The sequence below is a fragment of the Patella vulgata genome, chromosome 1 (assembly GCF_932274485.2).
Source record: "Patella vulgata chromosome 1, xgPatVulg1.2, whole genome shotgun sequence".
NCBI classification, from domain to species: domain Eukaryota; kingdom Metazoa; phylum Mollusca; class Gastropoda; family Patellidae; genus Patella; species Patella vulgata.
This window is the reverse complement of record NC_065879.2, coordinates 3,559,033-3,631,121: the sequence shown is the minus strand read 5'-3', so window position 1 is coordinate 3,631,121 and position 72,089 is coordinate 3,559,033. Positions and strand designations below refer to the sequence as shown.

General features: G+C 36.3%; 2 protein-coding genes across 5 annotated transcripts; one reads left to right on the top strand and one right to left on the bottom strand.

Moving 5' to 3' along the window:
* Window positions 1–22,052: 22,052 nt before the first annotated feature.
* Window positions 22,053–70,920, bottom strand: LOC126808487 (zinc finger CCCH-type with G patch domain-containing protein). Its single transcript, XM_050533233.2, has 13 exons — window positions 70,150–70,920; window positions 67,450–67,546; window positions 65,866–65,963; window positions 64,667–64,894; window positions 63,342–63,436; window positions 62,465–62,527; window positions 60,933–61,087; window positions 57,873–58,036; window positions 56,956–57,064; window positions 55,891–56,073; window positions 25,976–26,097; window positions 24,908–24,990; window positions 22,053–22,681 (listed from the first exon to the last, which is right to left on the bottom strand). Exons 1-13 carry the CDS (start codon window positions 70,195–70,197, stop codon window positions 22,543–22,545), a joined length of 1,584 nt encoding a protein of 527 aa, XP_050389190.1. The 5' UTR covers window positions 70,198–70,920; the 3' UTR covers window positions 22,053–22,542.
* LOC126808478 (uncharacterized) lies at window positions 26,737–53,120 on the top strand. 4 transcript variants are annotated; one of them, XM_050533213.2, is made up of 2 exons: window positions 26,737–26,840; window positions 48,763–53,120. In XM_050533213.2, the coding sequence occupies exon 2, from the start codon at window positions 48,763–48,765 to the stop codon at window positions 50,995–50,997; it is 2,235 nt and encodes a 744-aa protein (XP_050389170.1). In that variant the 5' UTR covers window positions 26,737–26,840; the 3' UTR covers window positions 50,998–53,120. The 4 variants fall into 4 exon arrangements, with proteins under 4 accessions (XP_050389170.1, XP_050389167.1, XP_050389168.1 ...); XM_050533210.2 differs by lacking the exon at window positions 26,737–26,840 and adding an exon at window positions 29,432–29,560; XM_050533211.2 differs by lacking the exon at window positions 26,737–26,840 and adding an exon at window positions 34,133–34,326.
* Window positions 70,921–72,089: the final 1,169 nt, after the last annotated feature.

Sequence of the window (72,089 nt, the reverse complement as noted above, 5' to 3'; positions counted from 1 at the left end):
CTGTGAATTCCGTGACTCGTTAACTCTAATTATTGAATTAGAACTGTCAACAAAGAAAGCTGTCAACTTGTTTGTTTGTACTGTAACTCCTGTTTCTTGTATATGTTTATTTACATAAATATTCATTAATATTTCAAAGCCTTATCATTTCATTCAAGTGTTATCCCGTGATTTGATCGACTGTTGTCCTGTCAATTTGGTTTGCCAGCCCACTCCAAATAAACACTTCGTGTGGAGAGGGTTAACATCTTTTTTACCTACAACACCGCAGCATGCCGAGATGAGATTTGGGTAATCTTTTACTTCTTCACACTCTGGTCAAAATTGGTCAACCTGTGATCAGTAGATTTGAGTGGATATGGGAAAGCACAATAAATGAATAGGTACAAACCTAAGTTCATATATTTTAGCCTGTCTCTGCATATGGGCAGACTTAGACTATCTTTGCTAATAATTCAGACTCAGAATTTTGTCGAACATCAACTCAATATAAATACTGTATTTATAACATATTGTCTTGTCATTTGTTCTATTGCTCAGCCTTTAGTAGTTAGGTATTGCACATACTTTTGGGTGGTCTTAAATGAGATATTTCAAGAAACACATTTTCTTGCACAAGATATTAGGGTGGTATCACCGAATAGTGATACTAAATTCTACTTCTTTTTCAAATTTTATTTTAAGGATATACAGAATTTATTTCTTAAAGTATATAGACAATATAGCTAATAGTAAGGTTATCATTTGGTCTTTCTTTACTTTTAGTGTTAATATTTGATTTAAAGTCTATAAAAAGTAATTGCCTAAAAGCATGATTGGCTTTGACTGTTTTATAATCTTTGGATGCCAGTAGGCTTATTAAGAGAAACCTTGAGCAAAGATTTATACAGTTAACAATGCAGTCTGATCAATGCCAATCAAGTGTCAATGCTTTTTAATTCTTTATGGCTTAAAGCTTATTAGATCCTATAAATTATATTTCACTATGAAACTTTCCACCAATGAAATTTATATATTTATTTAACTTCTTTTCATTTGATGTGTTACAATATTTTTATCTTTAATTTGATTTGTTGAAATCATTGTCCTTTGTCTGTATACAAATTAGTTACTTTAAAAGACCTCGACACACAGACAAGAGGGAAGATGAAATTAGAGACACACAGACAAGGAGATCGAACGCCTTGTATATAATTTGTAAATAATGTATTTTTAAAACTGTATATAAAGTAATATTGAAATGAATTTGGAATTTGACTTTTAATGAACAGTGACCGCCTGTTGATCATCGGCAGGTGGAGGATTACCAATTCCAGACTAGAATCATTTCAAGATTAACAGACTACAATATAACAGATGGATAATGATACCATAATAAGGTATATTTATATTTAAGAAGAGACTATCTTATGGTGTAAAGAATGGATAATGATACCATGATAAGGTACATTTATATTAGGGAAGGAACCTGTTGATCACAGGATGAAGGAGGATTACAAATTCTAGGAATAGAATCATTTACAGATTATCTATCATACTAATAGACTACAATGTAACAAGCCAACAGTGAGGCGGATGTCCCCCGCCGAAATCCCAAAATAAATAGACGACACATTAATTAATAGCACATTTATTTTTTTCAAAAGTATCAAGCAATCAAACTATACACTAAGTTTCATCACTCTTTATCAAATAGAATCAAGATTATCTTGTCCCAAAGCATCGACCAATGAAATTGATTAGCTCCGATTAACATTCTACCTCAATTAAAAGCAGAGTTGTTCCAAAGTCTTGACCAATCAAATTGCTTATCGCTCCTTAGCCTAACCAGAAAATTCTCACCATCGAACTTAGTCAAGGTAATGATATAATGAATCTATATTCGAAGTTTCATCGCTCTCACTTCATTATAACCAAAGTTATCGTGCCCCAAAGCATCAACCAATCAGATTGCTTATCTTTGCTTACCATAAGCATACAATGTTCATCATCGAACTCCATCAAGGATTTCGCCTAATGAAAACCTACACCAAGTTTGAACATTCTAGCTCAATTAAAAGGAGAGTTATTATGTTTCAAAGTCTCGGCCAATCAAATTGCTTACCCAGAGCAGAAAATGCTCATTATCGAACTTAGTCAAGGTATTGATGTAATGAAACTATACACCAAGTTTCATCACTCTCACTTAATTAGAAAGTAAACGTGTCCCAAAGCATCAACCAATCAAATTGCTTATCTCTGCTTACCCTAAGCAGATCAGCAGAAAATGCTCATCTTCATACTCCATCAAGACATTGACCTAATAAACACCTACACCAAGTTTGAATATTCTAGCTCAATTAGAAAGAGAGTTTTGGGGTCCCTAAAAGTGTGACAGACAGACAGACAAACCCATTTTAATAGTCCCCTGCTTTCTTCGAAAGGTGGGGGACAATAAATGGATAATGATATCATAAAGATACATTAATATTAGGGAAGTGACCTGTTGATCACAGACATGAGAAGGATTACAAATTCTAAGACTAGAATCATTTTAAGATTATCCAGTATCTTAAAATAATATAATATATAATAAATGAAAAATGATACCATGATAAGGTACATTAATATTAGGGAAGTGACTTGTTGATCACAGGCTGAAGGAGGATTACAAATTCAAGACTAGAATCATTTAAAGATTAACTAGTAGATTATGTTGTATTATGGATTATGGATAATGAAACCATGATAATGTACATTTATATTTAAGAAGGAACCTGTTCATCACAGGCAGGTGGAGGATTTCAAATTCTAGGACTATGTTACATATTATATTTGATAATGGGCCCGTATGATCGAGTCTCAGGCCATGTATAAAGAAACTGTCTGGCTTGATCAAGAGAATTGCCGGGAGAGAACTTGATGAGGGGGGAGGATAGAGAACACCACCAATTTAGACTGTGATTATGTATACCAGAGAATAAATTTGATGTCTTTGAAACTTAAAGTGTTGTGTAGTGCCTGTTCACAATGAATCAAAGCTACATCCCCGTAATGACACGTCACATGGTGGAGATGCAAAGGGATGTAGCTTTAATTCATCCCCTTAACAACACGTCACATGGCAAACTGCACGCAGCGATCCATCTACGTCATACGTCATTATGATCACTGCCCCAATTAACCGCCATTTAAAACACCCACGTGATCATTTTGGCGAGGGACTTATCGGCCGGACTAACGCTTTGTGTACACAACAGAGTAGAAATAACCCGAGCACGCACATGGTTTATGTAAACACGTGTCTTTAGCAAAATGTAAACTTTTGCCAATCCGTTAAAAGCGATATATAATATGTACTAGTGGGTAATATTGCCATAAATTCTTTGCCATTGTAAACTGTCTTTAGAGTTTCAATCTGTTTATTTTTCAAAACAAGGTTAGATACTCCAAACTTTGTGTTCGCAAACAAAACTGCCTAAGTGAAATTGAATAATTAGAGGACTATTTTGTGATTCGGCTTTGATTAGTTTGATACACACAGCGGCTAAATAAACATATTTAATTTCATTCAATATGACAATAGAAGAGAAATAAATACTTCCAAAAATTACTAAAAGCATACTCAGTGTTTTCGACTAAAATCGTCGATGTAGGAATTAAAATGTCGGGTAATTAGCTTAGGGCCTGTTCTCAGGTGGAGCTAGCTGTAGACAGGCAGCCTAAGTTTGGGATAGTCACATGGTTGAGATGCCCGGGATGTAGCTTTAATTCATCCCCTTAGGGCCATTTTTTTGGTTCAAGATTGACCTGACGTGTTGGCCAACTTTCCATCAATCGACCTGCAAGAATGAAACCTGTTAACGATAAGTAAGTGACTTATGTGCCGTAATAACACAAGTGATGGCTTCCTTAAAATATAATTTAATTGATTTTGATGTTGATCAGCCTGTCTTCGTCATTTCGAGTCAGAGAGGGTACGATGACACACACACCTCAACATCCACGTATTTTCTACATTTTATGAAACGTTTTGATGGACATTTCAATAAAGCGATATCACTTGATTTATTTCTTCAGGAGTTTGAATCATGTTTCGAACTCAATAATTTACAAACAATCCAGAAGAAAAAAGCTGCTTTCTACTTATTGTTTTGTTAACAGGCTCGACAAAGACTTGGTTTGAAAAGTTGCCACAGAATTATTTTTAAAGATTAACTATCACACTTCAATATAACAGATGGATAATGATACCATAATAAGGTACATTTATATTAGGGAAGTGACCTGTTGATCACAGGCAGGTGGAGGATTACAAATTCTAAGACTAGAATCATTTAAAGATTAACTAGTGGATTATGTTGTAAAGGATGGATAATGATACCATGATAAGGTACATTAATATTAGGGAAGTGACCTGTTGATCACAGGCAGGTGGAGGATTACCAATTCTAAGACTAGAAACATTTAAAGATTACCTAGTATCTTAAAAAAATATAATAAATGAAAAATGATATCAAAAAGATACATCTATATTAGGGAAGGAACCTGTTGATCACAGGCTGAAGGAGGATTACAAATTCAAGACTAGAATCATTTTAAGATTAACTATCATATTATGATGTAGGTGATGGATAATGATACCATAATAAGGTACATTTATATTAGGGAAGGAACCTGTTTATCACAGGCAGGTAGAGGATTACCAATTCTTGGACTAGAATCATTTCAAGATTATCCACCAGATTATAGTATACAGAGTGGATAATCATACAATGATACCATAAGATACATGTGGACAATGATACCATAAGATACATGTGGACAATGATACCATAAGATACATGTGGACAATTGAAACTCAGCTCTTCAACATTCGAGGTGGTTGGGTGTTGAAAAATGCTCACTGTTGTGAGTGGGAGGAGACAATCACACGCATAAACCCTACCCATTCAGTGGTTCAACTCAGCAGAAACGATGTCGATCAATCCTGTATGAACCTAGAGACAATTGACAACTTAGTTCAAAGAATTAATTTGGTGATGGATGTTTGGCATCGCTGGTTTCAGCTGTCAGGTGTCATCTTTTGTCAGGTGATGCCACGTTCTAAAACACGAAATTTACAATCTGCAGATCTGTTCAAGGAAATGGCAGGTAAAGAGTTATTTCTGTGTTTGTTTTGAGAAAGGGAACAAAACCCAGAACATTTTGGTGGACGGACGTTTCAGCCATTGGACATTTCGGCATGTAGACAATTCGGCCAACAGACTTTTGGCCAATTTTACAAAAAAAAAATTATCAAAAAATTGTTTGGAAAGTGAATTAAGTAAGTTTTAAAGCATTTAAAGGAAACACCACATCCAGAAACTTGCAGATTCCGATGTTTGGGATTGAGAGAATGACTTTTTTTTAAATCTATGCTTGTAACCTATGTATCCAGAGCTTGATATAAAACGTTAAAACGGACTTGCATTGTTGTACCTGGAAGACAAATGTCTTAACGGCTGAGATAAAAATATATACAGTAGAATCTGTATTAAGCATCCACTCAAGGGAGTGACCGCTTAATAAAATCTGAGTGTTTGTTAGTGCTGACATCAAGTAAATTTTTTCGATTGGATGTATTGGGAGCAAACATCAATACTTGTATCAGTACATTTGGCCGTCGCTGAAACTTGCTTGGGACGAAAATTATTTGACACAAACCTCTGATATATCTTCTGTAAACGTGTCATTTTGTACCAACATTGATACTACTGTCTACCACTGTGATATATTCGATATTATTTATCCATTTTTGTGAAGAAAATCCATGAATTAATTGTATTTTATCAAAAAGCACATGTCCAAAAAACATCTCTGAATTTGTCACCGATTTTTAGGGGGTGTAACTCTGTATATAATAGAGGAGGCGCTAAAACTTCTGTTTAGCAACAAAGATATAACATCGTTGGTATCATGAAGGACACTGCCAGTTTTAGTGGCGTCCCTGGAGGACTCGACTACACTGTCATTTCAACTAGGCTTAGTAAGTTAAGAACTGGACTGCACTGTCATTCCAACTAGGCCTCTCACTTCAACTTACCGAGACATTCTAGTCGAGACCTTGACTACCAAATAATTAAACAACTGGGCTCAGACCCTGAGTTATACACTTCCACAACCAACAGACGCACAATTGAATTACATTGGATTATTAGATTAAAAACTTTTCAACCACACGGTATCAACGACAAAATCTGAACTTGGGCACCCCCACTTATTTTTATTTGTTCTACAACCCCCCTCACTGGGTGTCCCAACTTTAGATCATTTTTGCCTCCCTACCCTCCCATAGGTGCCACCGAGTCACCGTTCCTTTATATTATTCCACGTCTAGTCATCACCACTTTACGTCATAATAGCTCACCCGACGTCATAGCAACTCTTCACTAAATATGGACGCCTGTCACCAGTGCGGCAAAGTTTTCTCTAAAAAATGCCATCTTAGAGAGACTCACTCAGCACCAAAGTTTAGCTGTGACCATTGCGGAAAACTCTACAGAAGAATGGAGTACATTAAAAAGCACAACTGCAAGGGCGCCACAGCCGAGAACGAACCATCCGGCGCTCTTGAAATGGAACGTGACCCTCTTCTCACTTGCCAACTTTCTTTTACTGATCTCACTAATTCCAGCTTGATTTCCGGTTTAATAAACCATTCCATCTAACCTTTCACGTTTTCCTTTTTCTTTCTTCATACATTACTATAGCCTCCGGGCCTCAGACCCACCCTGGGCCTGCCTTCTTTTCCCATCCAATCTACCCGGTCTGAAGAGTTCAATACGAACGAAACTAGTTCACCGCTTTTTGCCCGAAATCCCGGCAGAAGTATAGACACGTCTACCTCGCACCTTACCTAAATCTTACTTTAGGTTAATCCTGAATTGAGCCTCAATACCGAACTACGGTATTCGAATACTCATGAACCTCGCCACAAGACCACATTCTGGCAATATAATCTAGTAACCTCGGCGACCCCGCCTAATACTCACCCCGGTAAATCATACTTCCGGGGACTATTAACACCGAACCCCGGTGCCTGGCATATTCATGAACCCCGCCAAAATATCAAACCCCGGTATACCAACCCCGCCAAATTATACCAAACACCTGTATAATCAACCCCGCCAACCCCACCAAAATTTACCAAACCCCGGTAAACTGACCCCGCCAAAATTTACCAAACCCCGGTAAACTGACCCCGCCAATTCTCGGAATAGTATAAATAGACCTCCGCCTTTGGAGTCTAACCAGTCTGAAGAGTTCAATACGAACGAAACTAGTAACTTAAAAAAACAGGGATAACTAGAAGATCGCCCTTTTCTTTCTACTTTTACATTTATATTTGGGAAGTGACCTGTTGATCACAGGCTGATGGAGGATTACAAATTCTAGGACTAGAATCATTTAAAGATTAAGTGTCTCATAATAATATATGGTGTACAGTCTGGATAATGATATCATAAAGATACATTTATATTAGGGAAGGAACCTGTTGATCACAGGCTGATGGAGGATTACAAATTCTAGGACTAGAATCATTTAAAGATTAAGTGTCTCATAATAATATATGGTGTACAGGATGAATGATATCATAATGATACATTTATATTAGGAAACGAACCTGTTTATCACAGGCAGAAGGAGGATTACAAATTCTAGGACTAGAATCATTTAAAGATTAACTATCACACTTTAATATAACAGATAGATAATGATACCATAATAAGGTACATTTATATTAGGGAAGTGACCTGTTGATCACAGGCAGGTGGAGGATTACAAATTCTAAGACTAGAAACATTTAAAGATTACCTAGTATCTTAAAATAATATATAATATAATAAATGAAAAATGATATCATAAAGATACATCTATATTAGGGAAGGAACCTGTTGATCACAGGCTGAAGGAGGATTTCAAATTCAAGACTAGAATCATTTTAAGATTAACTATCAGATTATGATGTAGGTGATGGATAATGATACCATAATAAGGTACATTTATATTAGGGAAGGAACCTGTTTATCACAGGCAGGTAGAGGATTACCAATTCTTGGACTAGAATCATTTCAAGATTATCCACCAGATTATAGTATACAGAGTGGATAATCATACCATGATACAGTAAGATACATGTGAACAATGATACCATAAGATACATGTGGACAATGATACCATAAGATACATGTGGACAATTGAAACTCAGCTCTTCAACATTCGAGGTGGTTTGGTGTTGAAAAATGCTCACTGTTGTGAGTGGGAGGAGACAATCACACGCATAAACCCTACCCATTCAGTGGTTCAACTCAGCAGAAACGATGTCGATCAATCCTGTATGAACCTAGAGACAATTGACAACTTAGTTCAAAGAATTAATTTGGTGATGGATGTTTGGCATCGCTGGTTTCAGCTGTCAGGTGTCATCTTTTGTCAGGTGATGCCACGTTCTAAAACACGAAATTTACAATCTGCAGATCTGTTCAAGGAAATGGCAGGTAAAGAGTTATTTCTGTGTTTGTTTTGAGAAAGGGAACAAAACCCAGAACATTTTGGTGGACGGACGTTTCAGCCATTGGACATTTCGGCCTGTAGACAATTCGGCCAACAGACTTTTGGCCAATTTTACAAAAAAAAAATTATCAAAAAATTGTTTGGAAAGTGAATTAAGTAAGTTTTAAAGCATTTAAAGGAAACACCACATCCAGAAACTTGCAGATTCCGATGTTTGGGATTGAGAGAATGACTTTTTTTTAAATCTATGCTTGTAACCTATGTATCCAGAGCTTGATATAAAACGTTAAAACGGACTTGCATTGTTGTACCTGGAAGACAAATGTCTTAACGGCTGAGATAAAAATATATACAGTAGAATCTGTATTAAGCATCCACTCAAAGGAGTGACCGCTTAATAAAATCTGAGTGTTTGTTAGTGCTGACATCAAGTAAATTTTTTCGATTGGATGTATTGGGCGCAAACTTCAATACTTGTATCAGTACATTTGGCCGTCGCTGAAACTTGCTTGGGACGAAAATTATTTGACACAAATCTCTGATATATCTTCTGTAAACGTGTCATTTTGTACCAACATTGATACTACTGTCTACCACTGTGATATATTCGATATTATTTATCCATTTTTGTGAAGAAAATCCATGAATTAATTGTATTTTATCAAAAAGCACATGTCCAAAAAACATCTCTGAATTTGTCACCGATTTTTAGGGGGTGTAACTCTGTATATAATAGAGGAGGCGCTAAAACTTCTGTTTAGCAACAAAGATATAACATCGTTGGTATCATGAAGGACACTGCCAGTTTTAGTGGCGTCCCTGGAGGACTCGACTACACTGTCATTTCAACTAGGCTTAGTAAGTTAAGGACTGGACTGCACTGTCATTCCAACTAGGCCTAGTAACTTAAGCTGAAGTTACTTGTAAATCTATTAAATCAATGAAATTATCTTCGCCCCCCACTACTAAAAATTTATTTTTGTTCTGACTCCACGATACGAAGATTGGACCAACAAAAAAGTAGACCAAAGGGTCGAAAATACAACAGCAACGCCAACTAAAGTTGATTTGTACAGTAAGGAATTTAGGATCCAAGGCAGCTTTAGTGATAGAGAGAGAGAAAGAGAAATGGGGTTTAACATCCACTTGACACAAACTATGTCATCTGGGAATAACACATAGTTTAATTTTTTATTTCAATAATTTGCTTGCGAGTAGGGGTCTTTAGCAGTGGGAGGAAACCGGAGGACCCAGGGAAAACCCACGAGGTTGGACAAGCAACCCTACTCTATGTCACATACAACCGGCAAATCGAAACCATGCTAGCTGACTCAATGACAGGCCTTATGATACAGTAGTCATACGCTAACCATTCGGCCATCCAACCCCTGATGACTAAATGCAGCATTCGGTTGTATCGTAAAAGCCATCACGATCCTAGTGTATACTTTGAATGACAACCGACTAATGCCATCGTTTAACAGATAACGAAGCCAACACCTCTGTTAAATTTGAGCAACCGGACCCTGTTGGATCACAGGCAGGTGGAGGATTACCAATTCCAGTCTAGAATCATTTCAAGATTATCAGACTACAATATAACTGATAGATAATGATACCATAATAAGGTACATTTATATTTGGGAAGTGACCTGTTGATCACAGGCTGATGGAGGATTACCAATTCCAGTCTAGAATCATTTCAAGATTACCACACTATAATATAACAGATAGATAATGATACCATAATAAGGTACATTTATATTTGGGAAGTTACCTGTTGATCACAGGCTGATGGAGGATTACAAATTCTAGGACTAGAATCATTTAAAGATTAAGTGTCTCATAATAATATATGGTGTACAGTCTGGATAATGATATCATAAAGATACATTTATATTAGGGAAGGAACCGGTTTATCATAGGCAAGTGGAGAATTACCAATTCCAGGCTAGAATCATTTCAAGATTATCCATCAGATTATAGTGTATAGAGTGGATAATGATACCATAATGATACCGTAAGATACATGTGGATAATGATATCATAAGATACATGTGAACAATGATACCATAAGATACATGTGGACAATGATACCGTAAGATACATGTGGACAATGATACCATAAGATACATGTGGATAATGATATCATAAGATACATGTGAACAATGATACCATAAGATACATGTGGACAATGATACCGTAAGATACATGTGGACAATGATACCATAAGATACATGTGGACAATGATACAGTAAGATACATGTTGACAATGATACCATAAGATACATGTGGACAATGAGACCATAAGATACATTTATATTTGAAAAGGATGGTGTAAAAGCGATGTATAACCCTGTGTTATACAGTAATTTTAATCTCCATCCTTCTGAGGGCGTGATTCAAACTCAGCTCTTTAACATTCGAGGTGGTCGAGTTTTGAAAAATGCTCACTGTTGTGAGTGGGAAGAGACAATCACACGCATAAACCCTACCCATTCAGTGGTTAAACTCAGCAGAAACGATGTCGATCAATCCTTTATGAACCTAGAGACAACTGACAACTTAGTTCAAAGAATTAATTTGTTGATGGATGTTTGGCATTGCTGGTTTCACCTGTCAGGTGTTACCTTTTGTCAGGTGATGCCACGTTTGAAAACACGAAATTTACAATCTGCAGATCTGTTCAAGGAAATGGCAGGTAAAGAGTTATTTCTGTATTTTTTTTGAGAAAGGGAACAAAACCCAGAAGATTTTGGTGGACGGACGTTTCAGCCATTGGACATTTCCGCCTGTGGGCAATTCAGCCAGCAGACTTTTGGCCAATTTTACAAAAAAAAAAAAAAAAAAAAAAAAAAAAAAAAAAATTATAAAAAAATTGTTTGGAAAGTATTTAAAGAAAACACCACATCCAGAAACTTGCAGATTCCGATGTTTGGGATGAGAGAATGACTTTATTTTAATCTATGCTTGTAACCTATGTATCCAGTGCTTGATATAAAACGTTAAAACGAACTGTTGCATTGTTGTACCTGGAAGACAAATGTCTAAATGGCTGAGATAAAAATATATACAGTAGAATCTGTATTAAGCAGCCACTCCAGGGAATTTTCATGACTGGTCGCCTAACGGGAGTGACCGCTTAATAAAATCTAAAGTGTTTGTTAGTGCTGACATCAAGTAAATTTTTTCGATTGGATGCATTGGGAGCAAACATCAATACTTGCATCAGTAAATTTGGCCGTCGCTGAAACTTGCTTGGGACGAAAATTATTTGGCACAAATCTCTGATATATATTCTGTAAACGTGTCAGTTTGTACCAAGATTGATACTACTGTCTACCACTGTGATATATTCGATATTATTTATCCATTTTTGTTTGGAAAATCCATGAATTAATTGTATTTTATCAAAAAGCACATGTCCAAAAAACATCTCTGAATTTGTCACCGATTTTTAGGGGTGTAACTCTGTATATAATAGAGGAGGCGCTAAAACTTCTGTTTAGCAACAAAGATATAACATCGTTGGTATCATGAAGGACACTGCCAGTTTTAGTGGCGTCCCTGGAGGACTCGACTACATTGTCATTTCAACTAGGCTTAGTAATTTAAGGACACGACTGCACTGTCATTCCAACTAGGCCTAGTAACTTAAGCTGAAGTTACTTGTAAATCTATTAAATCAATGAAATTATCTTCGCCCCCCACTACTAAAAATTTATTTTTATTCTGACTCCACGATACGAAGATTGGACCAACAAAAAAGTAGACCAAAGGGTCGAAAATACAACAGCAACGCCAACTTAAGTTGATTTGTACAGTAAGGAATTTAGGATCCAAGGCAGCTTTAGTGATAGAGAGAGAGAAAGAGAAATGGGGTTTAACATCCACTTGACACAAACTAGGTCATCTGGGAATAACACATAGTTTAATTTTTTATTTCAATAATTTGCTTGCGAGTAGGGGTCTTTAGCAGTGGGAGGAAACCGGAGGACCCAGGGAAAACCCACGAGGTTGGACAAGCAACCCTACTCTATGTCACATACAACCGGCAAATCGAAACCATGCTAGCTGACTCAATGACAGGCCTTATGATACAGTGGTCATACGCTAACCATTCGGCCATCCAACCCCTGATGACTAAATGCAGCATTCGGCTGTATCGTAAAAGCCATCACAATCCTAGTGTATACTTTGAATGACAACCGACTAATGCCATCGTTTAACAGATAACCAAGCCCAACACCTCTGTTAAATTTGAGCAACCGGACCCTGTTGGATCACAGGCAGGTGGAGGATTACCAATTCCAGTCTAGAATCATTTCAAGATTATCAGACTACAATATAACTGATAGATAATGATACCATAATAAGGTACATTTATATTTGGGAAGTGACCTGTTGATCACAGGCTGATGGAGGATTACAAATTCTAGGACTAGAATCATTTAAAGATTAAGTGTCTCATAATAATATATGGTGTACAGTCTGGATAATGATATCATAAAGATACATTTATATTAGGAAACGAACCTGTTTATCACAGGCAGAAGGAGGATTACAAATTCTAGGACTAGAATCATTTAAAGATTAACTATCACACATCAATATAACTGATAGATAATGATACCATAATAAGGTACATTTATATTTGGGAAGTGACCTGTTGATCACAGGCTGATGGAGGATTACCAATTCCAGTCTAGAATCATTTCAAGATTACCAGACTTCAATATAACAGATAGATAATGATACCATAATAAGGTACATTTATATTTGGGAAGTGACCTGTTGATCACAGGCAGATGGAGGATTACCAAATCTAGGACTAGAATCATTTAAAGATTAACTAGTAGATTATGTAATAAAGAATGGATAATGATATCATAAAGATACATTTATATTAGGGAAGGAACCGGTTTATCATAGGCAAGTGGAGAATTACCAATTCCAGGCTAGAATCATTTCAAGATTATCCATCAGATTATAGTGTATAGAGTGGATAATGATACCATAATGATACCGTAAGATACTTGTGGATAATGATACAGTAAGATACATGTGGACAATGATACCATAAGATACATGTGGACAATGATACCGTAAGATACATGTGGACAATGATACCATAAGATACATGTGGACAATGATACCGTAAGATACATGTGGACAATGATACCATAAGATACATGTGGACAATGATACCATAAGATACATGTGGACAATGATACCATAAGATACATGTGGACAATGATACCATAAGATACATTTATATTTGAAAAGGATGGTGTAAAAGCGATGTATAACCCTGTGTTATACAGTAATTTTAATCTCCATCCTTCGGAGGGCGCAATTAAATCTCGGCTTTTTAGCATTTGAGGTGGTCGAGTGTTGAATAATGCTCACTGTTGTGAGTGGGAGGAGATAATCACATGAATAAAATCTACCCAATTAGTGGTTCAACTCAGCAGAAATGATGTAGATCAATCCTGTATGAACCTATTGATGTCTTAGTTCAAAGAATTGATTCATTGATGGATGTTTGACATCGCGGGTTTCAACTGTCATGTGTTAACGTTTGACAGATGATGCCACATTTGAAAACACGAAATTTACAATCTGCAGATCTGTTCAAGGAAATGGCATGTAAATAGTTATTGCTGTGTTTGTTTTGAAAAAGGGAACAAAACCCAGAAGAATTTGGTAGATGGACATTTCAGTCATTGGATAATTCGGCCAGTGGACAATTCGGCCAACGCACGTTTAAGCGATTTTTACATAAAAATTTTTTTATTATAAATTTGTTTTGAAAGTGAGTTAAGTAAGTTTTTAAAGCATTTATAGGAAACACCACATCCAGAAACTTGCAGATTCCGATGTTTGGGATTGAGAGGATGACTTTATTGTAATCTATGCTTGTAACCAATGTATCCAGAGCTTGATATAAAACGTTAAAACGAACTGTTGCATTGTTGTACCTGGTAGACAAATGTCTTAACGGCTGAGATAAAAATATATACACAACGTATATATTCTCTAAGAAGAGAATAAGAAACAAATATAACCAAAGGCAATAATAGACAAGCACAAGTGTGTTGTTACATGTTATAATAATTTTAGTATTTGTGGTCTGTATCCTGGTTTATTGGCTTTAAATTAATTATGTCCTCTCAGTAACTCTTTCATTTTTTTGAGAGGTTTAATAGGTCATTGGCATTCTAGGAACCGCATGTGCTCTCTGTTCAGTTTAAGGAATTTGGATCCCCCCCACAGACTAAGTTGATAATTTTAGATAAATGAATGTTTTATTGTGTAGATATTGTACATTTACATTTGCTCGTTGTCTAATTCATAACATTATTTGCCAGGTTTCTATAATTAATTTCTATCTCTCTCTATATTTACAAATTTTCATTCATTACCAGTGGAATGATATTGGCTAGATTTTTGTCACCTTCGTATTGGTGTGACTTGTACATTATTGTAACGGCATTCAATTACTTTTTTCAGATTTGTACTAATGGTTATAAGTTTTATCGATGGTGTGCCGAACCAACTGTAAACTTTGGATTGCACAGTGGTGACCTACTGTTGGCCGCATACTTTTTAGTGGAAATAATTTTAAAAAAATATCCCGGATGGCTAGAATGCTAAGATTACCATTTTTGTCAAAAGACACCTTTTTTCTTAATTCAGCGAAACTATTTAGTACCATCCATTGAAAACTTCTGGAAACAACAGGAAGAAGAGTTATATGAAGAGTTTAAAGATAAAAATATAAAAATACTGGGTAAGTGAATTAGAAAAGCACTGTTTGATGTGATGTGACTTGTGCATAACTTTCATCATTACATTACTGATATAATCACTAAGTTGTTTGTTAAAAGTATTTGGGTCATTTGTAGGCAATGGTCGAATGGATTCACCAGGTTTTTTTTGCAGTATTATAGTTATATATTTATGGAGAATATAACGAAAACAAGCCATATCTATAGAAACCAGCGGCTGCCAGGCAGGATACGCCCACATTTTCGAGAGATGGATAGAGAACAAGCTAACAAGAAAGTGATTTTTCCTACAATCAAGGGCCATAATTCAGGAAATTACAATTCGATATGCGCAAATATCGAAAGGAACTGAGATCTTTGTGTTATAAACTTACATTTCAAGTTTCAACAAAATCGGATAAAAATTGTGACCTCTATAGGGTCCACAACCTTGATATACCATATTTTTACGCTATTTGAGAACGAAGGGCGGCCATTTTGTCATTTTTGGTCCGATTTTCACGAAATTCGAACTCAGTCGTCCTTGGGGTGTAATGGTGATATAATAATATGTTTTTTTAAATCGGATAAAAATTATGACCTCTATAGGGTCCACAAGCTAAAAACGCGATTTTTCGTACAATCAGGGGCCATAATTCAGGAAGTTACGGTCCGATCTGTGCGGATATCGAAAGGAACCGAGATCTTTGGGTTATAAACTTACATTTCAAGTTTCAACAAAATCGGATAAAAATTGTGACCTCTATAGGGTCCACAACCTTGATATACCATATTTTTACGCTATTTGAGAACGAACGGCGGCCATTTTGTGTGTCAATTTTGGGCCGATTTTCTTGAAATCAGTCGTCCTTATGGTGTAACGGTGATATAATAATACGTTTTTTTAAATCGGATAAAAATTTTGACCTCAATAGGGTCCACAAGCTAAAAACGCGATTTTTCGTACAATCAGGGGCCATAATTCAGGAAGTTACGGTCCGATATGCGCGAATATCGAAAGGAACCGAGATCTTTAGGTTATAAACTTATATTTCAAGATTCAACAAAATCGGATCAAAATTGTGACCTCTATAGGGTCCACAACCGTGATATACCATATTTTTACGCTTTTTGAGTACGAACGGCGGCCATTTTGTGTGTCAAATTTGGGCCGATTTTCTCGAAATTCGAAATCAGTCGTCCTCATGGTGTAACGGTGATATAATAATAAGTTTTTTTTAAATCGGATAAAAATTTTGACCTCTATAGGGTCGACAAGCTAAAAACGCGATTTTTCGTACAATCAGGGGCCATAATTCAGGAAGTTACGGTCCGATATGCGCGAATATCGAAAGGAACTGAGATCTTTGGGTTATAAACTTACATTTCAAGTTTCAACAAAATTGGATAAAAATTGTGACCTCTATAGGGTCCACAACCTTGATATACCATATTTTTAAGCTATTTGAGAACGAACGGCGGCCATTTTGTCTGTCAATTTTAGGCCGATTTTCACGAAATTCGAACTCAGTCGTCCTTATGGTGTAACGGTGATATAGTAATACGTTTTTTTAAATCGGATAAAAATTATGACCTCTATAGGGTCCACAAGCTAAAAACGCGATTTTTCGTACAATCAGGGGCCATAATTCAGGAAGTTACGGTCCGATATGCGCGGATATCGCGCGGATATCGAAAGGAACCGAGATCTTTGGGTTATAAACTTACATTCCAAGTTTCAACAAAATCGGATAAAAATTGTGACCTCTATAGGGTCCACAACCTTGATATACCATATTTTTACGTTATTTGAGAACGAACGGCGGCCATTTTATCTGTCAGTTTTCACGAAATTCGAACTCAGTCGTCCTTATGGTGTAACGGTGATATAATAATAGTTTTTTTTAAATCGGATAAAAATTATGACCTCTATAGGGTCCACACCCTAAAAACGCGATTTTTCGTACAATCAGGGGCCATAATTCAGGAAGTTACGGTCCAATATGCGCGAATATCGAAAAGAACCGAGATCTTTAGGTTATAAACTTACATTTCAAGATTCAACAAAATCGGATAAAAATTGTGACCTGTATAGGGTCCACAAGCCAAAAAACGTGATTTTTCGTACAAACAGGGGCCATAATCCATGAAGTTTTGATCCGATACATGCCAAAATCGAAAGCAGTCGAGATCTTTTTGAGATACACCTATATTTCAAATTTTGTTGAAATCGGATAAGAATTGTAACCTGTAGAGTGTCCACAAATTGTGGACGGACTGACAGGGGCGACGGCATAATACGTCCACATGAAAATGTGGGCGTATAAAAATGGATAAGAGACAAGTGAGCAGAAAGTCTTCATTTCAACACGGTTTTGAAAAGTTTATATTAGGATTAACAGACTACAATATAACAGATAGATAATGATACCATAATAAGGTACATTTATATTTGGGAAGTGACCTGTTGATCACAGGCTGATGGAGGATTACAAATTCTAGGACTAGAATCACTTAAAGATTAAGTGTCTCATAATAATATATGGTGCACAGTCTGGATAATGATATCATAAAGATACATTTATATTAGGAAATGAACCTGTTGATCACAGGCAAGTGGAGGATTACCAAATCTAGGACTAGAATCATTTAAAGATTAAGTGTCTCATAATAATATATGGTGCACAGTCTGGATAATGATATCATAATGATACATTTATATTAGGAAACGAACCTGTTGATCACAGGCAGGTGGAGGATTACCAAATCTAGGACTAGAATCATTTAAAGATTAAGTGTCTCATAATAATATATGGTGTACAGTCTGGATAATGATATCATAATGATACATTTATATTAGGGAATGAACCTGTTGATCACAAGCAGATGGAGGATTACCAAATCTAGGACTAGAATCATTTAAAGATTAAGTGTCTCATAATAATATATGGTGTACAGTCTAGATAATGATATCATAATGATACATTTATATTAGGGAATGAACCGGTTTATCATAGGCAAGTGGAGAATTACCAATTCCAGACTAGAATCATTTCAAGATTATCAGATTATAGTATACAGATTGGATAATGATACCATGATACCATAAGATACATGTGGACAATGATACCATAAGATACATGTGGACAATGATACCATAAGATCAGGGCTTCCACTTCAAAATTTTCACTGCCGGTCATTTTTGATAACGCACGAAAACTTTTCAAAGTAAATTTATATTTCATGTTTTTTATTCATGGTAGGGTATTGTGAATTCATGTGTCTATACTACTTTGTCACCATGGGGTGCACAAAAAAAATATATTTGACTTAAAAATAAAATATTAGTAAGGCTCATGATATTTAATTAATAATTAAATATTCCGTTTTGGCTACTTAAATAACGAAATAGTTGAATTGGCCGGAGAAAAACCATTTCAGTAGCTCACACGTAATTAACACGTGCTCTATAGAAAACACTCTGACCTGGATAATTTTGAGTTGTAATACAATAACTTTGAAATGAAGATAAATATATAATTATCCATGGCATATATCTCACATTTTTTTTGGTTTTAGACCATCTCTTACGGAATTACGGGCCGCAGAATTGTGACGTAAATCCTAATAATGTATAACTAAATGACTAACGGATAACTAACTTCACGGCTAGCGCCACTAGCGCCCCCTAGAATATGGTCGTGTATAAGAGTAACCGTATATACACGACATTTCTTGTACACTGGAATACGTATTTTTCGTAATTGTTCGGTAAGCAAGTTAACTAATCTCTAGATTTTATTTCAACAATTTCCACAAGGCCGTAATACCGCTATAAACATTTTATTTTTAAATGCATTTTTCTTCCAACACGTACGTAGTTGACGATTTACGTAATTTCTATGCTGTTTTTATTTGATATGACAGTTGGTTGGATTCGAAGAGCAATACTTCATATCAATTGCCCTTTTTCGAAGATCATAATAACCTCGTTTACATTGTGCCTGACCGTAATAGCGGTAAACGGCTTTGTTGTTGAAAATTCTTATGACACGTGGACAATACGTGAATGATTAACAATGGGCCGCTTCACGCCGTTGATTAGATTCCCACTTATCAATTAACATTTATTGCTCTATTGCCAGACACTCATCATTATTATCAACACAACACTCAGTATAATCTGTTGATTACAACTCTATAACACCAATCACGAGATTGGCTTCTAGACGACGTGCATTCTTGTATAGTTACACAGTGAAGGTCGATCGTAGTCATGTTTGAAAATTTTTTTTTTTTTTAAAAAAGACCCTCTTTCCGGCTTGCAAAATGACCGTTAGGTCAGATCTAGGAACGGTCATTTTCCATAGCCGTAGGTCTCGACCGGCATATATGGCCGACGTGGAACCCATGCATAAGATACATGTGAATAATGATACCATAAGATACATGTGGACAATGATACCATAAGATACATGTGGACAATGATACCGTAAGATACATGTCGACAATTTATAAAAAAAATTGTTTGGAAAGTGAATTAAGTAAGTTTTTAAAGCATTTAAAGGGAACACCACATCCAGAAACTTGCAGATTCCGATGTTTGTGATTGAGAGGATGACTTTATTGTAATCTATGCTTGTAACCTATGTATCCAGAGCTTGATATAAAATGTTAAAACGAACTGTTGCATTGTTGTACCTGGAAGACAAATGTCTAAACTAATAAAATAAACGTCTTAACTACTTAGATACGAAGAAGAAAATACACAACGTGAAAAGAAAGCAAAGAAGTCAATAACAAATACTGGACTATCACAAGGCTACTACTAAGATATGTAGCAAGAAAAGACTGCATGGGTCATATGAAGGGTTTGGCAACCGTTTTTTTTAACATGGGTCCACTCTCCATGTCTGACAAACAACCCATAGTACTACAAATGATTGGTGTTATTACTGTTATTGCCAATTGCAACTGTCGTATTGATCCTTTACTGGATGATCATTATTGTAATATAAGTCACGTGAGACGGGAGTTATCTGCCCCTGCCCACTCTTCTCTGTTACAGAGGTGAGCAGAAGAATGATCAGCAGACGACTGATGGACTTTTTCGATCTAAAAGCGCCAAAAACTTGCACATAAGCCACGTCGGACTCTGGCTATGAAGAGGAAACGGCTGGAATTTGCCCGGGAGCATGTGAATTGAAGTATAGAGTATTGGAAAAATGTACTTTTTTTTCCCCCAATGAATGAATTTTTATATTATTATAATTACCTGAAACCTTCAGTAATTTGTAGAATTAGTTGACTTTTAGTTTTAAACTACCTGGTTTTTTTTTATACATTTCACCGATGTGGTTAAATTTTACTACATTATGCTTACATTCATATTTCTTGTAACATATAGCAGATCATGACTCATGCTGGCATTGCACAATGCTTTCTCTGGGTTTTATTCCTATTTGTTTTCAAATTTGAGTGAAGTCTGTGTCACTACAGGCCCGGCTTACGGCTAACCCCCTGATCCATTCACTTTATTTGAATTGTGCATTTGTTTGCGATTTCTGCATAATATGTCTTGTCCGTACATTTGTTTTTGCGTAAATTATGTGTGGTGCAGTCCCCCTGCACTTACTAATAGAATTAGTTCACCAGTCAAGTACATGTTTTAGTACCGGTAATATAAAGCTGCAACCTGATTAAAATATAGATCTATATTTTGTTTTGTTTTTTAATACTTTCGAAATGAAATGAAATGAAATGAAATGGGGTTTAACGTCCTACTGTTCTGCTCCTAACCTGGGCTAATGAAGACGGGCATACACCATACAGTGTGCTATGAGGGAAATTTTGCCCGGACAGCGGCACTACGGCCTACTCTTATAACGAATTCCAACTGCCAAGGGATCTTTTACGTGCACGCCAATGTGTACATGGGACCTCGGTTTTTCGTCCCATCCGAACGACTAGACAGCTTTCCTTGTCAGCCCCTCCGTCCTGCATCACTGACAAGGGAGAACCACGCCGGAAAATCTGGATGAACTTTCTCGGCCAATGCAGGGATCGAACACCCGACCTCCAGGCTAGCGAGCTAGCGTCTTACCCACTTAGCCACGTGATCCCCTAATACTTTCAATGACCTCTACTTCATGAAGATCTGACCAGCTGTAGTAGAAGATCGCGTCGGGGGTCATACAAGTGACTTTTGACCCTCTGACATTGATTAATCAATCAGCGTTGACATTTCTAGTAGTTTACCTACATTTTCATGCATCGCACACCAAGAACTCACCGTAACAGGCTGTTTCATTGGCTAATCCCTCACTTCAACCAGAACGCTGTAATATAACAAATCTTCCAGATCCCAGTGTAGTAAAGATAAGTTTAATGAAATTTTGAACTATAACAAAAAAACAAAACGAAATAGGATCTGTGTTTTAATCAGATTGAATAATGTAAAGACAGGTACTTACATTGATCATTGTAACCGGTAACCCAATGATTATAAAATTGCTTTCCGAAGTAGGATTTTAAAATAAGGAACCATTCTGACTGAATTATTTGTGTATCACCATCAATGTAATTGGCACCATTTTTATGAGATTTCATATCTACCATAGAACAGGGCCCTTATTCTTGAAATAAGGGCCCTGCAATTCGATTGGCTGACCAATATGCAAATTGATTTTTATGGTCAGCCAATCGAATTGCAGTATTTCTTAAAATTTCGATTATATCTTAGTTTAAGTTTTTGTGAATAACGGCCCAGGGCTTCCAGTCGGTCAATTTTTGACAATATTTCAGAGAGATTTCAGGTCAACTTGACACAAACCAGGTCATTTTGGGACTAACATATGGTTCAATTTTATTTCAATAATTTGCTTGTGCATAGGGGTCTTCAGGAGTGGGAGGAAACCGAGGACCTGGAGAAAACTCACGAGGTTGGACAGGTGACCCTACTCCTTGCCTACTCCGCCCCCCCCTCCCCTCCAGTCAGTAAAGAATGGTAAATATGACTAAAACAGTGCTACAAAGTTTACTAAAGATTCCCCCGACCAGTCAATGCCCAGCATTGAGTTTTCGCTTTATAATGTAACATATTAAATGGATCCTGCAAATACAAGTACTTTTGATATTGTATAGGTCCCTTGATTATAATTGCCTGGGTCTCTGACAATATGTGGAACCCGTTAAAATACTGACCAGAAAATAATTTAAAGGAAAGACAGTAAATAATTCAAAAAATAGTTAATTTCTTATGATCTTTACGTCTCTGTTTATGTTGTGACATCGTCTGTTCTGAAGTCCTCAAATTATGTTGATATTCCACAAGGGAGGCAATCTTGGCTTCAATTCTTTTAGCAGCAGCCTTGTCTCTGGAATAAAAGATTATTTTTTTTTTACAGGAAATGAACTATTTCTTTGTTACAGATCAAATCCAATTTCACTTAAAGTTTAGTACAAAAACACCACTGAAGGATCAAACAAAGATCAATAAAAACATTTGGGGCAGGAGCTTTTAGTTTTCTTGCTCCATCAAAATGTAACGATCTTCCAGTGTTCATTAAAAGTGCTCCTTCCATTGAGTGTTTCAAATCCAGACTTAAAACATACCTATTTCTTAAAATTGTGTGTAGAAAGCGCATAGAGCATACTTTTAAGTGTGGAATTGACGCTATACAAATGTTCATATTATTATTTTTATTATTATTTTCTATTACACACTGGATCTATCAATGTTTATAAAATAATGCAGATTTATTCGGCATTGCTATAAAAACTTGTCTGGACCTGAAAATCACTAGTTGATGCTTTTTTTGGACATATTAATGATTAAATTTTGATGTTGCCAGGATTAAAATAACCATATTTCAAAAATTTCTATAACAACTGTGATGTTGTTATTGTAAGCTCTGTTTCAAAAGTTTTTTTAATATACAGTTCACAAATAAATCACATGATCTTTTTAAAATATTGATGAATAAGCTAACACTTTTCTTTTTTAAAAGGGAGCCACGGTGGCTAGGTGGGTAAGGCACTGGCTCGCTAGCCTGGAGGTCGGGTGTTCGATCCCTGCATTGGTCGAGAAAGTTCATCCCGATTTTCCGACGTGGTTTCCCCTTGTCAGTGATGCAGGACGGAGGGCCTGAGAAGGACAGCTGTCTAGTCCTTAGGATGAGATGAAAAACCGAGGTCCCGTATAAAACATTGGAATGCACGTAAAAGATCCCTTGGCAGTTGGAATTCGATATATGGGCAAAATTTCCCTCATAGCACACTGTATGGCGTATGCCCCTCTTCATTAGCCCAGTATAGGAGCAGAACAGTAGGACGTTAAACCCTATTTCATTTCTAATCATCTTTTTTAAAAGAACCATGCGCAAATTAAGGAAAGAGTAAATCATAGATAAAACCAACAGACCAGTCGTACATGTGTAAGACTATTCTTTTTTACATGTATTAACAAATGAATATATTAACACAAGGTACAATTTTATAGATACACAATTAATGAGTTTAATACTAAATGTGTATCCATAAAATTGTACCTTGTGTTAATATGTTCAATTATTAAAAGCCAATTAACCCTTAACAGGTCAATGTCATTTTGACGTCAAGTGGTCAGGCTTAATAAAGGCTAAAGTGAAATATTTTGTATGCCTATTTCAATCGACTACTGCCGGATAATTATAAGTGATAGACTCTTGAAACCAAAAAAAAGTTGATGGGAATAAATTGATCTATAATTTGCAAATCATTCTAAATCATTTTCATCAGAAATACCATCTTCAGAATCGGTGTCATGGATATAATCCAAGTCAGAATCATTCATAAGCATTTCAACTACTTTTAAGAAATGAAATGAAATGGAGTTTAACGTCCTACTGTTCTGCTCCTAACCTGGGCTCATGAAGACGGGCATACGCCATACAGTGTGCCATGAGGGAAATTTTTGCCCGGACAGCGGCACTACGGCCTACTCTTATATCGAATTCCAACTGCCAAGGGATCTTTTACGTGCACGCCAATGTGTACACGGGACCTCGGTTTTTCGTCCCATCCGAATGACTAGACAGCTTTCCTTGTCAGCCCCTCCGTCCTGCATCACTGACAAGGGAGAACCACGCCGGAAAATCTGGATGAACTTTCTCGGCTAATGCAGGGATCGAACACCCGACCTCCAGGCTAGCGAGCTAGCATCTTACCCACGTGATCCCCATTACTTTTAAGAGTCTTTAACCTTCCTGACATCATTAAATTACGTTTTTTGTCAAAAAATGTTGAACAAAGACATATTTTTCTCAATGCCCTTGACAAGACAAGTTCCTGTCTGACACGCATGTGTGGCGATATCAATTAAATATGAAACTAAATACTCAAATGTGGCTTGCAAAAAAGGATCTCGCTGTGGTTGACTTTAGTCGACTGTGACCAGCTAAGGGTTAAAAAAAATGAACATTTCCTCAAATCCAAGCAGAATTATTTCCATAATATCTGATACTTGTCTTTTGATATGTGGCAATGACGATTTTATTCAGAGAATCAACTTCAATAGACCTTCGTAAACAATCTACACTAATAATTAAAAGTCATATTCATACCGAAGTTGATTTCTAGCTAAAGACTGTTTTAAACTTCTTAATTCTTTATCAACACTCTTCAATTCCTCATCTGTCTTCAGCAACTAAAATCAAATATAAGTAAGCTTAATTATAGACATACACTCGTGGAATCAAAACCATGCCAGTTGATTCAGACATTCGGACATCCAACTCCACCATAATTATTGAGAAAAGGTAATTATTAAACCTGAAAATAAGGCAGTGGTCACAGATAATGTCAGACACAATTTGTTTAATACTAGTTTAATACATGCAGTTCATTAATGCCTGACATTTTGTCATGTGCAACTAAAATCATTACTTTATGGCCTGGTAATAATTTTATTAAACATACATCAGCTAAAGAGCTAAATCTGCCTATTAAAGGTTCTTCTTTATACCTGATATGTTATCTAAATTATTAATTAGACATTTATTACCTTATCCAAACCATAATCAACTCTTGATGCCATCGCTAGCCTGTGATATTTACTGGATTTGAATACATTTTGTGATGGATGATTTAATGTCAAATTGGATAATCAAGATTTTCTTTTTATCGTACTGACTTTAGGATGATGATCGAGGCTAGGCCTAAAATTCAATCGCTAATATTTCGATTAAGAGTGGAGTAATTTGAATGAAATTTTCAGTATAGTCTATTTATGTTATCCATTTTTAGTTACTATCATAGCGAGAACTGTCAGCTCTTTATCTAATCTCCCATAATGTATCTTTAAATAATATACAATATTGTGCTTGGAAGGTCATCTAAGGTACTATGCTACTGCTTTCACTTCGGCTTGACAAGGACAGCTGTCTAGTCGATCGGATGGAACGGGAAACCAAGGTCCCGTGTATACATTGGCATGCAAGTAACAGATCCCTTGGCAGTTGGAATTCGATATAAGAGTAGGCGATAGTGCTGCTGCCCGGGCAAGATTTCCCTCATAGCACACTGTATGGCGTATGCCCATCTTCATTAGCCCCGTCGGCGCGGAACAGGACGTTAAACACCATTTCATTTCATTGCTTTCACTTTTACCTGTTCAAGACATATCAACCTACCTGTATATTAAGATGTCGGTCTGACTTAGACTGAAGATCTTTTTCGGTGATATTTTTCTTAGAATGGTTGTCATGACTTGTACCTGGTACTGGATGTTTTATTACTAGATCATGAAGATTTCCTGAAAAGATAAACGAGTCATTGAACTTAAATTTAAAAAAAAAAACTGTCCATTAAATCTGGTTGAAATAAGAACTTTGCCAATTGCAGGTCTTTCTTTATATAAACTATTAATTAGACATTAACTTATCCAGACCATAATCAACTCTCGATGGCATCGCTAGCCTGTGATATTTACTGGATTATAATCCGATCTGCTGCACAACGCTCATTGATGATTAAATGAAATAAATGGATAATAGAGACTATATTTTTTTTATCGTACAGACTTTAGTAATGATGATCGTCACTAGGCCCCAAATTCAATCGCTAAATTCTTGATTCAGAGTGGATCAATTTTACTAAATTTTTTTAGCAAATCGTGAGAACTGCTAGCTCGTTATCTAGTCTCCAATAAAGTATCTTCAATGCAACAGTTGAAGGGCTATGAAGTCAAGGTAGTCATACTGTTACCCCGTAAATCAACACTCTGGACATTTATTACTTTAAATACAGTAATATTTTTGATCTAATGTACAATGGTTTATTACTATAAATACAGTAATATCTTTCATCTAATGTACAATGGTTTATTACTATACATACAGTAATATCTTTCATCTAATGTACAATGGTTTATCTACTGAATATAGCGAATAGACGGCAAAAGGGCATAGCGGTCCACAGCTCTTTTTTTTGTTGTCAGAGTATGCCAGTATTCTATACTTGTGCATAATAAAGCAATCATATAAGTCAGTCAAGCAGGTAAGCATCAATTATGTAGGTTAATGAACTCTCAATGTAATATGATGCACCTAATGAATAATTTTAAAATAGGTGTAGGTAATTTTAAAACTTGTAATTAAGTTTATTTACATAATATTGAGAGAGAGAGAGAGAGAGAGAGAGAGAGAGAGGGGGGGAGAGGGAGAGAGTTTATCTCTAGACATAAACTAGGTTATTTTGAGACTAACATATAATTCAATTTCATTTCAATAATTCGCTTGCGCGTCAGGGTCTTTAGCAGTGGGAGGAAACCAGAGAACCCAATGAAAACCCACGAGGTTGGATAAATAATATTATTAACCAAGATATGAATTTTTTATTTCATGTAACTAACATTCTGTTACCGATTCGTTTCATATCGCATAATATAGTAACTATCAAACATGGGTATAAGAATGTGCACATTTCACTAGAGTCAAGATAAAAATCACTATGATCTGTGTAGACAACGCTTGAGTACCCTCAGATTTTTAGCGAAGTATCAGTATTTACATACTAATACTGAAGTCAATAATGCAGCCTGGGAATAGTAACGTCACACAATCTGTGTGAAAACTATTAATACAATCCAGTGCATGGCATAACATATACTGTCTTAAGTACAGTACAGTACAGTATGTATGCTCCTTAATTAAAATCTTTGACAGTTCATTAATAACTGAATGTTAATCTTCATGAAATGCACAGTTAACATAAGACAATCTAATGAATTATAAATCTGTTTTAATGGTATATTCTTCATGAAATGCACCGTTAACTTAAGACAATCTAATGAATTAAAATAGCTGTGACTTGAATCTGTGAGTAAAATAAGTGATGTGTAAAATGTGTTTATTGTAAAGTGACATCCTATTTGTTATATATCCAGCTAGTAAAACGCACACAACATTAATCCCACAATATACCCAATCTTGTTAAGGAGTCAATTCAAGGGGAACAATGAACAAACAAATTGTTGACCACCTACCTGGTCATGTTGTTTGTGCTGGACAAAAGCTAGTTCTTTGATGTTTATTATTGATTCTGTTTAACAATTTGAAGAGAGAGAGAGAGAGAGAGAGAGAGAGAAAAATGGGGTTTAACATCCACTGGACACAAACTAGGTCATTCCCGGACTAACATATGGTCCAATTTTATTTCAATAATTCGCTTGCACCGTGCAAGTTGCACGTAGGGGTCTTTCGCAGTGGGAGGAAACTGGAGGACCAAGAGAAAACCCACGAGGTTGGAAGACAACTCTACTCCTTGTCACTGGGGAATCGAAACCACACCGGTCTTTAGTGATGGGAGGAAACCGGAGGACCCGTAGAAAATCCACAAGGTTGGACAGGCGACCCTACTCCTTGTCAAGTACAACAGGGGAATCAAAACCACGCCATCCAACACTCCAACCCCCCAAAACAACCACATAAAAGTGGGCGTATATAAACAAACGATCTGATTTTATCAAGATCAAAGATTCTTTAATGAGCTAATTGAGACAATTTAAGAGATTAATTAGTGAACTGAAGTTTAAGCAATATCTTTTCCCATATAAATTTTACAGAACAAATCAAAAAAGAGTGAGAGAGAGAGAAATGGGGTTTAACGTCCACTCGACACAAACTAGGTCATTTCAGGACTAAAATATTGTTCAATTTTATTTCAATAATTCACTTGCGCGATGGGGTCTTTAGCAGTGGGAGGAAACCAGACGACCCAGAGAAAACCCACGAGGTTGGACAGGCAACCCTAATCCTTGTCACATACAACCAGGGAATCAATGACAGACTTTATGATACAGCGTGCATGCACTAACCATTCGGCCATCCAACTCCCCCAGAATAAATCAAACAGTATGTTATCTATTATTCTATATCCTTTACTGAACTCCGACGTGTTTTCCCCTTGGCAGTGATGCAGGACGGAGGGCCTGACAAGGACAGCTGTCTAGTTCTTCGAATGAGACGAAAAACCGAGGTCCCGTGTAAACATTGGAATGCACGTAAAAGATCCCTTGGCAGTTGGAATTCGATATTAGAGTAGGCGATAGTGCCGCTGCCCGGGCAAAATTTCCCTAATAGCACACTGTATGGCGTATGCCCGTCTTCATTAGCCCAGTATAGGAGCAGAACAGTAGGACGTTAAACCCAATTTCATTTCATTTCATTTCATTTCCTTTACTGAACTCAGCCTATTCTTTAGTGAATCACCATGTACATACAGACAAATTTCATTCCTTTACTAAATTCTTATTTGAAGCCAAACATCTGTATCAAAAAACTCTGAATATTTACCCAAAAGATTATAGTTTCAAGGTTAATATTTGGAAAGGCCGATTTTTTATCAATGGGGAAAATATTTAGCAATTTTAGAAGTAGTTTATTGAATTTTATTATGCAATTTAAAACGCTATTTTTCTCATGTGGTCAGTATGTATATATCCTAAGTACATATAGGTCATGTGACCAGGGGATATCAAAGTGATATATTATACTGTCTTGTCCCTTAATGTTTGGTCACATGCGGTCACATGACAATAGCCTGTATATCATATTCTGTACGCCATTTATATCTGTCGTTTGGCTTTTGAGGGGGAACAAACGAACATGTAGTGTACATGAATGAGATCATTACCAAATCATTTCGGGGGGAAAAATACTTCGAAATATTACACAGGTGAAGGACCTTGGAAACTTTATCTTAAACAGTATATAAAGGTATTATGTATCATTTTTCTATCTTTTTTAAAAATAATATGTCAATTGGAACCTTGATTCTTTTCAAATTTTGTAATAATTTGATAAGATCTGTCCTCTATTGACTGTGTTTAGATTGTTGATATACAATGTATAGAGGTATCTTACTTCTATCAGAACCTTACACATAAACAGACATGTGGGGCCTGAAAAAATATGCAAATTACCCTCTAGCATGATAATATTAAAGGAGATATTTCATTTATTTATGTAATATATACTGATTTTAGTAAATTAACCAAATCTATTTCTTCTGTTTACATGAATTCACTGTTAGTCGTAATTCTACCCATTTCAATTAGACGGGGATGGATGGCTAATGGTTAGCACATGCACGCTGTGTCATTGAGTCAACTGGCGTGGTTTCAATTCCCTGTTGTACGCGACAAGGAGTAGGGTCGCCTGTCCAACCTCGTGAGTTTTCTCTGGGTCCTCCAGTTTCCTCCCACTGCTAAAGACCCCTACGTTCAAGCGAATTATTGAAATAAAACTGAAACATGTGTTAGTCCCGAAATGACTTAGTTTGTGTCGAGTGGATGTTTAACCCCATTTCTCTCTTAAATTTCAATTGACAATCATTTGCATCTGGTTCAAGCACTGATATCATGAAGGCAATCCTCATCCTGTAGTAAAGTTTCTGAACGAGGCATCTACGCTTCCAAATGAGAGAAAGGGTTTAACGTCCACTCGACACAAACTAGGTCATTTCAGGACTAACATATTGTTAAATTTTATTTCAATAATTCACTTGTGCGTAGGGGTCTTTAGCAGTGGGAGGAAACCGGAGGACTTGGAGAAAACCCACAAGGTTGGACAGGCGACCCTACTCCTTGTCATGTACAACTGGGGAATCGAAACCACGCCAGTTGACTCAATGACAGACCTTATACAACGCTCACGCGCTAACCATTTGGCCACCCAACCCACCACGCTTCCAAATGAAGGGAATACAACCCTGACAAATTCCAGGGATTGACCACAGGGATTGTATGTAGTAGGACTTTACCCACATGGCCACCCTGGCTCCCAAAACATACATACAAATATAAGTACAGCAGTGCAAGTTGTATTTGATAGATCCACGCAAGATAAATAAATTGTTACGAAATAAAACAAAGGAATCATACTAACTACCAATTATATCTTTGGCCTTTTACATTATCAAATTGAGCAATTACGCAAATGTTAAGGACCTTTTAACTGGCTATCAATTGCAATTTTAAATATTTATGTTAATAAGGTAAAAAAAATAAATACTTTCAGAATGTGTAATGCCAATTTAAAAACATGGACAGACAATTTAAATTCAATGACATTTTGATTTTGCGGATTACTCGTTAACAAAGGCAAAAAGTGGAAACTGTGCATACAATGCATCTACTGGTATATATAGAGTCCTTTGGTTTATTATAATAGAAAATAATAGGTTGTCTAGCAACTCAATATCTGCCCACACCAGCTTTCTCCACCAAACAGCTTTTAAATTTTGTTAAAATATGGGCGTTACTACGTTTATGGTTTGCACTAACTTTGTAACATACAATATGATCAATACATTCAAAAATATCACATAAAAATATAAGCTCGAAAATATTTGATGGTTATTTTCCTAGAATGTATAGAAAATTAAACCCATAAAATCAGTTTCCACATTGCTTTTTTGACCTTGAGTGTATTGACAAGTACAACCTTATAAAGCAATTTAAAATGTTCGATTTAGAGGTCAAATTATTAAACTCATAAAAAACATCTTTAAAAAAACACTAGGCTTCATTCTGTCAACATTGTCCCTCTAAAACTGTATGCTAGAAATTGTTTTAATCTGTTTCAGAGAGCTAACTAGAACATTTGAAAATATTGTTTCCTTAAAAATGCATTAAGTAAAAGCTACATCTGCCTAATATAGATCTTTCATTTAAGTTTGGCCTAAAATGTTATATAAATCATTAATTAGACATTTATTCACATGCCAAGCCCATCATCAACTCTCTAGTTCATCTGAGGCTTTTGATTTTCATCGTATTTAATCACGATTGCCAGAAAATAATTTAAAAATGGATAATCAAGATTTTGTTTATTATCGTAACAACGGTACCAATGACAATCGAGATTACACTGTTCTTCAAACTGCTATAACTCTGCTCAGAGTAAAGCAATTTGAATGAAATTTTCAACATATTCCCTTTTCAATACCTATTTTCGAGAACAGTCAGCTCTTTATCTAAATCTTACATAATGCATCTTTAATATGTATATACTATGTATTGGGACATTTTTTAAATATAAAGAATTCCCAGCCTTTATTTTTTACAGGAACACATGGGTGACATTTTTATGTTAAGTTTCAAAATTATCCGATCAACCATTGGTTCAAATCTTGTGGAAATTAAAATTGTAAAAATCTTTCTGTCATTCACACATCGTCATCCATGTGGAGATTTGATAAAGTCGCAATAAACTCTAATCTGGCAGGGATGTAAACAAAGCCTCCATTTGGAGATTTGATCAAGTCGCAATAAACTTGAATCGGCAGGGATGTAAACAAAGTCTCTATTTTTTTATGAAAGAGATATATGATACGATGACACAAACACATTTGCATAATAACCATAGTGACACGATGTTAAATGAATTCATGTTTTTGTACTGATGAATGATAATAGAAAAGCCCTACAGTAAGCAAATGTTCAGATATTTTCCTTAAAAACTCTGGACTATTATTATAAGGAATAACTGTATTTATTCGTTTCTTTTCAAAAGTGTTCTTCCTTAAAGATTACTGATCAATTATATAATAAATTATATCAGGTTTCAATGAAAATTATCTTATGCTAGGTTCCCACTATCACGATTCGTGCTACGATTGAAATCGTGGTTTTAATCGTGGTGTAATCGTGGTGATCCTATCAGGTCTTATCATGCATTGAGGTCAGTCATGGTAATCATGTTGACCGTATTGAAACGTAGCACGTAGCACGCTAGCACGTAGCAGATCTTGGACGCAATAGAGACAATTATATCGTAACGCATCGCACGACAGTGGGAACCTAACATTAACTGCAGAATGCAACAAGTGTGCAAACTATTTTAGACATATTAAATATTTTAGACATATTAAGTTATTTTGGCAACTAGCAACGGGTGAAAAGCCAGAGGAGAGTTCACTGTATGAAAGACGATGTTGTCTTTAATTGCTGTCCATCTATATATATATTTTTGACTGTCGTTTGTCTGTCTGTCTGTTTGGGGTTGGCGGCTACACTAGGTCTGCCCCGAGTCTGAAATTTGGGGTATAGGGGTAGCTCGGACCGGGGAGTAACATAGGCCAGGTGTCGTTAGTCTACCACTTCCGGTTTTGGAGTTATGACCCCCGGGCGAAGTCTGTCTGTTCGGGGTTGGCGGCTACAATAGGTCTGCCCCGAGTCAGAAATTTGGGGTATAGGGGTAACTCGGACCGGGGAGTAACATAGGCCAGGTGGCGTTAGTCTGCCCCGAGTCAGAAATTTGGGGTATAGGGGTAACTCGGACCGGGGAGTAACATAGGCCAGGTGGCGTTAGTCTACCATTTCCAGTTTCGGATTTATGACCACCGAGCTAAGCCGGTCTGTTCGGGGTTGGCGGCTACACTAGGCCTGCCCCAAGACTGAAATTTGGGGTATAGGGGTGGCTCGGACCGGGGAGTAACATAGGCCAGGTGGCGTTAGTCTACCACTTCCGAGCGAAGCCGGGTATCCTGCTAGTTTACCATAAAATTCAAAGCCCGAGTAAATTCTCAGATTATCCCCTGCTCACGTCTTTTTTCGTTGTTTTTATCTCAGAAACTGTTGTATGTTTAAGTCTCGCACTTTTTCAACCTCCATTCAACATCAAGTTTATCAAGATATACATCAAGCATCTCCAACGCAGAGAGGTCAGACAATAATAAACTCTCGGTGTCATTGTTAGCCTGTGAATGTGATATTTACTGGATTTGGTCCGATCTACCTCTAAATGCTCATTGTGAATTAAATCAAAAAATGGATAATCGAGACTATGTTTTTTATCATAACGACTTTAGTAATGATAATCGAGGCTAGGCCTAAAATTCAATCGCTAAATTCTCAGTTCTGAGTGGGTCAATATGACTGAAATTTTCAGAAAATTCTTTTTAAATTATCTAGTTTTCAACTATTATAGTGAGAACTGCCAGCTCTTTATCTAATTTCCCATAATGTATCTTTAAGATAAGAGCTTAACGCCCTTTATTACCAACAATATCGGACATCTTTTTGTTGACATTTATAAAATCTGCACTTTTGTATTTGTACAAGTATTTGGGACATGAAATTTTCAATGATAATCAATTCTTTATAAGTTCTTTTAATAAATCAAACTTCGAGGTCGGCACGTTTAAAGTTTTCCGCTCAAATAGGCTACAACTAGTCACTAATCCTGACTAAACAAACCCTCAAAATGAATTTTATAGAGGGCCAGAGACAGGCTTGACGCTCAACAATTAAGATCTATTTGAAGAGACACTGCGAAGTGATTACCGTAGTTGTTGACACAGTATATATTTAAGCGTTACTCAAATCACTGGCTTTATTGTTAGAGGCAGAGAGTGGTCCACACCTTGAGTTATAACTATACAACGTACACCAGGTGGAATACATTATCAATGAAGTATGACATCTAAATCACCATAGATTACAAATGGATTAAATAGCTCAATTAGTGGCAAATAGTTGGTACGTATCCATTTGATTGTCAGTGTTTTCATTCGATTCCATTTTATCTTAAATCATTGGATGCTTTCTTTTTTAAACAGCAATACAACACTTGTTACACAAACCACCAAGATTTTCAAAGTGGAAATAGTGCAGTTTTAAAAAAAAAACATTGTTCTTCTCATTATTTAAAATAAAACAAAAAATAACTTGATTATCAAAAGGCCAATTGTTCAGTTTTTAAAAAAAACTTGTTTTGTTCATAATTTTTTAAAAAAAAACAACCAGACTCTCGTTTTAATCAGAATTTTGAAAAAGACCTTAAAATTATGGAAAGAAATTGTGTATGTAGTGTTATGTGTTTTTATGTCATGTATACAGGACAACAGGTTATGCAAAAGCATATTATAATAATATAAGGATGATAATAAAGATGATAATATGTATTATTCATTGAAATGAATTGAGGTTATCAAACTTTGTGCATGCTTTAAAATAATTTGGTTAATTTATGTCAAGCTTTGAAAAACATTAAGATAAATTTTCATCTATGATTCAAGTTTATTGTAAAGATTAGATCATTGCTTTTTTATAACTTTAGATAGAAAAGAAATGAAATGGGGTTTAACATCCTACTAACTGCTCTGCTCCTATACTGGGCTAAATGAAGACGGGCATACGCCATACAGTGTGCTATGAGTGAAATTTTGCCCGGACAGCGGCACTACGGCCTACTCTTTTATCGAATTCCAACTGTCAAGGGATCTTTTACGTGTTTTAGATAGAAAGACGGAAGATAGTTAAAAGTTTACTCAATGAAAATGCTATGAAGAGTACAAGTTATGAGTAGAGAAAGGGTTCTAGAACTGGTTTTCAAATAGCAATGCTAGAATTAAATGTATACGAATCAAAATCTAAATAATTTCTAAACAATTTTCTTTTATATACTAAAATATTAATTCAATATGCTTCAAGGCTTAAAAGATAGGTTGCCAGGCAATGAACATACACTTACTGGTAGTTTAATTCGTCATCTAAACGTTTACTGTTTATAAATTAATGAAAAGGTTTTCTCCAAATTCAATTTGAAGTTTTCAAAAGAATTTCTCTCAAATCGGGGAAAGCTTGAAAATGACTTTAATTACAAATTACAAGGGAAATAACTCTGCAAGTAACTGACAAAAATAATTCTGAATTTCGATCGCGTTCATTCTTATGACTAATCAATCAATGGCTGCCATATAATTGGTTTAACTTTACAAAGCCCTTTGGTTTTTCATTCCATACTAATCACTATATTCTTTTCTGTCCTAACAAGCAGGATCTTCTTTTTAGTAGGTTGGCAGAGAGAGAGAGAGAGAGAGAGAGAGAGAGAGAGATGGGGTTTAATGTCCACTCGACACAAACTAGGTCATTTTGGGACTAACATATGGTTCAATTTTATTTCACTAATTTGCTTGCGCGTAGGGGTCTTTAGCAGGACCCGGAGAAAACCCATGAGGTTGGACAGGTGATCCTACTCCTTGTCACATACCAGCGACTCGAAACCACATCAGTTTTCTCAATGTCAGACCTTATGATACAGCGCGCACGCGCCAACTTTTTCGGCCATCCAACCCAACAAAGGTTGGCAGCAATAATCACTAAGCCACTGTGCTCCTCCCCCATCTAGTTAGATGAACCTACACAACTCTTTCTATTCAAGCGTTTTATCAACATCTGGGAGTAAACTATACGGGTTGTTTTCCTCATATTCAAAGTTTTACCTGTTCAAACAGGATTATTTCTTAAACTAACAAGAGCATCGCTAACGCAGCAATATACGTCCACATTCCTGTTTTGTTTGATATGGTCCAGTTTGCATTGAGGGTCTGTGAAATAAAACTGGGTTGTAGGACTGCTATCAGTTTAACACTTCGTTCACATTAACAGAACACAATTTTTATTTTAAAACAATCGATGTCTTTATTCCAAAAGCATGACGTTTCGAATAGGTATGCAAAGTTTCAAAAGGATCTGTTAAGAATTGCGGTCTGTAGGCAAAACACAAGACACACAAACATTAGGCGTGGCTCTGTGCCTAGGGGTCGAGCATGCACCAAAAATAATAATAGAGGTCGGCCTTAGGATTAAGGAATAAGTATAAAAAGTAGCCTTAGGCTATAAGGAATAAGTATAAAAAAGTTTTCAAGATGATCGATTAAGAAATGCGGTCTGCAAGTGACACACAGACATAAAAAAAGAAAATGGGCGTAGCTCTGCCACTGGGGGTTGGGTATTCACCACAAATAATAGGGATGTTCCTTAGGATAGAAGGAATATGTATGCTAGGTTTTAAGGTGATACGATAAGAAATGCGATCTGTAGATGACAAACAAATAAATAAATATAAGGGATGGGCGTGGCTCTGCCCCTGGCGGTCGGGCATGCACCAAAAACAATAGGGATCATCGTTAGGGTATAAGCAATTCATATGAAATTTTTTCAAGACGATTGATTAAGAATTGTGGCCTGTAGGTGACACACAGACATAAAAAGAAAAGAAAATGGGCGTGGCTCTGCCCCTGGGGGTAGAAAAACAATAGGGATCATCGTTAGGGTATAAGCAATTCATATGAAAAAATTTCAAGACGATTGATTAAGAATTGTGGCCTGTAGGCGACACACAGACATAAAAAAGAAAATGGGTGTGGCTTTGCCCCTGGGGGTTGGGCATGCACCCAAAACGATAGGGATGTTCCTTGGGGTACAAAGAATAAGTATGCATAGTTTCAAGATGATACGTTAAGAAATGTGGCCTGTAGACGATAAACAAACAAATACAAAAAATGGGCGTGGCTCTGCCCCGGGGAGGCGAGCATGCACCAAAAACAATAGGGATCATCTTTAGGGTATAAGGAATAAGTATGTTAAGTTGATACGTTAAGAAATGCTGTCTGTAGATGACAAACAAATAAATAAATATAAGGAATGGGCGTGGTTCTGCCCCTGGGGGTCGGGCATGCACCAAAAACAATAGGGATCATACTTAGGGTATAAGCAATTCATATGAAAATTTTTCAAGACGATTGATTAAGAATTGTGGCCTATAGGCGACACACAGACATAAAAAGAAAAGAAAATGGGCGTGGCTCTGCCCCTGGGGTCGGGCATGCACCCCAAACGATAGGGATGTTCCTTGGGGTACAAAGAATAAGTATGCATAGTTTCAAGATGATACGTTAAGAAATGCGGTCTGTAGATGACAAACAAATAAATAAATATAAGGAATGGGCGTGGCTCTGCCCCTGGGGATCGGGCATGCACCAAAAACAATAGGGATCATACTTAGGGTATAAGCAATTCATATGAAAAATTTTCAAGACGATTGATTAAGAATTGTAGCCTATAGGCGACACACAGACATACAAAGAAAAGAAATTGGGCGTGGCTCTGCCCCTTGGGGTCGGGCATGCATCCCAAACGATAGGGATGTTCCTTAGGGTACAAAGAATAAGTATGCATAGTTTCAAGATGATACGTTAAGAAATGTGGCCTGTAGACGACAAACAAACAAATACAAAAAATGGGCGTGGCTCTGTCCCTGGGGGTCGGGCATGCACCAAAAACAATATGGATCATCCTTAGGGTATAAGGAATAAGTATGTAAAGTTTGAAGATGATCACTTAAGAATTGTGGCCTGTAGGCGACACACAGACATACACACATACACACACACACACACGCACAGACAGGGGCGACGGCAATATATGAATGTGGACGTATAATAATGTGTCCATTTATATGGCGCCAAATTCACAAAACATATTCATTGCGCATACGAAAACTATATGCAAAAGTTCATTGGCTCTACGTTTTTTTTAAATTTTTGTAATGAATTTTGAAAAGATGAGTTTTTAATCGAAAATTTAAGATTGGCTTTAATATAATTACACACAATACATTAAGATTGACAAATAAGTAACAAAACGCAGTTCAACTGGGAGTGAATCCAACTTCTAAATTTCCACTTTGGTATTACTAGTTGATTGAGATTGTTTGAACGCAACTGTCTTTTAGGAATATACTGTTGTATTGATTCACAGAGATAACCAGGAGCTCTCCACTGACACAATGATAAGTTAGGCAGGGTACTTTAAAGCCGATCCGGGCTCTAACTGTAACCAACGAAGGGTTTGTTGTACTTGGATTATGTGGCCGCGATATGAGGATCCTGTGTGCACTCTTGCTGTGAGATTCTGGATTCGCTGAATTTTAGTTGAGTTTGAGGAAGACCAGTGAGAAGACTATTAAAACAAAACTTTCTTGCCAGCGGATCTGGTTTTCAAATCATTAAGATTAATGTATTTAAATCTAGTCGGTCTTCGTATAACCCTATATTCTTCCATTAACCCCACACTTTAAAAACAAACATGTGAGCAAAGAAGAAAGCTATAAATCGACTGAAGAAATAAAATATGTTTAAAGGGATGTAAATGTCAAGAGGTCGGTATTCCTTTTTAAAATCATATATACACATTGTACTATACTGAATTTCTACTAGATAGATTTAACAAACAGGCGGAAGATTCCGGCTCCGAGCACACCAACTAGTGACATCCAGTACAAACAAATAATGCTAATAGACTCAAAATTTACATTGCAACATCAAGTCGCTTCAAATTAATATGATTAAAAATACATTATGTAAGAGCTTAATCTGCCTATTGCAGATCTTTCGTTTGGCCTCAAATGTTATATAAATCATTATTAGAATGCTAAATCCATAATCAACTCTCTAGAGCAGCGGTTGGTTGAATTAGTTAATAATTTAATTTAAAATGGATAATGGAGACTTTGTTTATTATCGTAACAACGATAGCAATAACAACCGAGACTACACTATTCTTCCAACGGCGATTACTCCGCTGAGAATGAAGTAATTTGATTGATTTTCTATATATTATCTTTCCATTCTCTACGGTCTCACTATTATAGTGAGAACTGTCAGCTCTTTATAACTAGAAATGGGCGTGGCTCTGCCCCTGGGGGTCGGGCATGCACCAAAAACAATAGGGATCTTCCTTGGGGTATAAGGAATAAGTATACCAAGTTTGAAGAAAATCCAGTAAGAATTGCGCCCTGTAGGCGACACAAAGACACACGAAAAGAAAATGGGCGTGGCTCTGCCCCTGGGGGTTGGGCATGCACCCCAAACGATAGGGATGTTCCTTAGGGTACAAAGAATGTGTATGCAAAGTTTCAAGATTATTAGTTAAGAAATGTGGCCTGTAGACGACAAACAAACAAATACTAGAAATGGGCGTGGCTCTGCCCCGGGGGGTCGGGCATGCACCAAAAACAATAGGGATCTTCCTTGGGGTATAAGGAATAAGTATACCAAGTTTGAAGAAAATCCATGAAGAATTGCGCCCTGTAGGCGAACCACAGACACACACACACACACACACACACACACACACACACACACACACATACATACATACACACACACACACACACAGACAGGGGCGACGGCATAATACGTTCACATTATGAATGTGGACGTATAAAAAAACCCACTATGAGCTACCATGAAAGATATATATATAAAAAACAATTTAACCACCAAAAAAGACAATTTGTCCATCAACACAAAATTGTATTTAGTGCATGTCTTATCATAATACAAATCTAATACAAACAACTAAAAAAAATCTTTATTCTGTTTACACAAGTAACATATTAATAAATTGTTGGGTGTGTACATTATACTCTGTACATGTAGTACAACCTTCATTAAAGATAAATCATGGAAGATTGATAAAGAGCCGGCAGTTCTCACTATAATAGTTAAAAACTAGATAATGTAAAGGAAAATTGCTGAAAATTTCAGTCAAATTGATCCACTCTGAACCTAGATTTTAGCGATTGAATTTTCCGCCTAGCCTTGATCATCATAACTAAAGTCAGTAGGATAAAATAAACATAGTCTCGATTAAATCATGAATGAAAGTTGAGCAGCAAATGAGACCCTAATCCAGTAAATATCGCCAGCTAGCGATGACATCGAGAGTTGATTATGGTCTGGATAAGTTAATTAACGTCTAATTAATAAGGTAGATGACATTTCAGGCCTAAAGAAAGACCTGCAATAGGCAGATTTAAAGCTTGCATAATGTATGTTTAATGTAGCAATATAGTTAAACCAACCATGTCTAGTATTAGAATACACCAACCTGGGTTATATTGCGAAATAACTAAACTTTTTAAAAGATACAGGTTTTTATTATAAATTTTAAATATATGTAATATGTTCTATTTTAAATGTTTATATGCATAAAAAATTGTTTTTTTATTTTTTTAAAATTTGATAAAACTGAGATATTGTTTTTATTTATGCATATAATATTTTGCGATATGATTTAGCCCGTCTCAAAAGAATCATCATATGTTTGGCGCAATATAGCCCGGTTGGTGTTGACTTGCCATTAAATAATATTTCATTCTTACAATATGATCCTCAACAAACTTACGTAATCTTACAAATCTCCAGATTTCTCAAATTTAAAGGTCACCGGAAAAGTTTTTTTTAAATAATGCAAGGAATTATGTCAACATATCCTTTCCATAAGTATAACACGATCCCGAATGTTAGCGATTTCCACCGTTCTCCATGAGTAGTTGTAACTTTCCGCCAAGACTAATCTTAAGTCTGAGAATACTTTGTGAACTCGAGGGGCCAGGTATTTTTCTTGTCCAGTAATCGGCCGTTATTTTATTTAAAAGGACAATTAATCCAAAGTTGAAAACACTTTGAGAAAATTATATAAAAAGCTTTTCTTTTAAAAAAAACTAAAGCTAAATTTTTTAAACTGTTGCTTGTTTCTCGTTCTTCATGTGTAATTGAAGTTAAAAATATCTTTTATTTACATGTATGTGGTTTTTGCCTTTGAAGGAGTTTACTAAATGTCACCTCGCTTAATACTTTGGAGGATCCACTAATAATGTCAAAGTCATTTAGTCCATCAGACAAGGTCATGGCCTGTAAAAAAAATTGCACTGCCAACAAAAGTCATCTTTTTTTTAAAATTCTGATCGGTCCAAAAGGGGGATAAAAAAAGAATGACAATAGAAAACTTGTGTAAATCATGTCTTATTTTCCCACACCTGACAAATAAAATGATCATGCTAAGGACAGTTAGTCAGATTTAATTTATCCTACATCCTGTAAACATCCAGACATATATACCCTTAAGCTAAACCTAACAACAGACATTTATCATAAAAACAGTTATTGTCATTTATTCAACAAGAGCAACAGTGGGTTAAATCAATCTGAGAGAGAGAGAGAGATAGGGTTTAACATCCACTTGACACAAACTAGGTCATTTCAGGACTAACACATGGTTCAATTTTGATTTCAATATTTCGCTTGCGCGTAGGAGTCTTTAGCAGTGGGAGGAAACCGGAGGAGCAGGAGAAAACCCACAAGGTTGAACAGGCGACCCTCCTCCAAGCCACATACAACCGGGGATTTGAAACCACGCCAGTTGACTCAATGACAGACGTTATGATACAGCGCGCACGTGCTAACCATTCGGTCATCCAACCCCCGTTTAATCAACCTAGAGACATGTTAAGCTGGAGGATAACTGAGAAAACATATTTTTTTTAAACAAAGAGACCATAAAAAATTCAAGTTGATAAGAAGATAGGTTGCCAGGCAACGAAACATACACCCACAGCGGTCAACAAGGGTTATCGTATATTTTTTCTTTTGTCAGTAATTATAAGAAATCATTAGAATTTGTTTTGATTATTTGTGTATAAATTTATATTAACTTTAGCCACTAGAGCATCCATTTAAAGTATATGTAAAATATAATAATACAGATCTGTATCTTAAATCAGATAGGCAAAATCACTGACAGGCATACAATTTTATTTTCTCATAAAATATAGCTACGCTTGCGGAAACTTTTATTACTTTGACTAAATATGCACATGCATGATTGAAATAGTACATACATAATACATCAGAATAAACCCACAATAACCAGATCAAATATAACGAGACAATATTAACCATAAAAACTGACTAGTACTAAAGACGAACTCTGCAAATAATGTTCACCATATAATCTCTTTTGAAAACCTCAGTGCTTTTCTAAATTTATTAAAAACATTTTATTTTTGATAGAAGATATTCATTCAACAAGCACGTTTACCTATGAAGAATATAACACGCAGTTACTGTGCTTTTTTTTTTATTATTAAAGTGACACTAAACGCTTCATATACAAAGTCTGACATTTCAACAATATGGCGTGATGAATGTCTATTTTAGAACAAAATGAAATGAAATGAAATGGGGTTTAACGTCCTACGCTTCTGCACCTAACCTGAGCTAATTGAGGACGGGCATACGCCATACAGTGTGCTATGAGGGAAATTTTGCCCGGGCAGCGGCGCTACGGTCTACTCTTATAACTGCCAAGGGATCTTTTACGTGCACGCCAATGTGTACACAGGACCTCGGTTTTTCGTTCCATCCGAACCACTAGGCAGCTGTCCTTGTCAGGCCCTCTGTTCTGCATCACTGACAAGGGGAAACCACGCCGGAAAATCAAGATGAACTTTCTCGGCCAATGCAGGGATCTAACACCCGACCTCCAGGCTAGCGAGCCAGCGGATTACCCACGAAAAAAATAGAGCTGTGCATCTAAACCAATATGATTATAACACAGATCCTATTTCGTTTCGTTTTTTATATTCAAAATTTCGTTTTACTTGTCTTTACTACACTAGGATCTGGAAGAGGTCTTATATTACTGGCATTTTGGTTGAAGTGAGTGAGCCAATGAAACGGTCTCTTACAGCAACTTCTGGGCGTGCCATGCACGGAACTGTGGATAAACCACTAGGAACGTCAATGCTGATTGATTGATTAATCATAGGACGCGACCTTCCACTACAACTTGTCAGATCTTCAAGTAGTGTAGGTGGTCGAAAATACAAAAAAACAAAACGAAATATAGATCTTTATTTCAATCAGATTGCATCTAATCTCAATAAAAGCGCTTCTCAATGTTAAATGTTGAATATGTTTTACATTAAACTTGGTGTTTTACATTAAACTTGGTGTCTGCAATATTTTGTTTAATCAACAAAAAAGAATCTTTTGTGAGAGAGAGAGAGAGAGAAATGGAGTTAAACTAACACCCACTCAACACAAACTAGGTCATTTTGGGACTAACACATGGTTCAATATTATTTCAATAATTCACTTGCACGTAGGGGTCTGTAGCAGTGGGAGGAAACCAGAGGACCGGGAGAAAACTCACAAGGTTGGACAAGCGACCCTACTCCTTGTCACGTACAACTGGGGAATCGAAACTGGTCACACCAGTTGTCTCAATGACAGACTTCATGATACAGCACGCACACGCTACCCATTCAGCCATCCAACCCCTCTAATCAACAAAAAAGAATGTTTTGAAAATCAATATCTCATTTTGATCAAACAGTACCTTTAAAGTTTGTCCAAGTGATCCTATTAGTTTTGACTATAAAAGAATTCATCTGTTATTGAGTCAAACGGTACAAATACATGTATAACTCTATAAAGAGACGCATGCCGTATACAATAGCACAATACAATACATTAATACCTTACTGAAAACAAACTTGAACAGTCTGATCAAAACATGTATAACGTGAGAACAGGATTTTTACTATATAAAAGCCATTAACGTCCGGTTAATAGGCTGTCATTAATGTCCATTGGCTTATTGTAATGATAAATATTTGAACATCTACAGTAAAGTAAGATTTATGTCTATATAACCTATATTGTATTGTATCAAAGTAGTTGTAGTAGTAAAGTACAAACTGAATATAGTGACTAACATATGGTTCAATTTTATTTCAATAATTTGCTTGCGCGTAGGGGTCTTTAGCAGTGGGAGGAAACCAGATGACCCGGAGAAAACCCATAAGGTTGAACAGGCGACCCTACTCCTTGTTACGTACAATCGGGGATTCGAAACCACGCCGGTTGACTCAATAAATGGCCTTATGATACAGCACGCACGCACGTGCACACCATTCGGCCATTCACCACCCCCCCCTCAAACTGAATATAGTATAGTAGCGAAAGGTCGCGTCAGGGGTCATACAAGCAGCTCTTGACCCTATGACATCAGACATTTGATTAACCAACTAGTGTTGATTTTTGTAGTGGGTTAGCCACAGTTCCGTGCATCTCACACCAAAAACTCGCAGTAACAGACCGTTTCATTGGCTAATAATAACTCTTCCAGATCCTAGTGTAGTAATGACAAATAAAATGAAATTTTGAACTATAAAAACGAAACAAAATAGGATCTGTGTTTTAATCAGATTGGACACTAATATTAATAAACATATGAAATAATGACTTAACGATGACTGTAAAAAAAAAAATGATTGTGTAAAGCTTAATTTGTGAAATTAAACAATTCAACTTGTTATTTTGATATACATCTTTTCAAGTAGATCCTGTTACCTTAAATCATATACACCCACACTAAGCTACAAACATTATATAATGAAATTAGTCATATAAATCATTTAACATGTAGGTCTGTTATTGGATAAATATAATATAAATTATTCAAATGAATCATCTTTTGTCCGCGATATCAGATAGGTGGAAGATGGCGACAAATAAAGCTGTTTCACACACACACACACATAAATCATAAACATGTAGGCCTGTTACTGGTTAAATTAAAGTTTGATAATACAGTCCTTACATTTAAGGGGAGCTTTTGTTCCTGCTCCTCTCGACGCACGTCGGCTTTCCTTCGAAGGAGTCATTAAAGACTCCTGCAAATTAGATAAATCGCTCTCCTAAATATTGAAATATTAAACTACTTTCAGTTTTTGTTTACTTTTTAACTGCATATATTCAAGGTATCAGGAGCTTTTTATGGCTCCCACACAATTTTATAAACATGAAGCCCCATAATATAAATTATTAGATGGTTTACTAGAGATAAAACACTCATTTTACGACATAAAAACAAGCTCATATATTGGCTATCAAAATATCAAATTCAGCCCTGAGGCGATGATCATCTCATAATTGTTTTCATTTGTTTCCTACAGCTACACAAAGATACAGCATCGTTTTTTTAAATGCTGATTTATATCTACCCCACTCATACATTTATTCGCCCTTCTTTTAACTATTGCATTACCGAAATTGGATATTAAAATAACAAAATTATATATTGTTTATTCTATATGTATGTGAGTGGTTTCTTTTTAAATTTAAATATGTAACATATACATGCAAATATAATTTAGCATATTCATATTCATATTAGATCATATATCTGGCATTTTCATTATCTGGCATGTCCATATTAATTAGATCAAATTTCAACATTAGTAATTTCCACCGTTCTCCGTCACAGATTGTTTACTGACAGAAAGTTACGACTACTCACGGAGAACAGCAGAAATTACTAGCGGTGAAATTTACCTGTTGCAGGTAATATTGACATTCGGGTTCGTGTTTTACTTATAGAAAGGATATGTTGAAATAATTACTTGCATTATTTAAAAAATTTATGATGCTTTTCCGGTGACCTTTAAGTGCAATAGATAAGAACTCTTCAAAAGTCTTTATTGAAATTTATAACATAGATACATTTGAATGTTGTTAGGCAAGATGGCCAACAAAAATAAACACCACTATTATTTTACACACTCCTTGTTCTAGTCTCCGTTATAACAGAACAATATTATCTATGTTCTCAATGAATATAAATGAACTGTAGTGAAATGGGGTTTAACGTCCTACTGTTCTGCTCCGAACTGGGCTAATGAAGACGGGCATACGCTATAGAGTGTGCTATGATGGAAATTTTCCTCGGGCAGCGGCACTATGGCCTATTCTTATATCAAATTCCAACTGCCAGGAGATCTTTTTATGTGCACGCCAATGTGTTCACGGGATATCAGTTTTTCGTACCATCCAAACGACTAGACAGCTGTCCTCGTCAGGCCCTTCAATGACTATAGGGTGTGGAAACATTGGTCTTAAAGGTATCAATTGATTGAGACTACTGCACCAAAAAGCTGAGAGAGAGAAATGGGGTTTAATGTCCACTTGACACAAACTAGGTCTTTTCAGGACTAACATATGGTTCAATTTTATTTCAATAATTGCTTGCGTAGGGGTCTTTAGCAGTAGGAGGAACAGGAGGACCTGGAGAAAACCCATGAGGTTGGACAGGCGACTCTACCCCTTGTCAAGTACAACCGGGGAATCTAAACCATGCCAGCTGACTCAAAGACAGACCTTATGATACAGCGTGCATGCGCTAACCATTCTGTCATCCAACACCCCGATTAAGAACACATGTATTATTAATATTAATGACCAACTTTTTGATAATTAATTATAGATATCAACGAGTAAGCTTACTCTTACATCCCATTATTTAACTATCTTCTACATGTTGTATGAAAGTTAACAATCGTTACTAATAAAATATGTCTCAATACGAGTAACACTGACAGTTTACCTGTTAAAATTTCCATATTTGATAAGATTTACTTACCATGCTTCACTGATTAAACAGGTAGAAAATGGTGTAAACCTCTTAAAATATGTCAAAGCTACATGTAAATTATTGGAAATGTCAAATAGTTTTATCTTATTCATATTTCAATAAATTTAATCAATACTTAAGATTTCTAAACAGTGTTGTATATATAAGATTGTCATGCCGGTCGTGAAAAAGATTTCATTATAAAAGGTTGACTTGCCAGTCAATGAATTTATCAATGAGAAAGAATTCGAAAAGAAAGAGTTTACAGCACAGTAAACACATTGAAATAAAGAAGGTATTGAAAAGTTCAAAACTGATAAAATCTAAGGGTTTTGTTGTGGAGAAATCACCTATAAATGTAGTTATACAAGTTTATATATGAACTATATTGATAATGGAGCAAAGGATAGTAAGGAGAGATATAAACTTGTATACCAGTAGCAAGATCTATAAATTACGGAGTACAACTCATCTATATTAGATTATAAAAACAGAAAATATGGCAAATTTTGTGAAAATAGGTACGTGTACACATTACCCTTCATAGTTGAATGCACATACATGTAAATGTTAGAAAAGGGCTAAAAAGGCTGAATGTTTTTCTAAATTAAAACTGAACTTCTGTCTTTACTAAATTGGTTAATTAATTTTACAGTATTTGCTAGAATTTGTATGCTACATGACCCATGGTTCATGTTTCTTTATTAAGGTCAAATGAGTTAAAATGTATCTTAAGTCCCGGTTAACTTTATAAAAGGTTTATAATGGATCATTAGCCTGATTTAGTCTCCACATTTTGTAAGTGCAATGTTTCAAAAGTTAGTGTTAAGTAATTTAATATTTATCTTTCACAAGTCTATTATAATCGCACCTCTGTATCTTCAACACCTGGGGTGAAAATAAAGGTGTGGTCACCATAAAACACAGATCAAAATACCTGAACAAAAAATTGCTGTATACTGGTAATTCAATGTTTACTAGCTCAAAGTTTGTAATTTTTAAAAAATATATGTTGTACCTGATAATTTGTGCTTGACAACGTCTATATGACAGGTGATATATATGTGTGTAAAGGGTTGATTATATACTGATTTGACTGACTGAAAAGTGCTAGTGAGGCATAATGCAGCTGAAATGTGATTTTAAGCAGGACTGTACAGAGACCATAGCAACATTACTTGAGAGTGAGAGAGAGAGAGAGAGAGAGAGAGAGTTTAACTTCCACTCGACCAAAACTAGGTCATTTCGGGAATAACATATGGTTCAATTTTATTTCAATAATTTGTGTGAACGTAGAGGTCTTTAGCAGTGGGAGGAAGCCGGAGGACCCGAAGAAAACCCAAAAGGTTGGACAGGCAACCCTACTCCTTGTCACGTACAGTTGGGGAATCGAAACCACACCAGTTGACTCAATGACACACCTTCTTTAGCAGTGGGAGGAAGCCGGAGGACCCGAAGAAAACCCAAAAGGTTGGACAGGCAACCCTACTCCTTGTTACGTACAGTTGGGGAATCGAAACCACACCAGTTGACTCAATGACACACCTTATGATTGAACACGCATGCGCTAACCAATCAGCCATCCAACCCCCCTAGTGACACATAGTCCCAAGGGATTAAAAATCTAAAGTTTGTACTGCATGTGTACAATTAATAGTACTATTAGTTCAAAAACAAATTACAATCACTGAATTAGTTTATAAAAGATCTTAAACAGTAAACTTTTATTAAATTTCAGACTCTAATGTCTGCACAAAATGTTGAGTCAGTCAATATGAAGAGTCTTTGACGTTCATAAAATGTCCAGTGACGTTACAAAATAATGGCAGCCTCTAACAAATTCTGAATAAATTTTCTTTCTCTTTTCAGATGTGCGAAGTATTTTCGTTTCCCTCCTCGTCAAAAACCAGGCTTTCGGTTACAGAAGTAATACAATTATCCAACATGGCGAGCTATGGTCTACCAATCAATCTTCTCTTTTGTAAGTTATGTCAAAAAGTCTTTACAGATCCGAAACTCCTGCCTTGTCTTCACACCTACTGCCACACTTGTCTTCAAACTCAACTAAATGAAACGGACAAAATTACTTGTACTTTGTGCGGATATTTCATGAATTCTCCAACAGGGGGCATTAGTGTTTTAACAACCAATATATTTGCGGAACGAGTTGTAAAACAGTACATCAACAAAATACAAGAATTCGCCAGCAATGAGAATACTGGAGACCCCAACACAGATCAAGAAACCGTTTCAACATTGATGGAAAAGGCCAAATATTCACCAAGTAGTCTATCCCTGTTTTCGCTACAACGGAGAGATACATTCAGTTCTCCTGGTAACAGAGACATAAAAATGTCGTCTGCTACAACGGACAAAAATGGCAACCCTTCAAGTATAATTTCGGCACAACCCGATTTGGTACAGAGTCACGCTTCTGCAGAAGACACTCTACATATCATGGTTGATAAATTATCCAGTCACATGGACCATAAGTTAATGGCTCTTCAAGGGGAAGCACTCCGAGTAACTTATGCTATCGACTCCATAAACCAATCTGTAAATAATTGGCGAGAAAAAAGATATCGGTTAAAACGTAAGGTGGAAGAAAGGTCCAATATATTACAACATCAAATTAGACGACACGAGAAACGTCTGCTTGCTGAAGTCGATAGTCGATATCATGAGGAAAAAATGATGAAAGATGCAGAAAGATCGAAACAAACTTTGCGACAAAACTTGAAGGGAATTTTACAAACCGTTGAATTTTTGAAACAGGTACAGGAATATGCGACGGATGAAGAAATGGTGGCACTCAAAGATCGTCTAATGTTCTGTTCTGTGAATATATCCGAGGTTCAGATGAAATGGCAAGAGTTACAACTGGAAACACCTACAGAATCTCCTGACGTACTCATGTCAGCTAACTTCGGCCAATTGAACAATTTAGAACAATCTTCGGTCGTCTTCATTCCTGGATCTTTAGAAATGGAAAGAGATTTAAGTGCTGAAAATACATCTTTTAATCAATCTATTTTTAACGAACGTCTTTTAACTTACTCTACCAGTCCGCCAATTTCCAGGCGCGTCAAGCGTCAAAGCACTAGAGTAAGCGAATCAGAAAACGAGGCCGACGTAAGTTTTAGTGATGCTTCTGTAACTGTCGATCAATTTCGTACCATGCGGGAATCATTCAAACAAAGACGCAGACAACTTTTGGAAGGAAATTCCAATACAATGGACACACATCCTTTTACAGATAAACCCTTCCAAACTGAGGTACCCATAGCATCATTATCAAATCGGAAACGTGTTGTGTCCTTGGGTGGAAATGCAACAAACTACTATCTTGATAATCCTGAATTTGAGCACCAGGCACAAATTCCATCATTCACTCAAGCTCTTCCGCCCAACGCAACTTCACGAGATATCATGGAACGAAACGAAATTTCACGCCAGATGGCCCACCTGTCGCATGAAGACAGAGAAGATAAAATAAAGCGCATGCAAAACTTGCGTGAAAGTTGGAAAAGGCGTAAAGAAGTTTTAATGCAGAATGACGGGTACATCAGTCCAAAATCAAATGATACGATAACTTTCGAATACGAGGCTGCTGTCGAAGAGATTGTAGAACAACCAACTGCCATTAATAAACAAAGTCGTATGAAACAGTTAAAGAATCGATTTAGTCAAATACGACAACATTTCAAACCTGATCAAAATCTGGATGCTTCAAAAGCTGATCAAGCGTCACCACCAGATGGGGTTATCCTTCGAAATAAACCCAAAGAGAAGAAAGAAAAAAGATGGTCCGGTATTTTTCGTACAAAAGATTCAAAACGTCGAAGCCTTTCTTCAAGATCTAGTACAGAATTTGTAATTGAAGATGATAATAATGAAGACTCTCAGGAAAATGAAAAGGCGGAAACTGAGAACCTTACTACTGAGAAAACACAATCAAATTCTCGCAGTAGTGGGCTCACACGGACTAAACTTCAACTAATGAGAGCAAGTGTTCGAAAGAAGACACAAAGATGGCGTTCTTTTTCTTCTAACAATAATTATAAAAAGGAAATGAATTCCGATGACAAAGTGACAGAGCTCTGATAGTTTAACGGCTCTTCATAAAACAATTGTGCTTATATCAAACACTTAGAGGCATTATGGGAGATTAAATAAAGAGTTGACAGTTATCGCTATACTAGTTAAAAAATAGATAACGTAAATAGAATACATGTATGTTGAAAATTTCAGTCGAATTGCCCCACTCTGAACCAAGATATTGGCTTTTGAATTATAGTATAACTTTGATCATCATTACTAAAGTCGGTACGATAAAAAAACAAAGTCTCGATTATCCATTTTTATGTTTAATTATTTTTCTAAAAATGTATTCCAATCCGCTAAATAACACTGGCTAGTGATGGCATCGAGAGTTGATTATGGTCTGGATAAGTTAATTAATGTCTAATTAATAATTTAGATAACATTTCAGGCCTAAAGAAAGACCTGCAATAGGCAGATTTAGCTCTTGCATAATGTATGTTTAATAACATTTATAATAATGGTGTGAAAAAGTTACACAAAAATACAGAACTGATTTTCTTTTTAAGATTTATTTTTAGATTAATTATGAGCAGCTTCACACAGATTTTTAGAGTCAAAATTTCTTACGACCGATTACAAACAATTCAAGATAATTACGCATTTACCTGTAAAATTTATATATCAATGTGTTCCAAGAATGCAAAGCTCTTATTTTACAACCCATATTTTTTTTTTCATAATAATGTGACACTTTAATCACATATTCATTTACAAAAGATGAACTTTGCTTATTTCTTTATTTCAAATGTATTTAAAATACAGATGTGCCCTCATCCTTTGATGTTGGCGTACCATTATATCAAATAATCATACGGGCAATGTGCCAAGCGTAACTTGTTAAAATATTGAGCCCAAGTGACGTATTTCATTGCAAAGCATGTGCGATTGTCTGTATTTTAATTTGTTTAATGGTTTCGAGCTTAAGACATTGCGTAATATATTGAAACAACAATTTGTGACTGATGTCCCTCGTGTTGTTTCAATATATTACAGTAGAATCTGTATGAGCAGCCACTCCTATTCCGCGACATCTCCTTGTAAGCGGTCACGATAAATTCCCCCCGTAGAAATTCTGTTGTTTCATCTTTTTATTCAACGGTCACTCCTCTAACGTGGCCAGCGGTCACTATTTTACTAATAAATTCAACAAAACATCGCCCATTCAACAGCCATTGTTGAATGATACCATCTTGTCGTTCTTTGTAACACCCCCGCTAATCCCGTGAGTAGTAGTTAATTAACTGGACCCCCACTGATCAGGTAAAAAGAAATGTAAACATAACAATCAACCCAGGATTATCTGTTAATTAATCTTTTGTTTTATTAAACGACTAACCTGATCATTGTTTTCACGCGTAACGACACATTATTTGATACTGATTGAATAAAATAAAAGTACCGAGTTTTGTCACGATCATCTAGTATCTCTCTTAGCGCCTCCTATAATATTACATACAGAGTTACACCCCCTGTAAATAGGTGATAAAATTAGCGATGTTTTTTGTTCATGTGCTTTTTTGATAAAATAAAATGAATTCATCGATTTTCTTCACAAAAATGGATAAATATTATCGCATGCATCACAATGGTAGACAGTAGTTTCAAAGGTTGGTACAAAATGACAAGTTTACAGAAGTTATGTCCGAGATTTGAGTAAAGAATTTGCGTCCGGCGCAAGATTCAGCGACGGCCAAATTTACCGCTTCCAATGCATCCAAGCGTAATATTTAATTTATGTCGGCACAAAAAGCAGCGAGATTTTATTAAGAGGCCACTCCCGTTAAGTTATGTCCGAGATTTGAGTAAAGAATTTTCGTTCGGCGCAAGATTCAGCGACGGCCAAATTTACCGCTTCCAATGCATCCAAGCGTAATATTTAATTTATGTCGGCACAAAAAGCAACGAGATTTTATTAAGAGGCCACTCCCGTTAAGCGGTCAGTTGTGAAAATTCCCTTGGGTGGCTGCTTAATGCAGATTCTACTGTACTTAATGTCTTGCTCTCGACCATTAAACCACAAAGATCATGCAAATTATAGTTGGCGAAAGGAAACTAATTTATTTTAATGCTTGCTTCCTTGTAACACAATAAATTTGTGCAATGTAAATTGTGCCACTTTACAAGATTGTTTGTGAAATATAACTTTTCAAAATGCACTTTTAACTTAGGTTGCCAGGCAACGAAACATACGCCCACAGAAGCTAAATCGTCCGAGCTATCGACAAGGGTTGTCGCATATTTATTCTTTTGTAGGTAATTGGGGGCATTTACAAGACAATTTCATACAGATTAAATTATAATTTTTGTCGTTTGAGGGTTCACAAGTAATTTACAGGATATTTTGAAATTTGACAGACTTTTTCATTTTACTAATTTACATGATGCATATAAATTTCATACAGATCAGATGATAACTTTTGTCATTTGAATGTTCACAAGGTTCACAAAGTAAAACAAGGGCCATAACTCTAACTTGCTGATATTCAATAGGCTTTGTGGTTTCCCTAATCTAAATGATGCCTAGAAATTTCATACAGATTGGATGATAAAATTTGGCGTTAGAGTGTTCACAAGGTTCAAAGTGAAACAAGGGCCATAGAATTCTTCTTTTTACTAATTTAAATGAAGCATATAAATTCCTACAGATCGGATAACTTTTGGCATGGTGAAACAAAGTGAAACAAGGGCCATAACTCTAGACGTAATAAATGGAAATTGCTGAAATTCAATAGGATTCCTCTTTTTACTAACTTAAATGACGCATATAAATTTCATATAGCTCGGCAGATAACTTTTCATGTTAGTGCGTTCACAAGGTACAACAAACTGAAACAAGGGCCATAACTCTAAAAGCAATTAAAAGAAATTGCTGAAATTCAATAGGATTCTATGTTTCACTAATTTAAATGAGCATATAAATTTCACAAAGATCAGCAGATAACTTTTGATGTTAAAGCATTCACAAGGTGCAACAAAGTGAAACCAAGGGTCTGTTTTACAAAATTTTAACTAAAGATAAAATCCAAATTTTAGTAGATGCTTCACTTTTTGATTGGCTAAGCACTAAAATCAATCTAATATTATCCAATCAAATTAATAAAATTTGGATTTTATCTTAGTTAAAATTTGGTGAAACGGGCCCCAGGGTCATAACTCTAGAAGCAATTAACAGTAATTATTGAAATTAAATAGGATTCTTTATCATATATCAATTTTAGTTAATTAAGACAAAATCAAAATACCAACATTAGATAATTTTCTGGCTTAGATACAATCAGAATTAAACTAACCCCATCAGGTTTCTCGGCTACCATTAAAAGATGGCAGTATCTTGTTAAATAGCGAATTTATCATAACTTTGTAAATAATAAACGGAGTTGAAACATTTTGGGGGCTGATATTCCTATCAGGGATTCCTGTCGTGCTAAATGAAGTATCAAGCATTTAATTGCAAGATTACAGTCAGATATGTTGGCAGTATGTCAGTTACAGGTTTGCATTTACGTCCATTGAGTTTATACATACAGACCACCACAAAAATATGGGTAAAAGCTTACAAATCTTGCATGAATACAGAAATGAAATTTGGGCTCAACGACCTTCATATTTGCACTAACAACAGAGGTGAGAGAGGAATGGGGTTTAACATCCGTACGACACAAACCAGGTCATTTCGGGACTAACATGGTTTAATTAAATTTCAATAATTCGCCTGTGCGTAGGGGTCTTTAGCAGTGGGAGGAAACCAAAGGACCCATAGAAAACCAACAAGGTTGGACAGGCGACCCTACTCCTCGTCATGTACAACCGGGGGATCGAAACCACTTCAGTTGACTCAATGACAGACCTAATGATACAACCCGGTGAAAACCCACGAGGTTTGACAGGTGACCCAACTCCATGTCATGTCTGTTGATTGAATGACAGACCTTATGATACAACGCGCACACGTGAACTATTTGGCTATCTACCCCCTTGCACTAACAGGACCAATGAAAAGGAGCATATGCCATGCAGTGTGCTGTGAGGAAAAATTGCCTAGAAACCTGCATTTCCCCCATTTCATCATATAATTTCAACCGGCGAGGCTTCTTTTACATGCAAGCCAACATGTATATGATTGAACATTAGCTTTTCGTCCCATAAGAATGTCTTGGACACTTTTTCCTTTTTTCCTTGCCAGGCCCTATGTCCTGTGCTACTCACAACATGTGTGTGAAATAGCTCTATTTAATATAGGAATTTGAACTGGCAAGGCTTCTTTTACATGCAAGCCAACGAGTGTATGAATGGACTTTAGTTTTTCGTCCCATATCCGTAAGAACGCCTCAACACGTCTTCCATGCCAGGGCCTGCACCATGTGTGTGAAACAGCTCTATTTAACGTTGCTTCCCTTCTACCGAAGTGATATCGGAGACAAACAGAACAGAGAAACCAGGCCTTAATTACTCAGGAACCATCTCAGTCAACAGAAGGACCTCCTGATAAGTAAGCCAGCGCTATACTCAATGAGACACAGTGGTTTCCACATGACAACAGAATTACTGGGGGAAATAAGACGGTAGAGAGAGAAATGGGGTTAAACGTCCGCGCGACACAAACTAGGTCATTTCGGGACTAACATATGGTTTAATTTGATTTCAATACTTCGCTTGCACATAGGGGTCTTTAGCAGTGGGAGGAAACCACCAAAGGACCCAGAAAAAAACCCCACAAGGTTGGACTCCTTGTTACATACAACCGGGGAATTGAAACAACGCCAGTTGACTCAATGACAGACCTTATGATACAGCGCGTACACGCTAACCATTCAGCCATCCAACCAACCCCCGCCACCCAAGACGGTAGACGACATCTGTTAGATAATTTTAAAAAAAAACAATTCCTCTCACCTTTTTTACCTCGAAGTTTTTTATTTATAAAATCAAACATGTCTGTAGGTTGAGAGGTTTGTTTAGGTTGTTTATTTTTATCTTCAGTTTTCTTGTTTTTTTTCTTTAATTTCTTCATAGCATCAAATAAATCTTGATCTCCAGCTAACTCCTTCAACTCCATTATCTTATCTAGAGATTTACCTGAACATAAAATATATTAAACATAGGTCATTTCGGGACTGACATATGGTTCAATTTTATTTCAATAATTTGCTTGTGCGTAGGGGTCTTTAGCAGTGGGGGGGGAAACATGAGGACCCGGTGAAAACCCACAAGGTTGGACAGGCGACCCTATTCCTTGTCATGGGAATTGAAACCATGCCAGTTAACTCAATGACAGACATAATGATACAGCACACGCCCTAACCCTTCAGCCATCCACCCCCCCTGGTTAGAAGAGGAAACACAGAGAAAAACTGCTTGAAAAGATATCAACAGAATACAAAATATATTAATGAAATGAAATGGGGTTTAACGTCCTACTGTTCTGCTCTGACTGGGGTAATGAAGACCGGCATACGCCATACAGTGTGCTATGAGGAAAATTTTGCCCGGGCGGCGGCACTATAGCCTACTCTTATATCGAATTGTCAAGGGATCTTTTACATGCACACACGTGTACACAGGACTTCGTGGTTTTTTTGTCTCATCTGAACACCTGGAGCCCCTCACACATACTTAAGTGTGGTTATAGGATGAATTTAAATAAAAACTAGTTGTATGATGATAAAAGAGAGAGAGAAATGGGGTTTAACGTCCACTCGACACAAACTAGGTCATTTCGGGACTAATACATGGTTCAATTTTATTTCAATCATTCACTTGCACTTAGGGGTCTTTAGCAGTGGGAGGAAACTGGAGGACCCGGAGAAAACCCACTAGGATGGACAGACGACTCTACTCCTTGCCACGTACAACCGGGGAATCGAAACCCCGCCAGTTGACTCAATGACAGACCGTATGATACAGCACGCGTGCTTACCATTCGGTCATCCATCCCCCCTGTATGATGATAAAACTTACCTTTTGGTATTAATTGTATTGGAACAGGTTCTGCTTTACCATCACCATTTTTACCCAATCCTTGTCCAATAATATATCCCATTTTAATCATTAACTTAGACCCAATACCCTGAAAACATAATATATTATCAAATATTCTTAATAAAAAAATCATTTGCTCGCTACGGCAGTTAAGAAATGTTATTTTTACCAGTACTATAGTAAAATCAGCCCTGTGCTGTATGTATGCTAAAACTAAATAGAAATGAGATGAAATGAAATGGAGTTTAACGTTCTACTGTTCTGCTCCAAACTGGGCTAATGAAGACGGGCATACGCCATACAGTGTGCTATGAGGAAAAGTTTGCCTAGACAGCGGCACTACGGCCTACTCTTATATCTAATTCCAACTGTCAAGGGATCTTTTACGTGCACACCAATGTGTACACAGGACCTCGGTTTTTCATCCCATCCAAATGACTAGACAGGTGTCCTTGTCAGGTCCTCCGTCCTGCATCACTGACAAGAGGCAACCACGCCGGTAAATCTGGATATGAACTTTCTCGGTCAATGCAGGGATCCAACATCCGACCTCCAGACTAGCGAGCCAGTCTTACCCACTTAGCAACCGTGACCCCCAAAACTAAATAGACTCTGCATAGCATGAATTAACTATTACAAATAGAGAGAGAGAAATGGGGTTTAACGTCCACTCGACACAAACTAGGTCATTTCGGGACTAACATATGGTTTTAATTCTATTTCAATGATTCGCTTGCGCGTAGGGGTCTTTAGCAGTGGGAGGAAACCGGAGGACCCAGAGAAAAGCCATGGGGTTGGACAGGCGACCCTTATTACAAATAGACTTAACACCTAATATCAAGCCAATTTAACACTTTATTTTGACTCGATTCAAAATGGTTTATTTGGCATATTACCTTTGTATGTTCTTCCCATTCCCCTAATCTGGCTGTAGTTTTTGGTGGTTTCCATAGAAACACAGGTAGAGCATCATCATCATCATCTGAATCCGATCTATCTAGTGGTTTATTGAGATCATCATCTAACTCAGATTCATTATCTGATATGTCATCTTCATTACCTGTAAATAAGATATCAGATGATACAGATTGTAGGACTGTGGCGTCATTTATGTAAATAACATGTCAAATTATCATTTATTATTATTATTACAGCATATTTATAGAGCGCCCTTTCATATAACATGTTCAGGGGCACTTTACAAAGTAACAATGTAATCATAAATAAACAACAAGATTATGGACATGTTAATGATTGTATACAGAGTCAGTTAAAAGCCTGATTAAATAAATGTGTTTTAAGTTGTTTTTTAAAAGAATATAAAGATGTACAACATCTTAAACTAGGACTGTTATCACTGTAACCCAGGTATCATTTAATCTTGTGCATCTACCACTAATTTCTTTTACATTCATTTAATATCAAATCTTTGTATAAAAATTCGTAAAAATCATTTTAAATCACCCAATATCATCTAATTTGTAATTGTGTCCAGTTTAAAGCTGACTGATTAATTTTGGTAATGAGTGTCCAATTTACAAGTATTTAATTTTCTGACCACTGTTTTAAAATTGATTGGGTTGAATTTTTTGAATGGTCAGATTTAAACTGGCCACAAGTACAAATTAGATGAATTTTGGTGATTTTAAATGATTATTACAAATTTTGATATAAATATTGAACGAATATGAAAGAAATTAGTATATCATGTATTTTAGACAATTTGCTCCAATACAAAACATCACCATTCCGGGCCCTTGAACTTGTTTGGAAGGCATAAGGAAAGATAGGTTGCCAGGCAACGAAACATACGCCCACAGCAACTAAATCGTCTGGGCAGTCAACAAGGGTTGTCGCATATTTTTACTTTTTTCGGTAATGAAACATTTATAATTCACTAAAATCTGATTATGAGCAACAACTCACAAAGTAATTATCAGAAAACTATTAGAATTTGTTTGGTTTTTATAAAGTTCTGCCCCATGCTAACGTTTTGTATGCAAAGCTTTTAATATCATGGATTTAACTGTTCAAGTCATAAAAATTCATTGAAAATCAATATACTTGTTCGTCTCAAGATCTTAAACTTTGTGTATCAATCTGAAGTCAATCGGATGATAACTTAAGGGCCATAACTTTGGCAGTTATTATCGGAAATCGTTGAAAATCAATAGGAATCTTCGTCTCATGACCTCAAACACTGTGTATAAATTTAAACTCAATCGGATATCAATTTTGGCCTTTAGAGCGTCCACAAGATTTTTTGAAGTGATCAAGGGCCATAACTCTGGCAGTAATTATCGGAAATCGTTGAAAATCAATAGGCTTCTTCGTCTCATGACCTCAAACACTGTGTATAAATTTAAGGTCAATTGGATATTAACTTTGGCCTCTAGAGCGTCCACAAGATTTTTCAAAGTGATCAAGGGCCATAACTCTGGCAGTAATTATCGGGAATCGCTGAAAATCAATAGGCTTCTACTTCTCAAGACCTTAAACACTGTGTATAAATCAGATATTAACTTTAGCCTCTAGAGCGTCCACAAGCAATTGTGGATGCCGGACCGACAGACCGCCGGACGGACGGGGGCGACGACAATATACGGCCACATTTCAATGTGGGCATATAAAAACAACTTCTTGGAATATCAATTGGACTAGTCAGAAGATTCATACTCTGATCATAGTAGCTCGGCAAGGCACAGTTGCTAGTCCCTGTTAGGTTTGCACAACCACCTTTGCCTACCTCAATCAGCTGCTGTATGTTAAACATTAAGCTTATACATCGGAAAATTAAATACTATAATAGGTTGATGTTTGTACAAAGTTACAAAAAGATTTCTTTGACGGATAAAGAAATATACTTCGGAAATGAAATCGGAACGGAAGGAACAGTTATCAGAAAATAAAATATAGATTGATGAATGTAAAAGTATTATAAAGGTATCTTGAACAGTTTCTGAGATATGCTCTAGAATAATAATTATATACCAAAACATAAGTCAAATGTGTAGTAAAAATCATTCAGAGAATTTTTTTTCCATGGCAACGCAAAAATTTCTAATTAGCAAAAGGCACAACTACTGTAATAGGATGATGTGTGTTCAAAGTTTCAAAAAGATATTTTGAATGATTTATGAGAAATGCTCCGGAAACAAAATTGTGCATAAAAACTAAGTCAAATTTGTTTCCATGGAAACACAAAACTGATTAAATCGCAGAAATTCCAAATTAGCAAAAGGCACAACTAAGATAATAGGTTAATGTTTGTAGAAAGTTTCCTGAAGATTTCTTGAATGGTTTATGAGATATGCTCTGTAAACAAATTTGAACACCAAAAACCAAAAACTAAGTCAAATTTGTTTGCATGGAAACACGAAAAATATAACTCCCAGAACATGATAAATAGCAAAACGCACAACTATCACAGACTGATGTTTTTACAAGTGCCAAGAAGATATCTTGAACGATTTATGAGATATGCTCCGGAAACAAAATTCATGCTCCGGAAACAAAATTCTACACCAAAAACTAAGTCAAATTTCTTTCCACGGAAACACAAAAAATATAAATCCCAAAAGGCACAACTACTGTAATAGGTTGGTGTGTGTACAAAGTTTCAGAAAGATATCTTGAAAGATATTATGAGATATGCTCCGGAAACAAAATTCTACACCAAAAATTAAGTCAAATTTGTTTCCATGGAAACACAAAAAATATAAATCCCAGAAATTCCTAAATAGCAAAAGGCACAACTACTGTAATAGGTTGATGTGTATGCAAAGTTTCAGAAAGATATCTTGAACGGTTTATGAGATATGCTCCAGAAACGAAAAAGGGGTGGCCGCACCCCATTTCAATATCCCTCCCCAACTTTGTTTGGCGCGGGATAATAATAGAACTGATATTTCTAGGTCAGTATTGCGCACATTTAATTAGAAGTGTCACAAACTTACCTATTGGTAGAATGTGTTCTAAACCTATAGAAGTTTTATCACCATATTCATCAAATAAAACCTGTATCTTTTGATCTTTCATATCTATAACTGTAGCCTTGTACCATAAACCATCTTCATATTGAGCTAAACATTTAGTATCAATCTTTAATAAACTATACAAATAAATATAATAAAACATTATATAATATGTTAAAAACAACCATGTATATGGGAAATGAAATGAAATGAAATAGGGTTTAACGTCCTACTGTTCTGCTCCTAACCTGGGCTAATGAAGACGGGCATACGCCATACAGTGTGCTATGAGGGAAATTTTGCCCGGACAGCGGCACTATGGCCTACTCTTATATCGAATTCCAATTGCCAAGAGATCTTTTACGTGCACGCCAATGTGTACACGGGACCTCGGTTTTTTCGTACAATCCGAACGACTAGACAGCTTTCCTTGTCAGCCCCTCCGTCCTGCATCACTGACAAGGGAGAACCACGCCGGAAAATCTGGATGAACTTTCTCGGCCAATGCAGGGATCGAACACCCGACCTCCAGGCTAGCGAGCTAGCGTCTTACCCACTTAGCCACGTGATCCCCCATGTATATGGTATTTAATCAATAAATATTAGGATCAACATATTTATCGCAAAACTTAAAAGAAAATTAAAAAAAAAAAATACTAATATAAGCAGATTAAAAAAGATGTTATTGGCTGGCAATCTTTCACTCAGTTAAAGATAAGTTGCCAGGCAACAAAACATATGCCTACAGCAGTTAAGTCGGATGGATATCAACTTTAGCCTGTAGAGTGTCCACGAGATATTTCAAAGAGATCAAGGGCCATAACTCTGGCCATAACTATCGGATATTAACTTTAGCCTCCAGAGGGTCTACAAGCAATTGTGGATGCCAGACCGACGAACAGGGGCGTCGACAATATACAACCATGTGGGCGTATAAAAAGGGATGATCCCCTGATTAAAGTTCACTAAAGTTGTAAACAGAATCATGACTAATCTGATACATTTTTAGAGTACACATATAATTATATAAGTGATTACATTTTTAAATAGCGAGTTTGGTGGTGGGTACATTACCGAGACCAGTATCAAGGTTTTCCATCCATGTGTAAAATTTTTATCGGACTTCTGCACAGCGTAATCAATAATCTTTCTATCTAACAGGTTTAGAAGTTCTCTGAATTAAGGGCAATAACTATTACATAAACTATGGTTGAACTGCACTGATCGGTATGATGACCCAATTAAACCAGAGAGAGAGAGATGGGGTTTAACGTCCACTTGACACAAACTAGGTCATTTCAAGACTAACATATGGTTAATAATTTCAATAATTCGCTTGCTCGTAGGAGTCTCTAGCAGTGGAAGGAAACCGGAGGACCTGGAGAAATCCACGAGGTTGGACAGGCGACCCTACTCCTTATCACATACAATTGGGGAATCGAAACCATGCCAGTTGACTCAATGACAGACCATTCAGCCATCCAATCCCCCAAGATCCAGTATCATTTTCTCACCTATAATTTGGTTCCTGATATTCTTGTAGGTCTTCTAGTTTGACAGGATAACCATGACTATTTCTAAAAAATAATATAAGAAAACAATGCAAATTAGATTTCAATCGTCTAATTATTAAGATCACAGACCTATATATATTCAAATTATTGAAATTATATCAATTCAGATTGTAATGAAATTTTAGTAGAATTATGCATATATCAAACTACTACAAATTCGGAATACTTTTATGAAATGAAATGAGGTTTAACGTCATACTGTTCTGCTCCAACTTGGCCAATGAAGACAGGGAATACTTTTATATATTAAATCCATATATTAGCATGCAAAGTACAAAACTTACTGACAGTTTATTTGAGGACATACATCCTAACTTTCTAAAGATCAATATGGTACAACCAGTCTGATTAAAATACAGCTCTATATTTCTTTTCGTTTTTTTATACTTTCGATGGCCTACACTACATGAAGATCTGACCCGTTGTAATGGGAGGTCGCATCAGAGGTCATACGCGCGGCTTTTGACCCTATGACGACAGACATTAATCAACCAACGTTGACGTTTCTAGTTCCGTGCACAATAAGCCAAGAACTGATCGTAACAGACCGCTTCATTGGCTAATCCCTCACATTAACCAGATCCTAGTGTTATATAACAACTCTTCCAGATCGTAATGTTACATAACAACTCTTCCAGATCCTAGAGTAGTGAAGACAAGTAAAACGAAATTTTTAAGTATAAAAAAACGAAACGAAATAGGATCTGTGTATTTGCCTACGATATCACCTTAGGTGGAATTGGACGTAAAACTCTAGGAATGAACGAAGGATCTTTGTTTCAATTAGATTGTCTAAAATTGAATGATCAAAACCTACCGGCAATCTTCGTCACTAAATTTACATCTTCCCTCTAAATAAAATGGACACACTGCCATAGAACTGTGGGTTGGATTACAAAACATTACATTAACCTAAAATAGACAACAGTACCGTATTCTTATATACAGCATCCTATCCAATCCTGTTCTTGGTATTATTTCAACCACCTGCTGGCTCGCTAGCCTGGAGGTCGGGTGTTTGATCCCTACATTGGCCGAGAAAGTTCATCCAAATTTTGCGGCGTGCTTCTCCCTAATCAGTGATGCAGGACTGGGGGCCTGATAAGGACAGCTGTCTAGTCGTTTAGATGGGATGGAAAAACCAAGGTTCCGTGCACACATTGGCGTGCACGTTAAAGATCCCTTGACACAGGGAGTCACAGTAGCTCGGTAAGGCGCTAGTACTGATCGAGGCAGTTCCTTAGTATTTTTCATCATTTGCCCATGTCCGTGGTCCAGGACAAAGATTATGGCAAGGAACTGAAATGGGGTTTAATGTCCTACTGTTCTGCTACGACTGGGCTAATGAAAACGGGCATACGCCATACAGTGTGCTATGAGGGAAATTTTGCCCGGACAGGGGCACTATGGCCTACTCTTATATCAAATTCCAACTGCCAAGGGATCTTTAACATGCACACGAATGTATACACGGAACCTTGCTTTTTCGTCCCACCCAAACGACTAGACAGGCACTCAGTCTTCCACCACTGACAATGGGAAACCACGTCAAAAAATCCTGATTGAATTTCTCGGTCAATGCTAGTGAGCCAGCATCTTACTCACTTAGCCACCATGGCTCCCATGGCAAGGAACAGAATCTATTTGTGAACCTTAGCAAGCACATCAGAGAGAGAAGAATGATAGTTAAAACACCTCTTAGTTAGTGAACCAGAGCCATAATCACCGAGAGAACCTGGCTCCCATGACATGTGAAGAAAGATAGAAGGGTTTAACGTCACTACATAACTTGGCTCATTTTGGGACTAATTAACATGATTCCATTTTATATCAATAATTCACTAGCGCGTAGAGGTCTTTAGCAGTGTTAGGAAACTGGAGGACCTGGAGAAGACCCAAGAGGTTGGACAGGATCGATCCTATTCCTTGTCATGTACAAGCAGTTATTCGAAACCACACCAGTTGACTCAATGACAGACCTTATGATACAGCGCGCACGTGCTAACCATTCGGCCATCCAGCCCCCCTATTCATTGTCACGTACAAGCAGGGAATCGAAACCACGCCACTTCACTCAATGACAGAACTCTGGCCACCCAAACCCCCTATCTTGTGAAGAAATCAATATTGTAATACACATACCATAGGACACTGAGTGTTGTGTGAAACTGGATCTACAGAATGTATAAGTGCATTATAATAAGCTAGGCATCCCCAATCATGTTGGAATGGTGCTCGACATCTCATCCCCTGGAGCTCTAACAAAGATTCTTCTAAACTTTCATCGACAGACGTATCTTCACCTGGTATTGTATTGCCTGTATCCTGACTTATTGAATCATCTTTTGTTATATCTTCTCCTAAAGCCTCCTATAATAAATAAAAAACATGTAACAACATTATCAATTATTCATAACTGTCTTACCTGCAGTATGAATCAAATACTACATGCCAGACAAGGTAACATACGCCCACCAACAGCTTGGTCATCTGTAACGTTTTGTCCCCATTTTTAATTATACACAAGGATTAAGGGCTGGTATGCTGAATAATGACTATGGGGAAATAACTCTAAAAAACACTGAATGAGTTTAGACGGATGGACAAAAATGACATTATACGACGACATTAACATGAGTTGGTGTACATACAATAAAACAATCTTGCTCACTGAATGAGTTTAGACGGATGGACAAAAATGACATTATACGACGACATTAACATGAGTTGGTGTACGTACAATAAAACAATCTTGCTCACAGCATGGAAATGGTACAAACCAAATATATGATAGATATAGATAGAGAGAGAAATTGGGTTTAACGTCCACTCTACACAAACTAGGTCAATTCGGGACTAATATATGGTTCAATTTTATTTCAATAATTCGTTTATGTGTAGAGGTCTATAGCGGAGGGAGGAAACCAGAGGTAATGGAGAAAACGCACATGGTTGGACAGCCGCTCCTACTCCTTATAACGCGAGTAGATTCAATGACAAACCTTATGATACAGCTATGCAGTAACCTTTCGGCCACTCAACACACCTATGGTAGATATAAGAATGACAACTTAGATAAAATAACACTAAATATCAAGTCTACACCGGTAGTAGTCTCCTACATAGGGTATGTTTAGCCTTGTTCATCAAGGTGCTTCAGGCCCATCTTTTAAGATAACATCAATGTAGATTTAAATTGACCAATAATTCGTGTTTTCAATGTCAATGACTGTGGATGATATTGAGTTTTGAGACTTAGCTATTTTAAGCTGTGTTTAGAGGGTGGGTGTACCCTATTTCAAAACTACTGTTAATAAAATTATAAAATCCTGATACTATACCTGAAATGCAGCATATTCATCATCTACTGTAGTAGTGGTAGTAGTTGTAGATTCTATAGACTGTAATAGCTGTCCTTTCAATAAAGACAACAGGCTATCTATAAAATATTTTAAACAGAATTACTACAGTTATTACATATAACAAGGATCTTCTCACAATAGGCTAGCCCTGAGCGTTCAATTTAAGGCAGGACACTACCTTATAAAACACTCTGTATAGATTGATCTGTCAAATTTTGATATCAGCTAAAATTGCCCAAAATAGTTAAAATTTGTTGATTTTTCAAGTCATGTCCAGCCTTTATATTATATAGTGTTAAATATTTAGTCATTTGTATAGGTAAATCAAATTTTTAACTTTTAACTTGCTTTTTTCCGTACTCAATTTTTCACCCATATCAGGTCTTAGAAAATCAAATTCTCAAAATCTATGAGAGATAATGGTCTCATCTTTGGAATACGATTAGTGCTATAGCTACTGTTTGCAATAAGGTGATTTTCAAAGTGTTTGTTATACATTTGGACATTTTATTGTACAAAATCCTTTTAGTGGTGTGTTCGGCCACACCCACTTGTTTTATGTGGGATGCATAATGTTCTTTATTAACATTCAAATAGTAAAATTTATGCCTTATTGCACTCTTTAATGCCTATATATGTTATTCCAAACCACAAATAGTTTGTTTCAATAAAATTGTTGAAGATTTTGATTTCCTAACATAGCCACAGTGAATATATAAAAAAAATCCAATATGGCCACCATTTCCATGACAACAAATAAACATTTTGCGCTCAAATTATCAAATCTGATTTGGGACATCATATACTAATATTACACTAAATGGCAAGTTTCTGTTATCAATGTAAAATTCTTAGGTAGTGTCCTGCCTTAATGAATTCATTTCAGTCATTACATGTATTAACATAATTCAGAGATTCATTTGGCGTTGAATCAGACAAGCATTGCATGACTTTTAATAGTTACTTTCGAAACAGATCCTTATTGGCTTTGGCCTCTATCCGTTACTGGCTGATCCTATACACAACTAATATGAAAATAAGGCTTCCTGCCTCCGACCCCCCCTCCCCCATCTCGGTTCTAAGGTTATTTTGGAATGCTTACTGTCTATTTTTCACTGTGATTCTTATTTTTTCACCAAAAGGAATCATTTCTTGCCACCTCCGACACAAATTTATAATAATCTAAACTAGTTTCATGTAGAATTTTGCGATCCAAAAACACAAACAAGATTTGAGATGGAGGGAAAATCCTTATTTTCATATTAGTTGTGTATAGGATCATCCAGTAACGGATAGACGCCAACTACACTTTTAGGAGAACTGTCCAGTACAATAATTTTAAAGGGTATACGGTAAATATATTTAAATATGCTTTTTATATTCTTCCTGTGATTGATCTTAGTTGATTCACATTTCTATTAAATGCTCATTTTTACGTAGATTGTTGGGGTTTTTTTATTTAATATATGTACACATCACACAATAAAGACTGCCACAGCTTTCAAAGTTGATGATTCATGCTTTATAAGTGAAATAATTTACCATTTTTTCTTTACAACTAACCTTCCGTCAATGCTATTAATTCCTTCAAATCATCTTTTAATTTTACCATGTCATCTGTTTCCCCTGCAGCTTCAATGGCTTGTTCAACTTGATTTAACTTTAAGTAAAAAAAATACAATGTCAAGCACCACTATGTTATGTGAGGTTTTTTTACTATAATAGTCGCTTTTATGTGCCATGTATATCTACCTCCAGGATGGCTCAGGAAGGCTTGCCTACAAATTCATATATGTATCTGAGCAGCACTACACAGCCTAATATTTATATCAAATTCCAACTGCCAAGGGATCTTTTACGTGCATACCAATGTGTACACGGGAACTCCGTTTTTTGTCCCTTCCAATTGACTATATGTTGTCCCTTGCCAGGCCTTCTGTTCTGTACCAGTGACAAGGACAGGAAAATCTGGATGAACTCTCTCGGTCCGATGCAGGGATCGAACACCAAACCGCCATTTAGCGACCCAACATCTTACCCGCCTAGCCAATTTGATCAAAAAACTATACAACACTTACTTATGGAAAAAGAGTTACCGGTGCTAATTTATTTGGGTGACGTTACCATTTCTTGTTGTGACTATTCAGTATTAATTATTGGTAGACTCATTATCAATTATCAACTACTCAGTGGTATGGCTGGCAATTGATACCATTTTTAGATATCGATATCGGCAACCATTTCGGCAATATGGATATCGATATATCAGAAAATTTGAAGTTGAAAGAAATAACTGTTTGTACATGTATGCTTATATAATGCATTTAAATGTGTTATTTTTCAAATAAAAAAAAACTATGATCCTCAAACTATAATTTCTTAATGTTTGTTTCGTTCACAACTTATCTGATGGTGTTATTAACAAAATATAGTATTGACAATTTTCCTCGCCTGCTTATCACAATAAATAAATTTCTATTAAAATCGAGTTATTTCCCCTGAACAATTGATTAATTATTTTTTAATTTGTCATTGTTGTAAACGACCACAAAAATTACCGGCGCGGTGGATGTACCTTAGTGTGTGTATTTTCAGTTTTAACATGTTTTGAATGATATGACGGTGATTATTTGACACAAAATATTCCGTTAATTTCATTTTATTGAAGCTCCTTTATTTTTTATTTGAGTATCAATATCAAGAACTGAATATCGTTATCAATATTTTCCTATAGTCGCTGGCGATAATCGTCTATATCGATATTTTTCGCCAGCCCTACTCAGTGGCTATTAAGTTGATTAGTGCCTTTGTAGATTATCACCCTATTGAGTCCTAGTCCCTTGATTTTATTGTCATGTAATGATTTCATGATTTGCTGGTATAATATAAAAGAATACTCTTTGAAATGTTGCCCAAATAAATTGTAGTACCTGGTAACTGGTTTTCCATGTGTTAAGAGTCCATTGCTTTATCCAGTTACCAAATGCCTATTACAGATTACTATTCTATCATTTGGGATGGTTGAAATGGAGCACAGGAAAATTTTGAATAATTATTTAGCTAACAAACAATCAACAATTACATTAGCATATTGAATACACACCATAATTATATTGGCTTAAAATATTTTTAGAATGCCAACCTCCTATGGCCTAGTTTTTAGACTGATAACCTTGTGGGCTGTCGAATGTAGACTTCTTTTAGTATCTGGTACCATATTAGTTCAGCTCTGAACGTAGGTCTCATTACCCCTGTTAGCTAGAAAGTTATAGCATTATGTGTATAACGATACAATTGATACAGTCTAAGAGAGAGAGATAAATGGGGTTTAACGTCCACTCAACACAAACTAGGTCATTTCGGGACTAACATATGGTTTAATTTTATTTCAATAATTCACTTGCGCGTAGGGGTCTTTAGCAGTAGGAGGAAACCGGAGGACCCGGAGAAAACCCAGGAGGTTGGAAAGGCTACCCTACTCCTTGTCACGTACAACCGGGGATTCGAAACCACGCCAGTCGACTCAATGACAGACTTTATGTCGATACAGCGCGCACGCTAACCATTCAGCCATCCAACCCCCCGATACAGTCTAAGACTCCTTACGCAAGTTTAAATAGGTTCAAAGTAAACGCACAACTATTAACACACATCATTTGGACCACTAAAATAGTTACTGAACAGTTTTTCTTTGTAGTAATGCGTTCTACATTTTCAAAGCGATGTTTCTTATAATGTGCAAGCCGCCATGACACACGGGCGGACATTATAATTTCGATAGGCAAGAAATTTCACGTAGCAGTTGGGTTTCATCAAATCATATAATTATGCGGTAAGGCTTCACCTTTATTTCAATGGAATTGGTTTATTATATGTTAAGCTATGTGCAGTACAGTTTTGGGTCAGTTTATGTGTAAATTAAGGGAGCTATATAGGCCAGTAACCTTTTTGTAGTCATTTGACTAAAAAACTTGCGCAAAGGATCTCCGTAGGACGAGCCACTACTGTGGCTGGAGTAAGACGGAAGACATCAGTAGTGGAACCATTTCTAATCTATACCCCTGTGAAAAGTTGCCCAGTAAAATTGACTGGGAAGGGAAACCTTTTCAACAAGGATTCAATAGGACGTTTCCTGAACGTACAGAGCGAGTGTAATAAGACCTACGTTCAGAGCAGAACTAGAACTAGTACCACTACCAATATTATAATTTATTAATAGCCAATTACATTCTGTATGTTAAGACAAAAAGAAGATTTATTAACCTGTGACTTGTATAGTTCTATGGAACATTTCAGACTTTCTTCATCCATTTTACTGCTTTATTGCCTTGTCAGACAAGTTGTCTACCATCCAATCCAAATAAAATATGTTTATGAATCGATATGATTGGTAAGAAACAATTGTCTTCATTAGGATTATGATTATGGCATGGGGAGACTCAGACAGAACATTTCAATTAATTCGACAGGAGCTTGTTTAACCCTTTCTAAAGCTACCATTAAAGGTAATTCTTGTCACACTACTACAATTCCCTTGACACTTTACTACGTACACCTTACGTTTAGTCACATCCACTTGAGTTGTGTAGGTCTGTCCCCGTAGATTCTGGACTTTGCTGATGAAGAGCTGTTATTTGAATGGGTCGCGATGACAACAAAAATAAAACTCCCCGGCTCCAACAGTCGATATCATTGAACTATTTCTACAAGGGACAGGGGTAGTTGTGTAAAAGTAAAACCGTGGTTTGCTGGCGCAAAGCAAATACACGTGCTTATTTCTCAAAAATACATGAATTTCATCGGTGCCAGTTTCGCTTTACCTTTTCATGCAACTTCTGGTATTCTCAAAATCACGCCCCGATGTATGTGCGAAACGAAATTATCGTACCTTCTTTCGTGTGAGAAATCGAAATATTGAGCAGCAATGAGGCATTTGTAGATCTAGGTAAAAACAATATAAATCTTATTTCAATTAAAATATTTTTCAAAGCCAAGGGCAACCTTTTGTGACTTTGTTTTTACTGTTTTATAAATTGTTCTGAATAAAGGGAGGTAATTCCCTTTTCATGCCCAAAAAAGGTGAACGTTTCGCGCCACAAAAATACACGTTATGATGGAAATAAGCCAGTGGGCGCTTCTTTTTATCGCACATTCAGATTGTCTTACATCGAATTACTGCAATAGATGGTACTGGGGTTGTACAGAACTAAAGTTGCATTGCCACACTATCCTAGTTATATATCCTCTCCTCGCAGTGTTTCGTTTGATTATACCACTGACTGAGTTAAAATAACCAGAGTGGCAACTCGCATTACGGCCCGCCCATAGTCATAGAAACACAGCGATGCGCAATGCATCAGGCAATATTATATACCGGAAAACACTTGAAAAAAACCGGAAAACAACATTTTATACTGAATACCGGTGTGATAGTTTGAGTTGACTCCAGGTGGGTGTTTTCTCCTGGGCACTTGCGCATGTCTGAAACTGATGTTTGCCTTAACAACGAAACTATGTCTGCTTCCTGCGGTGCGAGTTGGTTCCTTGCAGTACAGGAAAAAGTATATCATGTACTTGATTAGAGTTTTGTCATTATTAAAAATACTTGTTATCGTGATTAGCTGTTGATTTAGTGATGAGTAGTTACACGATCAACGGATCTAAGTTGATTGGCTTGAAATTGATACTTCTATCGTTCGTGATTTGTTGCGTTTTTTTTTTTTTTAGTGATTAGTCGTTCTACACACGTACGATCAGTGGAAACCATACAAATTGATGATTGGCTTGAAATTATTAATTAATTCACCTCCAAAGGAAGATTAAGGCCTTTGATATTTCGTGGCTTCATTTATCACAAATATAAAAGTATGCAATTTCTTATTCCGATTTCTTTAACATAAATATAGATTTATTATACCATCCCATACATTCAAACATGCATGTAGACAGCCCAAATACAAGAGAGAATGTTCGCATTGTGGACGGGTATATACTAAATAATAATAATAAAGATCGTCAATTTGCATCCTCTCGTGGTGGTAATACTGTAAATATCGGTACATAATAGTCTACATATTGATTTGACCGTAAGAATATCTTAGGGGAAATCCTATCACGAGGAGTCAATGCACACCGCGACTGTAACGGTGTGAGTTGACTCCTACAACTGCGCATGCGCCAAACGGTAATCACACACCAGGAAC

Bases quoted from the DNA above. Each gene is read 5' to 3' on its own strand.
- LOC126808478 (XM_050533210.2), top strand. From the start codon at position 29,465: ATGAGATCATTACCAAATCATTTCGGGGGGAAAAATACTTCGAAATAT. The intron at 29,561-48,762 runs GTATTATGTATC...TTCTCTTTTCAG, and splicing joins ATCTTAAACAGTATATAAAG to ATGTGCGAAGTATTTTCGTT.
- LOC126808487 (XM_050533233.2), bottom strand. From the start codon at position 70,197: ATGGATGAAGAAAGTCTGAAATGTTCCATAGAACTATACAAGTCACAG. The intron at 65,964-67,449 runs GTTAGTTGTAAA...AATATTTTATAG, and splicing joins ATTAATAGCATTGACGGAAG to ATAGCCTGTTGTCTTTATTG. The intron at 22,682-24,907 runs GTATGAATATGA...CTTTTATTCCAG, and splicing joins TTAGCTAGAAATCAACTTCG to AGACAAGGCTGCTGCTAAAA.